This window comes from Vicia villosa, linkage group LG1, assembly GCF_029867415.1.
Source record: "Vicia villosa cultivar HV-30 ecotype Madison, WI linkage group LG1, Vvil1.0, whole genome shotgun sequence".
Classification (NCBI taxonomy): Eukaryota; Viridiplantae; Streptophyta; class Magnoliopsida; order Fabales; family Fabaceae; genus Vicia; species Vicia villosa.
Genome location: NC_081180.1, coordinates 158,821,849 through 158,893,937, shown reverse-complemented (window position 1 = coordinate 158,893,937; position 72,089 = coordinate 158,821,849). Strand labels below are relative to the sequence as shown.

General features: G+C 35.0%; 2 protein-coding genes and 1 non-coding gene across 3 annotated transcripts; 1 reads left to right on the top strand and 2 right to left on the bottom strand.

Annotated features, from left to right (window-relative positions):
* Positions 1–23,949: 23,949 nt before the first annotated feature.
* Positions 23,950–36,992, bottom strand: LOC131644528 (nuclear pore complex protein NUP214). Its single transcript, XM_058915051.1, has 17 exons — positions 36,648–36,992; positions 36,361–36,554; positions 34,704–34,872; positions 34,151–34,297; positions 33,385–33,509; positions 32,921–33,033; positions 32,133–32,281; positions 31,773–31,941; positions 30,482–30,617; positions 29,452–30,369; positions 28,979–29,131; positions 28,456–28,513; positions 28,056–28,189; positions 27,837–27,961; positions 26,828–27,170; positions 26,436–26,595; positions 23,950–26,335 (listed from the first exon to the last, which is right to left on the bottom strand). The coding sequence occupies exons 1-17, from the start codon at positions 36,835–36,837 to the stop codon at positions 24,315–24,317; spliced, it is 5,304 nt and encodes a 1,767-aa protein (XP_058771034.1). The 5' UTR covers positions 36,838–36,992; the 3' UTR covers positions 23,950–24,314.
* Positions 36,993–43,757: 6,765 nt separating this feature from the next.
* On the top strand, positions 43,758–43,829 carry TRNAW-CCA (transfer RNA tryptophan (anticodon CCA)). The gene has a single exon. It is a non-coding gene; the product is annotated as a tRNA-Trp (tRNA).
* A 753-nt stretch (positions 43,830–44,582) lies between these two features.
* LOC131658224 (uncharacterized) lies at positions 44,583–45,533 on the bottom strand. Its single transcript, XM_058927547.1, has one exon. The coding sequence runs from the start codon at positions 45,531–45,533 to the stop codon at positions 44,583–44,585; it is 951 nt and encodes a 316-aa protein (XP_058783530.1).
* Positions 45,534–72,089: the final 26,556 nt, after the last annotated feature.

Below are 72,089 nucleotides of genomic sequence, written 5' to 3'. Positions count from 1 at the left end.
TTAAATCCTATGTTGTTGCGGACTTTCTAGCATAATTTATATCCCTATTAAATAAGAAAGTCCAACACGTCTAAATTTGTCAGTTGACGTGCCTCTAACTTGTTAGAGGGATTAGCTCATAACTGGTTATCCATAAGTCAATTAAGTGACAATGGTTATGACATAATCTTTGATCAAAAGTCTTGTAAGGCGGTAAGTCAGAAGGATGGCTCAATCCTATTTACAGGCAAGAGAAAGAACAACATTTACAAGATTGATCTTCAGGATCTTAAGAATCCGAAGGTAACTTGTCTTATGTCTGATAGCGAAGAGCAATGGGTCTGGCACAGAAGATTAGGCCATGCTAGTTTGAGAAAGATTTCTCAGATTAACAAACTAAATCTGGTCAGAGGACTTCCTAATCTGAAATACAAATCAGATGCTCTTTGCGAAGTGTTATACCCCAAAATTTGCCCGCATCTTTTTCAGAAAGAAGGCAACAGACTTCTGTCTAAAAATTGAGAGTTTCATATAATCTTGGATTCTATTTCATAAATATCCTGATTTTATGAACACTCGGTTTTTAGAATTTTTCTTATACGGTATTTTGGTTCGCAGTTGAATTTATTCTTACACAAACGCCAAGTATTGTTTATCACTTCACACACGCTGTTTATTTGAGATTTATTTGCAGATAAATAGTACTGACGCAATTGGTACAGAATTAAATCTTTTTGCAGGCGCGGAGTCTGGGGATTCAGACTGTACTGGTAACGAGTAAATTATTATTAATTTTTGTTTCCCACTAATTTTTGTACTATATTCTATTATTTTCAAAATCTTCTCCTTTCTTTTCAAATCTGTTTCTTTCAAAATCAAATCTTAAACTTTATTCTATACATCTCTCTTTTCAAACCCTACCATACACTTTCTTTCAAATCCTACTACCACTCAAATTTTCCTTTTTTGTACGGAATCACTTCATTCCCCAACGTCTCTATCCTTCTTCTCACTCTATAAATACCTCTCATTTTTTTCATAAAATGTCACATCAAATTTCAACTTATCTCTCAAATTTCTACTTCATATTCATTCTCTCTTCTTCCCCGGCAAAAATGGCAAAGTGGGTGGATACGTGTTTTCTTATGGTCATCACCGTCGTGGTGGTGATCATGTCTTTCTTCTGTCTGCATAGTCCTGAGAAATGCGGACCTACGATGTTTATACTCCCAATCATCTACATGTTATTATTTATAGCGTGGGTTATTAATCGTCATTCTTAAAGTTTGTCGTATCTTGTGCTTTCAAATAACGTACCATTTACTCGTCGTACTGTTCATTATATTATGTAATATTTGTACTGTCAGTATTAAATGTCGTACTGTTGTTTAATTATTAAGATAATATTTTGTGTGTTTTCTGCCAGTTAAATATTTATTTTTCTGTGCATTAAATGTTTTTCAGGGTTATTATCGGTAATTTCGTTCGCATACAGTATATATTATTTATTTATTATGTCTGTGTTTTTCTAACAACTCATGTAAATAAATTTTCACCATTAACACAACAAAAAAACAAAAAGAAAAAATTAACTTTGACTGTTGAATTTTCACTTTAACTGCTACGTTAATGCCTGAACAGTCAGTTGACAGTCAAACCCGCTGACAGTGCAATTCTCCGTGTTTTGTACCATCAATCAAATCAATCTTTTGCATTTCAAAATTCCAAGATTTTTGTTCTAGAAGTCTTCTGAATATCACGTGATTAGCAGAGACTCAGCACTGCACAAAAATCAGGTACGCTTAACTGTCTCCTACACGAACAGTCCCTAACTAGGGTTTTTGTTTTTTCAGGAGAACAAGTTTTTTGAGACCACAAATGGATTTCATGGACCTCCATATATCTCAAAAGTACCACCATACAAGTTTTCAAACTTCAAATCGCTCAGACGCACAGTCAGCAGCTCAAACAGTCAACAGACGACCAGTTTGACCGAAAAGTCAACAGACAGTCAAAAAGGAAATTTTTTGTCAACATCCATATTTTGTCAAAAGATTCATCATTTGATCATTGGTTGATCATAATTCATCAAGGAAAGATCAAAAATCAACAAAACCCTAAGTTTCAAAATTAGGGTTTTCTCCTAAAAAGTCAACTGAACTTTGACTGACCATAACTCTCTCATTGTTCATTCAAAAAATTCCAACCAAAGCTTGTTTTGAAGGAAATTCAATTATCTTTCAAATGCAATTGGTCCCATGGTCATTGGATTCACCATTTGAAAAATATGAGCTTAGACATTACAGGTCATTTTCAAAGTCAACAAAAAGTGGTTTTTTGTCAAAGGCCATAACATCAAGATAACTTCTCCAAATGAAAAAAAAGTTTCCAAAGTGGCTTGTAGAGGACATCTTGAGGTTTCTAAAAAGTACAAGAACTCATTCATATGATAAAAATTGAGGGATTTATGCCTTGTTGAAGTTGGCTATATTTTGGGAAAATGCATGAAAACAACATTGATCAAAAGTGTTTTTTTTCCAAAAGGGACCAAGTTTACATGATCCAAACATGTTCCCAACAATGCTAAGGGCCTCCCACGACCAACCTAAGGCCCATAACATTTTATTTCTTTTTGGTTTAATTTTATTACATTTAAGATTAAATTGAAAAGAAATGGTGCAAGATAATGTCATATAGCTTTGATCTTAAGCATGAGTCATCAAGAATCATTCAAAGCGCTGCCCCAAGGAGATGGTACAGCAGAAGGTTGAAGAAAATTGAGCCATGGTTGCTTGAATTCAAAGCTACATATTATTAAAAAAGTCAAAAATTCAATAAAGCACTTAATGCATGTTAGCTTAGTTTTTAAGTCCCTCCATGGTCTATAAATGGAGTAGAACATTTCAGTAGCAAAGGGGGACAAAATCAGAACCATACTCTTGCTTGTATCACTCTTGAATCAAATTGAAATTTTCAAAGAAACTTGAAATTCGAATTTTTAGTTTAAGTCATTTTTAATCCAAACTAAACACTCAAACACGATCCCTAAGCATCACTGAACCTATTCAAATCAGTCTCAAGCTTTGAAACTCAAAGAATCGAGCATTGTAGCTCACGGTTTGCCCAAACTAAAACTTACCAAAATATAGTCATACATGCATGTTTAACAAGATGTAAACATATATTTGAGTTTAGTTTGATGTGCTGATCATTTCTGGAAGTTTAATTAAGGTTTGGATGCTTGTACATGAAATTGCCATTCTAGGGTTCTTGAGATCCGTTTTAGGATTATTTGATGTAGGCAAAATTAGAAGAAACTAAGGGCATATTTGAACTCAAGGGAGAATTTGCAATCGAACCATGGTCTCACATCTCATTTATTTCACGTATTTCTTAACGTTTGATTTGCAGGACATGTAGCTACTGCGAAAAACCGTCGCTAAAACCTTTAGCAACAGTTGGAGGCCTAAGCCAACGGACGGAGGAAGAAGGCGAACTCGTGGCAGCCTCTCATTGGCTGCCCTGCGCGCGTTTGTTTTTTTTTTAAATTTATGATTCAGTGTGTTGCAGGCTATGTACGCACCATGCTCCCTCGTTTCAGTGACCACATGATCGTTCCAGTCACTCAATCCAACGCACCAGACACGCTAGTACATGATATAGACTCTTAAGTCAACCACACATGATCATTTATTTATATTTTCTATTTTATTTTATTTTCTTTGCAAAATTAATCAAAAATAGTTCTAAAAATCAAAAAAATATAATAAAAATATTTTTAGGTTTATAAAATAATCTATTAATTTTTGACACAAAAATATTTTATTTTTCTTAATAATTAAAATATTTTGTTTAATTTATTAGTATATATTTATATATTTGCTTTTTAATTATTTCAACCAATCAAAAAATCAGAAAAAAAATTTGTTCTTTTTGTTAAATTTAGTTTACATATTATAGACTAATTTTGTACATATTTAGAATATCTTTCTCTTTAAGTTTTAATTATTTGTGTAATTATTTGTATAATTATATGATAATTTAACTTAATAATTTTCAAAACAACTTCAAAAAATCCAAAAAAAATAGTTTTACTTTAAAATTAATCAACAAGCAATATGAACATATTTTAAACTTAATTTTTAGGTTTAAATTTTATTTTTACCTTTTTCTCATTTTAATTAAATTAATCATGCATTAATTCTAATTAAAATCAACCATCTAAAAAATCCAAAAATATTTCCCTTTATCTTATTGCAATTTAAATTCCTAGATAAGTGTATAGGTTGTCAAATTCATGTAAATAGCGTAGTTTACATTTCTCGCACAATCGATGTAATAGCGTAGATTTACTTTCCGCATTTTACATTCCCGCATTTTAATTTCAGTACATATAAAACTGCGTGTATGTCAAAGATAAAAAACTGAAGCGTTAGATCACTAACTTCAAAGACAAAAATATCTGAATCAAAACACAATCACACTTGCACCTCTTAGGGTAATCCCTCTGTTAATATTTTTTTCAAAAAAATCAAATTCTACTGTTTCAAATGCAAAATCAAACCTTTGTTTACATCCGGTAAAAGGAGAATTTTCTAAAGGAAATGGGAAAAGACCTTATAAACTTAGGGTAGACCTCCTAATTGCTTGCTCAAATCAAAACAAACAGATGTCTCATATATCATTGTTTTTCAAAATAAAACTTTCAAAAAAGACAATACTTGGTATATATCCAAACAAGGATCATTACGAAGTTAACGTTCTTTTTTCAAAACATCTTTCGAAAGATAAAATACTTTGTATACATCCGCACAAGGATCATTACAAAAATCAATTTACAAAATGAATTTTAAGACCACATACAAGCATTTCAAGGCAAGACAAATGATTCAAAACAAGTGAGCTAAGCAATTAAGAGCCCATGGATAACCATGGATATAAAGGGTGCTAACACCTTCCCTTTGTATAACCTACCCCCTTACCCAAAATATCTTAAAGGTCTTTTTTGTTTCTTTTATAAACCTTTCCTTAATTGGATAAAATAAAAGTCGGTGGCGACTCTCTGATTTTCAAAAACACAAAAGCAAAAGAAGAGTCAGGTCGTATATCTCTCACAAGAGGTATGGTAAAAAAAAAACCGAGAACACGAAGCATGTCAGAAAGGGAAGTTTTCCAAACCTGCATTCAAGTCTAAGAATGTTGTTTCTACCTCTAGGCAACTAGAACTTCTGCACATTGATCTGTTTGGCCCAGTCAAAACAGCATCTGTCAGAGGGAAGAAATATGGATTAGTCATCGTAGATGATTATAGTCGATGGACATGGGTAAAGTTCTTGAAACACAAGGATGAGTCTCATTAAGTGTTCTTTGAATTATGCACTCAGATCCAATCTGAGAAAGAGTGTAAAATCATATAGGTCAGAAGTGATCATGGTGGCAAATTTGAGAACAGATTCTTTGAGGTTTACTTCAAAGAAAATGGTATTGCCCATGATTTCTCTTGCCCTAGAACTCCACAGCAAAATGGATTTGTAGAGCGAAAGAATAGGACTCTACAAGAAATGGCCAGAACCATGATCAATGAAACCAATATGGCTAAGCATTTCTGGGCAGAAGCAATAAACACTGCATGCTATATTCAGAATAGAATCTCTACCAGACCTATTCTTAATAAGACTCCTTATGAATTGTGGAAGAACAGAAAGCCCAACATTTCATATTTTCATCCTTTTGGATGTGTTTGTTTTATTCTGAATACTAAAGATCATCTGAGTAAGTTTGATTCTAAGGCACAAAAGTGTTTCCTTCTTGGATATTCTGAACACTCTAAAGGCTACAGAGTATACAATACTGAAACATTGATTGTTGAAGAATCAATCAATATTAGATTTGATGATAAGCTTGGTATTGAAAAGCCAAAGTAGTTTGAGAATTTTGCAGATATAGATATCTCAATTTCAGAAGCTGAAGAACCAACAAGCAAAGTATCAGAAGCTGAAGAACCAAGAAGCAAAGTATCAGAAGCTGAAGAACCCAGAAGCAAAGGATCAGAAGATCAAGTTGCTGCTTCTTTAGAGAATCTCAGAATTTCTGAAGAGCCAACTGTCACAAGATCTTCTAGACTCAACTCTGCTCACCCATAAGAAGTCATTCTTGGAAAGAAAGATGATCCTATCAGAACAAGAGCATTCCTTAAGAACAATGTAGAATTTCAATTAGGTCTTGTTTCTCTGATCGAGCCAACTTCTGTTGATCAAGCTCTAGAAGATGCAGACTGGATAATTGCCATGCAAGAAGAACTAAATCAGTTTACAAGGAATGATGTGTGGGATCTTGTTCCTAGACCAAAAGGATTTAACATCATTGGCACGAAGTGGGTCTTCACAAACAAGCTAAGCGAAAAAGGAGAAGTTGTAAGAAACAAAGCCAGCCTGGTTGCTCAGGGCTATAGTCAGCAAGAAGGTATTGACTATACAGAAACCTTTGCACCAGTGGCCAGGTTAGAATCTATTCTCTTATTGATTTCTTTTGCCACTCAACATAACATCACTCTATATCAAATGGATGTTAAGAGTTCCTTCTTAAATGGCTATATAGATGAGGAAGTCTATATCCACCAACCTCCTGGTTTTGAAGACTCTAAGTCTCCAAATCATGTTTTCAAACTAAAGAAATCATTATACGGATTGAAGCAAGCTCCTAGAGCTTGGTATTAAAGATTAAGTTCTTTCCTTCTGGATAATGGTTTCACTAGAGGAAAAGTGGATACTACTCTCTTTTGTAAAACCTTTAAAAAGGATATTTTAATTTGCCAAATTTATGTTGATGATATTATCTTTGGAACATCTAATGCTACACTTGGAAAGGAGTTTGCAAAGTCTATGCAGGCTGAGTTTGAAATGAGCATGATGGGAGAACTCAAGTATTTCCTTGGGATCTAGATCAATCAAACATCATAAGGAACGTATGTTCATCAAACCAAGTATGTGAAAGAACTTCTGAAGAAGTTTAATCTTTCTGAAAGCAAAGAAGCAAAGACTCCTATGCATCCAACGTGTATCTTAGGTAAGGATGAGGTAAGTAAGAAGGTAGATCAGAAGTTGTACAGAGGTATGATTGGATCTCTTCTATATCTTACTGCTTCTAGACCTGACATTTTATTCAATGTTTGTCTTTGTGCAAGATTCCAATCAGATCCTAGAGAATCTCAGTTAACAGCTGTTAAGAGAATTATGAGGTATCTGAAAGGTACTACTAATGTTGGTTTAGTCTACAGAAGATCTAAAGAATACAACTTAGTAGGATTTTCTGATGCTGATTACGCTGGAGATAGAATTGAAAGAAAAAGTACTTCTGGAAGTTGTCAAATTCTTGGAAGTCATCTGATCTTCTGGTACAGCAAGAAGCAAGCTACCATTGCCCTCTCTACAACAGAAGCAGAATATGTTGCTGCTGCTGGATGTAGTACACAGATGCTCTAGATGAAGAGTCAGCTAGAAGATTATCATATATATGAGAGTAACATTCCTATCTTCTGTGATAATAATTCTGCTATTTGTTTGTCTAAGAATCCAATCTTACATTCCAAAGCTAAACATATTGAGATCAAACATCATTTCATTAGGGACTATGTTCAGAAGGGTGTTCTATCTTTGAACTTTGTTGATACAGACCATCAATGGGCTGATATCTTTACAAAACCCCTTGCTGAAGATAGGTTTAAGTTCATTCTGAAGAATATCAGTATGGATTTATGCCCAGAATGAGAAGATGAGAAGTTCTGACGTATGGATTAGTTCTGAAATGATTTTGTTTTATCTTCTTATAAGAAGTTCTGATGTTGATCAATTAGAAGTTCTGATTCTGTTATTACTAACGTTTCATTATCTAAGTTGATTCAAAATCTCTTTTAAAGCAAAACAGCTGTCACCATCTTTCCAGATGTTGAACATGTGTTCACTCTATTTGGACAAGTAGGCGTGCAGTTGAGGAGACGCCGCCCTAAGTAACTGTGACAATCATTTCAAATATTACGTTATCTCTCCTAACGTCATTTCTCATTAAATGCATTTGATTCTATGTTTTTCTGTAATCCTGTTCATTCAAACGCATATTTCATTTCATTTCAAATCTGTCTCTATATAAACTCATATCCATAACAATTCATCTCTTTACATTCTCTCTCTTTATTCATTGTATCTTTCATTCATCTCTCTCTTTCTCGTTCTTGCTTAAACCCTAGTTTCTAAACTGAATCTCAGAGTGAATTCATGCTTTCATCCTCAAGTATTTAACACAAAATGTCTTCAGCACATCTAGTTCAATCTTATGAGTACCTTGATAAGCACATTAAGAAAGCTTTTCGTGCAAATTCTTCTGCATGTTCCTCTAAAAAAAAGCCTCCTCCCTCTGAACCCCAAAATTCTTTCACCTTTCCAAACAGTTACCAACCACCTCCTTCTACCCATATTCTGAACCCTGAACCACTAAATGCCATTCCCCCATCACCTTCTGAAAATTCCACCTTCACCATAGATTCTACATCCTCTCTAACTCATTCTTTACCTTCAAGAAAATCCAAACCCTATTGTCTTCTGTACCCTGATTATCGTTTCACCTTTAATCCTCCTGAACCCTCTCTTGATATCTGCTTTGACCTATTCAAGCTTAAGTTCAGAACAAGGATGGAAACTTTGAGAGCTGCTCATGACTCCAAGTTGGATCATGTTGCTATTCGAAGCTTATGAGAAATCTTTAAGAAGGACTTTCAGATTGATACTATGAACATCCAGAAGAGATGCGTGGTTGAGGCATCTGGTTCTCCTGGTTGTTTCTTAGAGGTTGATGATGGCAAGTACTATCATCCAATCAGAAATTGGAGATCTCTTGAGGAAAAGAAGTTTATAGATGAACTTGAAGATAAACCATGCCTTGCAATGGTTGTGTGGAAGCCTCAATTCATTGTTCTGACTGGAGACTCAGTCTTTATTCAACTAGCTAAGGGAGAATCCCTCAGAGAAAGCACCAGATATGGTATATCCAGTTGTTGAATACCCATCAGAAGTTGCTGCTCCTACACCTCCAAGGAATCTGTGTGAAATCCTTCAGGCTCTTGTAATTTCTGTTTCTGATATCCCTGTTCCGGAATATGCTGAAGATGCTTATATGTCAGAAGCTGATGCTGAGACTAAAGATGCTAAGAATCATCCTGCTGAGAAACTTCCTGCTCAAGAAAATCAAGATGATGTTCTCATGATTGATGCTGATGTTGAGCATGCTACTCCTTTGAATGATAGTTGTGAAGCTACTTCTGATGAACCTTCTCTTCTGGTGAACGCCATGAAGGCTCTTCAAAAGAATCAAGCTGATTTTGCTTCTCGTTTAGATAAGCATGAAGATACTCACAATGAGTTTCGCTCATTCATGAAGACGTAGACAGAAAGCACTTCTGAGATTCAAAACCTACTGGCCAAAATAGTTTCTAAGCTAGGCTAGTCGTAGTCCTTTGTTCTTAGATGTTTTCTTATTTCTTGCATATGTTTCTTGCATCTGCTTCTATCCTTTTTTGTATCTTCTGATATTTTATTGAATCAATGAAATATTATCTTCTTCTCTCATATTTTTTGTTTTTCATCTGAATCTTTTGTATTCTTTTTGATGTTATGACAAAAAGGGGGAGAAACGTGATAATTGATTCGGTTTATTATATCAGTTGCTGGGATTAAGTCTCAACATTCCTAACAATATTTGCAAGTTCTATGTCTTTGAGATTTTTTTGCAGGATTGAAGATATTCTGAAAAAGCTCAACATGAGAAGCAAATACATGGGGAAAAGCAATTCTATAAAGAAGCATGTTCTTGGAATTGAAGCAAGCTTAGTGCTGTGAAGCTTCAAGATCAGAAGCAAGAAGAAAGAATGTTCTGATATTCTCGTGGCAGAATATGCTCTAACACATTCTTATCTCTCATATGTTTGGATACATATTTCTTTTAAGAACTTATCAAAGTTTGCTCTGATATTTTTTAGCATTGCTCTGATACATATTCTTTCTTAAAAGAATATTCTGATTCATTCATGCTCTGACTATCTTTGTCTAGTTTGTTTTGAAACATTTCAGGATGTAAAGATGCTCTGATGATGCTCTGGTACATTCAAGAATGTTCTGATACAATCAAGCATGCTATGATTCAAGAAGAAATTCAAAGCTCTGAAGCTGTCCTATGGAAGCAAGAAGCAGAAGCTCTGAATGTTCTGAAGTTCTAGGCAAATGTGAACGTCTCGACTAAAATGGAAAATACTCAGGGAAGTCTTTTATTTATAAATTCTTCTAGTATTTATTTCAGGGGGGAGATTTTTAATCTCAGGGGGAGACATATTCACACACTATGTTTATATGCTTATGCTATAACTGTGTAATTGTCTTTGGTCATCTGCTATTCTGATTGCAAATTCATATCAATTATATATGTTTTTGTCATCATCAAAAAGGGGGAGATTGTTAGAACATGAATTGTTCTGATCAATATTCTTAGTTTTGATGATAACATTATATATGAATTTTGTATAAGACAATGTGGTATTCTAATCCTATGCATTTTCCATTTCATGAAATATATAAAGAGTATGCACAATTCAGTGCAAGAAGCACTGAATCAGACGGTTCAAGTATGCAACATCAGAACATGCTCTAGCAAGACATCAGAATATGGTCAAGCAGAATCAGAACATGGTCTATTGAAGCATCTGAAGAACTTGAGTTCAGAAGCAGAAGCACTAAAGTTCTTATGGTATCACGCTAGAAGCACTTCAAAGTCAGAAAACAAGAAGATGCTCTGCACCAAGCTGTTTGACTCTGATTAATTCAAACCTTGTACCTACAAACATCATATCAGAAGCAAGTACAAGATGACAGGCTACACTAACTGACAAAAGGAACGTTAGAAGCTATTAAAGGCAAAGTTAGTTAAAGCAGGAAAAGCAAGGCTCGAGGTAGTTGACAAATGAGTGAAACATTAAATGCAATGCTGTACGGATCACGCAACGCATTAATTTCTCCCAACGGTCATCTTCTCATAACGCCTATAAATAGAAGTTCTGATGAGAATCTGTACACATAACTCTTGCGCAAAAATACAGAAACGCTGTCAAATTCAAAAGCTCTCAAACTTCATCTTCAACCTCACTTCATTTGTAATATCTTAGTGAGATTTAAGCCTAGAACTTAAGAGAAATATCATAGTTGTGATTATTGCATATTAAGAAGCATTGTAATACTCTTGTAAGATTTTGTTTACATTAATTTGTAAAAGGTTCCTAGAGTGATCAAGGTGTGATCAAAATACTCTAGAAGACTTAGAGGGTATCTAAGTGGAAAACCATTGTAATCAAGGTTCATTAGTGGATTAAATCCTCAGGTGAGGTAAATCACTCTAAGGGGGTGGACTGGAGTAGTTTCGTTAACAACGAACCAGGATAAAAATCATTGTGCAATTGTTTTTATCTTAAGAGTTTTTAAAGTCACACTTATTCAACCCCCTCCCCTTTCTAAGTGTTTTTCTATCCTTCAGTTTGTACGATACAACTATCAATGTGTACTAATTGTTATTTGATTTTTATGTCAAAAAGGAAATAAAAACAACAATTTAATGTTATTATTAGCATTTATATTTTTTATTTGATAATTAGTGATTATGTTGAATTATGAAAAAATGATCACGTGAATTTGAATTTTTTTAATAAAGTAGAAATTTTGTTTTGTTTTAACCAAATATATAAATTTAAAAAATATTTTATATAGAATTTTTGGTTTTAAATATTAAAGAATTTTGTTCATCAGCAATTTTATATTATAGATGAAGAGTGATGTTATATGAAATTATATCTTGTAATTAAGTTTTATTTTATATCTCCCATTTAGTCTTAATTTATAATATTTTCAAGAATTTATTAATTGTTATCTGATTCTACATGGCATGACCGTTGGAGAAAATAATGGATATCAACGACACAAAGTAGTTATGGAAGGTGGCGGTCAGAGTAGCCCATAAATGGAAGGTAATCTCCAACAATAAGGAACACTTTGAGATGATATTTCTCGACAAAGAGGTAACTTTCAATGGTATAACATATTTTTGTTCTTTCCACTTTTTCTTGAACATGTGTGTTAAGTTTTGTCTTTGCATCTTTGCGTTTAACAATATAAAACAGCTAGCATGTTTAATGTGTTATTGTTCATATGGTTTTTGAACTTTTGGTTGTGTTTTATTTCATATGGGTTTTGAACATTTTGTTGTGCTTGTGTTTCTTCTTTCGGTTTTGAACTTTTTGTTGAACAAAGGTTTCTTTTTTTACTTTAAAGCGTTTATGTTGTTCCATGTGTTTCAAATATCTTTTAGATAGAGGGTTAAATTTGTTGGTATTTCTACATGTTTTATTTTTTTTACCTTTTCTATCAAAGTGTTGGTTCTTCTTTATCTTAACTATAATAACTGACTTTCAGTTATTCTGTTATATAGTTAGGAAGCTCATGCATAGGCTTTGGTTACATGTATGTTGCACACCATAGCTTAAAGTGTATTCCATCTCTTGTATAAATATCACAATGTAATCACTCACAATGTATGAGAAATATATTCCTTCCTCTAGCTTTTATGCATTCTTTTCTATCTCATAATATGGTATCACCGCCTTCTACATAGATTCTCATCTTCTTCTTCTCTCTTTCTCTGCTCATTTTTTTTCTTCGATCCACCTTCCATGGCGCCTCCGCGTGAAGGCCCTAACACTGTCAAGATTACTCCACTTCTCACCGGCTCCAACTATCTCTCATGGTCTCGTTCCATGCAACGTGCACTTGGAGCCAAGAACAAGATCTCTTTCATTGATGGTTCGATTCCAATTCCTGATTCCACAGATCTGAATCGTGCAGCATGGGAACGCTGTAACTGTCTCATTCATTCTTGGATTCTTAATTCTGTATCTGAACCGATTGCGCAAACTATCGTGTTCTTGGAGAATTCCCTCGAGGTTTGGCTTGATCTCAAAGAAAGATTTGCAAAAGCTGATAAAATTTGATTTGCAACTCTTTGTTCAGAACTCAACAACATGAAACAAGGTGAAAAATCTGTTTTTGATTACTATACTTCCATGCGTGGTTTATGGGAGGAGCTAAATTCACATCGTCCACTACCTGCTTGCACTTGTGCTCATCAGTGTAGATGTGAAGCTATGCGCTCTGCTCGTCTTTTTCGCACTGAGGATCAAATCATTCAGTTTCTTACAGGTTTGAATGATACTTTTTCTGTGATAAAATCCCAAGTTCTTTTTATGGATCCCTTACCTTCAATTAATCGCATTTACTCCATGGTTATTCAAGAGGAGAATAATCACATTGCTCTACTCCCTAAGCCTGACTCTAGTACTTCTGTTGATGAGTCCAACACATTGGTTAATGCGTATGATTCATGCAAATTCCAAGATCGTGGCAAGAATTCCAATACCCCAGGTTACAAGAAGGAGCTTCGTGTGTGTACTCATTGTAATCGTACTGGCCATACTGTGGAAGTTTGTTATAGAAAACATGGATTTCTTCCTCATTTTTGCAAGAAGAATGTATCTTCTAATTCATGTAATTCTTCAGGTGCAGAGGATTCATTGCAAGCTACCACTGATGGTGCAAATTCCTCAAGTGTTCAAATTGGTATTACACAAGAACAGCTTTCTCAGTTGATTAGCTTACTTCAACATTCGAATTTGGTATCTCAAGCTACCTCTTCTAATCATACATCCAGTTCTAACTAATTTTCCACTCATAATAATTCTAAACCACATAGCACTTCAGGTATCTCTTTCATTTCTAACTTAATTTGTTCAAGTCATGCTTTTTCTAATTTTTGGTTACTTGACTCTGGAGCAAATGACCATGTCTGCTCCTCTTTACACCTATTTCAGTCTTATTCTCCAATTCCACCTATTACTGTTAGCTTACCTAATGGTTCCTCTATGATAGCTAAACATGCTGGCACTGTTGTTTTCTCCCCTCAACTCTACCTTACCTATGTCTTGTATCTCCCTGAATTTTCTTTGAATTTAATTTCTGTCTCCAAAATGTGTAAAACTCTCAACTGTTGCTTACAATTTTTTGATCATAAATGTATCATACAGGACCTGAAATCACAGAGGATGATTGGTTTGGCTAATGAAATGGATGGCTTGTACAAACTCTTGCATGATGGTAGCCTTCCCTCCAACAAACCTGTTACCACCTCTATACCTTCAACTAGTTCTCAGATTAGCATCAATAAGATTACTACTATACATTCACAAGCCATTTGGCATTTTAGACTAGGTCACTTGTCCCATGAACGTTTATGTAAAATGTCCAAATTGTATCCAAATATTACTTTTGATAATAAAGCAGTATGTGACTTATGTCACTTTGCCAAACATAGAAAGCTTTCTTACCAAACAAGCACTTCTAGAGCTAATGTTCCTTTTGAGTTAATTCATTTTGACATATGGGGCCCTTTAGCTATTCCATCCATACATGGCCACAAATACTTTCTTATAGTTCTTGATGATTTCACTCGATATACGTGGATCATTCTTCTAAAATCTAAAGCTGAAGTTTCACACCATGTCCAGCATTTCATTGCTTTAGTTCAAACTCAGTTCCACACTTGCCCTAAGTATATCCGCACTGATAATGGCCCTGAGTTCCTAATGCCACAATTTTACACCACCAAGGGTATTATCCACCAACGATCATGCGTTGAGTCTCCCCAACAAAATGGGAGCGTTGAACGCAAACATCAACATCTCCTTAATATTGGCAGAGCCTTACTATTTCAATCAAAACTTCCCAAGCCCTTTTGGTCGTATGTTGTTTCCTATGCGACCTACATCATTAATAGAACCATCACACCTATTTTAAACCACCAATCCCCTTATCAAACTTTACACCAAACTCTTCCAGATATTACTCAAATAAAAGTTTTTGGATCCTTATGTTATGCCTCTACACTTCTCAATCATCGAACCAAACTTGCTTGCAGAGCAAGAAAGTCTATCTTTCTAGGTTATCAACTTGGTTTTAAAAGTTCTGTGCTCTTAGACCTTCACACCAATGAGATTTTCATCTCCAGGAACGTTACTTTTCATGAACACATCTTGCCTTACCACACTACTTCCACTGAAACTTCCCACAATTGGGAATATTTCCCTGCCAACTCTCCCTCCATACCAAACCCTAATCCCAGCAACGATACTTCTTCTGCCTTTTCCCATCATCATGACACCTCTCATAGTAATGACACTTCCTCTCCCCATAGTTATATTGATCAATCTACTCCTCTTATTATTGAGGATTCTCCTCCTGTTGTCCATACCCCTACACCTGATACTACCTCTAATCCACCACTCAGAACCTCTTCTCGAATCCGGCAACCACCATCCCATCTGCAAGACTATGTTTGTGCCTCCTTCCATGATTCTATTCCTCAATCATCCACAGGTACACCTTATTCTCTTTCTAATTTCTTATCCTATTCAAATCTTTCTCCTTCTCATTGTCATTTCACTCTCTCCATTTCCACTCATACTGAACCTAAAACTTATGCTGAGGCTAACAAATTTGAATGTTGGAGACAAGCAATGAAAACTGATTTAGAAGCTCTTGCTAACACTGGCACTTGGACACTTATGGATATACCAGCCAACATCAAACCCATCGGGTGCAGGCGGGTTTACAAAATCAAATACCATGCAGATGGCAGCATTGAAAGATTCAAAGCGTGCTTAGTTGCAAAAGGGTATAATCAGATAGAGGGTTTGGATTACACAGACACATTCTCCTCAGTTGCTAAGCTTACAACTGTCAGACTCGTGCTAGCTCTCGCCTCCATTCATTCTTGGCACTTGCACCAACTAGACGTCAATAATGCGTTCCTTCATGGGGATTTGCATGAAGATGTCTACATGATAGTTCCTCCCGGTGTTGTATCCTCTAAACTCAATCAGGTTTGCAAGCTATCCAAGTCCCTCTATGGCCTTAAACAGGAAAGCCGGTAATGGTATGAAAAACTTACATCCTTACTTGTGCACCATGGTTATCAACAAGCTACCTCAGATCACTCCTTGTTTGTCAAAACCTCTAATACCAACATTACCATCCTCTTGGTTTATGTTGATGATGTTTTGCTTGCAGGAAATTCCATTGACGAGTTTAATTTTATCAAGGATACATTACATGAAGCTTTCAAAATTAAGGATTTAGGCATTTTGAAATATTTTCTTGGCCTGGAAATTGCACACTCTTCCAAGGGTATTTCATTATGTCAACGGAAATATTGTTTAGATCTTCTCACTGACTCAGGCTTACTTGGCTCAAAACCAGCTACAACTCCGTCTGATCCTTCCATCAAACTTTGTCACGATGATGCTGAACCATTTTCATATATTCCTGCTTATAGAAGACTCATCGGTCGTTTGATTTACCTCAACACCACCAGACCGGATATTACCTTTATCACTCAACAACTAAGTCAGTTTTTATCTAAACCTTCTATCATCCATCACAATGCTGCATGCAGAGTCCTTCGCTATCTCAAGTCATGTCCTGGAAAGGGCTTATTTTTCCCACGAGATTCACAATTACACATTCTTGGATTTTCTGACGCAGACTGGGCAGGTTGTAAAGACACGAGACGTTGTATCTCTGGTTCTTGTTTCTTTATTGGTCACTCACTCATTTCCTGGCGCACTAAGAAACAACAAATTGTATCTCGATCCTCGTCCGAAGCTGAGTACCGTGCGTTAGCTGCTGCTACCTGTGAGCTCCAATGGATCATGTATCTCCTTCGTGACCTTCAAGTTACTTGCACCAAGCTTCCTGTCCTTTATTGTGATAACCAGAGTGCCCTTCATATCGCTGCAAACCCGGTTTTTCACGAAAGAACCAAACACTTGGAGATTGATTGTTACATCGTACGTGAAAAATTTATGGCGGGTGTGATGAAACTTCTTCCTATCTCCTCCAAGAACCAACTCGCTGATTTCTTCACTAAATCTTTGTTGCCGCAGCCTTTTCACTTTCTTATGTCCAACTTGAACTTGATAAATATTTATCAAGTGTCAACTTGAGGGGGGATCTTAACCATAATAACTGACTTTCAGTTATTCTGTTATATAGTTAAGAAGCTCATGCATAGGCTTTGGTTACATGTATGTTGCACACCATAGCTTAGAGTGTATTCTATCTCTTGTATAAATATCACAATGTAAATGTATGAGAAATCTATTCCTTCCTCTAGCTTTTATGCATTCTTTTCTATCTCATAATACTTTATCTTCAAAAATTATTTATAATAATATGTCAACTTAATTAATTAATGTTGTTAGATTCATTGTTTTGCAGGTGCATGAAATTTAAAGGATTGTATTTCACTTGGAGACAAGGAAGACACAATATTTAGTTTCATTGTCTAAAGAAGGAGAAAGAAGATAATAACTTTTCCATTATTTTGAATAGGAAAACTAAGTTGTAGAAAGTATCCCAAAAAAATGCTTAGCTGTGTAGACTTTCTGAGTAATTTACGGTTTGAATGGTATACACAGTTTTCCTACTTTTACTTTCTTTTTTCTCTGCTCATCTCCAACTCTACACCATCTACTCTACTTTTTTTTTGGTAGAATCTTTTACTCTATTTTTGTTAATCAAGAAATTTGATTTTCATATATGATCAATAAAGTTATATTATTATAAAAAAAATAGATTGTTAAAAAGTTCTCATTTATAAAAAGGAAAAAAATTGTATTTATAAAATGAGGATAAAAAAAATTTAAATTTTTTTAAACTTAAATTAAATTCAGATTTTAAAGAAAAGATAGATACATTATATATTTACAAAAATATATAATGAAAAGAAGAATATACCGTTTGTGTATGTAATAATTAATGATATCTTATTTCCTTTTCAATCTGTTTATAGTTAAAAAAATAATTAATGACATTTGTGTATGTCATAAATAATTAAATATTATTTTTTTAATAATTTTAATTTATTATTTTTCAAAGACAATTATGAACATTATTTTGTAGAAAAATTGTTCACTTGTGTCTAACAAACAATGTGATATAATAGTACATTATTTTCATCTTTTGCTGCCATAGTACACTAACTTTTTTTCATATGTCACTTCAGTACTTTTTTTTCTCTTTTACTATTTTCATCTTTTGCTGCCATAGTACACTAACTTTTTCTTATATGTCACTTCAATACAATTTAAATAGTTATAGTATAAATTTGTATCATTACTATAGATATGTGAAAAGTATACTATTAATTTAAATACAAGAAGGAAGTGTCGGTGGATATTGATTATAGAAATACGTGAGAGAGAGACAAAAGAGGGATAGAAGCAGCTAGCAAGCATTACTATCACTTAGAATAAAAATGCATTATGAATTTGGAGTTCCAATGCATGAATAGTAGTATTTAATTTTATAAAATATTAGTTCATCATTAATTTGACGTATAATATTTTTAGCGTTACAGAAATATATTGTATTTAATTTTACCAAAAAGGTTGTAAAATTGAATTTCAACACTATTTTTACAAAAGAATAAGCTTAACATATTTTATTGATTTGTAGAATAAATTTTTTTGTAAATAAAACATGTGGTCGACCAATTAAATATGGGTCGATTTTGAATTGGTTAAAATTATTTATTTTATGTTGTATTTAATTAAGTTTTTAATAATTATTCTCTAATTAAAAATCGGACATTCGTCCAACTATACATTTAATTATTATTTTTTCACGGATACCAGCCATTTTTTTATATATTCAATTATTATTTTTTCACGGGTACCAGACATTTTTCTAAACATTCAATTATTTTTTTTACGGGTACTAGATATTTTTCTAAACATTCAATTATTATTTTTTCACGCGTACCGGACATTTTTCTATATATTCAATTATTATTTTTTCACGGGTACCAGATATTTTTCTCAACATTCAATTATTATTTTTTTCACTGGTACCAGACATTTTTCTATACATTCAATTATTATTTTTTCAAGGGTACCAAATATTTTTCTAAACATTCAATTATTATTTTTTCACGGGTACCAAAATATTTTCTATGCATTCAATTATTATTATTTTTACATGTACCAGACATTTTTCTATACATTCAATTATTAGTTTTTCACGGGTACCAAACATTTTTCTATACATTCAATTATTATTTTTCACGGGTACCAGACTTTTTTTATTAAAAATATACATCTGAAACAAATGCGCGTCCCGTATCAGAACCCGTGCGAATGCACGGATTTGTTACTAGTTTATAAATCTATAATATAAGAAAATTAATGGTTGTGGAAAAGTCCAAAATACCCTTATTTGATTTTTGCCACCACATTAAAATTGTGGTTTTTTGGTCTTTGTACCATAAAGTTCTTAATTTTATTATTAAAATAATACAACTCTTATATTTTTTCAAACTTATTAAATCTTTCTCTATTCTCTATTTTTTTTCTCTTTCACCACTTTCTCATTTCTTTCTTCCAAAAAAAATCTATCAATCTATAATATAAGAAAATTAATGGTTGTGGAAAAGTCTAAAATACCCTTATTTGATTTTTTGCCACCACATTAAAATTGTGGTTTTTTTGTCTTTGTACCATAAAGTTCTTAATTTTATTATTAAAATAATACAATTCTTATATTTTATAAAACTTATCAAATCTCTCTTTATTCTCTATTTTTTTTTCTCTTTAATCACTTTCTCACTTCTTTCTTCCAAAAAAAAACTATTAATCTATAATATAAGAAAATTAATGGTTGTAGAAAAGTCCAAAATACCCTTATTTGATTTTTGTCATCACATTAAAATTGTGGTTTTTTGGTCTTTGTACCATAAAATTCTTAATTTTATTATTAAAATAATACAACTCTTATATTTTTTCAAACTTATTAAATCTCTCTCTATTCTCTATTTTTTTTCTCTTTCTCACTTCTTTCTTCAAAAAAAAAATCTATCAATCTATAATATAAGAAAATTAATAGTTGTGGAAAAGTCTAAAATACCCTTATTTGATTTTTTGCCACCACATTAAAATTGTGGTTTTTTTGGTCTTTGTACCATAAAGTTCTTAATTTTATTATTCAAATAAAACAACTCTTATATTTTATCAAACTTATCAAATCTCTCTCTATTCTCTATTTTTTTTTCTCTTTCATCACTTTCCCACTTCTTTCTTCCAAAAAATTTTTATCAATCTATAATATAATAAAATTAATGGTTGTTGAAAAGTCCAAAATACTCTTATTTTTGTAGATGATACTTAAACAAAAATGAAGTCTGTATACGAGAAAAAATCTATTATCGACCTAAATATTTTTATATACGAATAATTGTATTTTTATGATCAAATTTTTTTAATCAAAAAATGGTATACGAGAATAATATTTGTATACGGAAAAAAATCTATTATTTACGAAAAATGGTATTTATAACCCAAATATTTTTTATTTAAAAATGGTATACGGGAAAATTTTTATGATTGAACTAAATATTTTTATATACGAAATCTACTATTGATCCAAATATTTTTGTAAATGATACCTAAACAAAATTGAAGTCTGTATACGGGAAAAAATCTATTATTGATTTAAATATTTGTATATATGAGAAATGGTATTTATGATTAAATATTTTTAATCCAAAAATGGTATACGGGAAAAAATCTGTTATTGATATAAGTATTTTTATATATGAAATAATCAATTATTTATCAAATTTTTTTTGTTTTTTAATATTTTTATTTAAAATAAATGATGTATCCAAATTTGCATAACCGAACAGAACCCGTGCGTATGCACGGGTTTGTTACTAGTTTAAAAAAAAACATAAGTTAGTTGAATTGTTTACTTCAAACATATATTTACAATATTAATTGAACATAAACTAGATAATGATAAACATAAAATTAAAATATTAGTTGAACACACAAACTAAATGATGATAAACATAAACTTAAAATATTAGTTGAACACAAACTAAATGATGATAAACACAAACTTAAAATATTAGTTAAACACATTATAGATGATGAATTAGATGACGAATAAGAAAACTAATTTCTTCATTGAGTTCAATCGTAACATTAAGATTTCACCTAATATCTCATAAAGAATCAAGTTTAAACATATCTGACTAGAATTGTCTCTAACTTGACCGGACTTTTGGAACTATATTGGCCAAATACTGAGAACATGGTTCTCATGTAATCTTCATTTTGAAGTTGTGTCATGGTGAATCAAACACGTTTATCTAAGTGGATTACAAACAACGATACTCAACACCGAGCATCGTGAGCATCGTTATACTGTCGTAGTTGAGATAGTCATTCAATTGGTCCAATAAATTCTTTAAATCACACACTATAACATCAACATTGATTATAAATAAATTAGGATTCCTACTGTTGTATTGTTGTATTAATTTGTAGATAGGTTAGAGTTTATTTCGATTGAATATGAGTAAAAGTTCACTTTTTTACGTTGTGAATAAAAATGAATCAAACATATCTATTTATATAAATTTTTATGCAATAGAGTCAACCAAATATGTTGGTGTGTTAAGATCACACAACCTCTTAGTGCAATCTAGATCACATACCATAAATTAATGTATTAAACATGTTAGTTTTTACATCTACACAACACACGGTTAAAAATTTGTTGAATACTGAACATCCTGTTTACTTCATCAACAAGGTCTTCAAGGGCATAGAGCTACGGTAACAAAAGATAGAGAGACTGACATTTAAGATCGTTATAACTACAAAGAATCTGATGTCCTATCTTTCAGGGGAACTAGGTGGTGGTAAAGATGAACTATCCTATTCGTCAAATTCTGAAAAAAGCTTGATCTGGAGGTCAGGATGGTGTCTTGGTCAGCAGAATTGTCAGAGTAGGATATCAATTTTGTGTCAATGGGGCATCATTAAATCCTATGTTCTTGCGGACTTTCTAGCATAATTTATCTCCCTATTAAATAAGGAAGTCTAACACGTCTAAATTTGTCAGTTGACGGTGCCTCTAACTTTAAGGGCGATGGCACCAGGGTAGTATTGGAAGCCCCATACAACATCCCTATAAAGTAATCTTTAAGGTTTTAATTCAAGTTCAACAATAATCATGCTAAGTACAAAGCCCTCATTGTCAGGATGAACCTCACTATAGATATGGGCGCTTCGAATCTTAAAGCTAGAAGTGATTCCTAATTAATCACTAGTTAAGTAGCAGATGGGTATCAAATGAAAAAGGTCCAACTCGTCAATTATATTCCTGGGCAGATCGCCAGAGCGTGCCTTTTATCAAAGCTCGCATGTTCCAAGAAGCCAAGTAATAACATAATAGTAATACATGAAACTCTCTCAACGCACAACATAAAAAAGGAACTAGTCAACACCATAGGTGCAACCATCCCCTCAAATGGGATGACCCTATTCTTTGCTACTTGACAAAAGAAGAGTTTCCTCTAATGAAGCAGAAGCAAAGAAGATTAGGAGGTTAGCTGTGAAGTTTACCATGGTAGGAGGAAATTTGTACAATAAAAAGAGTCTTCCCAATGGTGAAATGTTTGGGAGAGGATGAGATCGTCTTGGTTCTTACTAAGGTCCACAGAGTGTTTGCGGAAATCATATTAGAAGACGAGCACTCTACCATAAGTTATTGATAGTTGGTGGCCAATCTTGATGAAGGGCAATGTTGAGTTCGTCGAAAAATGCAACGAATTCCACAGACACTCAAACCACTTCCACGCGCCTGATGAGATTCCCCATTTTGTCACGTCTGACGTCTCCTTGTCACTTCTACTAGTGTGGTGTCTACTAGGACCACGAGTGCACGACTATATCAATTTAGTATAAAAGATTGCCAATCCCATAGAGACCAATCGACAAGTACCGCTATCTATTGCTACTTTGTATATCCAAGGCTATGCAAATAGGATGTTTTGTACGAAAAAGAAAAATAATGAATAATGAATTGAACGGGTTTCGATCCTCTCCTTCGATTTCTTTTCTCCAATTATCTCCTTCACAATTTCATCTCTATCTCTCTCTAACACTTTCCCTCTCTTCTTCTCTTTATTATTATTTTTAAGTTTTTAATATTATATTATACATGTTTTCTTCTCTTTATTATTATTTTTAAGTTTTTAATATTATATATCTCTCTCTAACACTTTCCCTCTCTTCTCTTTATTATTATTTTTAATTTTTAATATTATATTATACATGTTTTCTTCTATTATTATTATTTTTAAGTTTTTAATATTATATTATACATGTTTTAATTGAAGGAGACGGAAGGATGGAATGAGAGGGTCCATTGTGATAATGAGAAATGTTAAGAACACTCTCTTTTTAACACTCTCTCAAACACTCACTCTCTTATTGCTTGAAACATGTGTGGGTCCTACCACTTTACGTGGGACCTATTTTCAAAGTGAGGGACCCACACATGTTTCAACCAATAAGAAAGTGGGTGTTTGAGAGAGTGTTGAAAAGAGAGTGTTGCTAGCACTCCTCTTGTGATAATACAGTTACAAGTTTTTTTTTTTCCTCAAATATTTTAGAAAGTTGCATTCTTCACTTTCATCCGAGGTTGCTAAATATTGCTTAATACTCTAAGGCATGCACCCAACAATATAAGTTAGTACAAACAGACAAATATGGGTTTTTATGTCATTTTACGGTATATTTAATAAAATAATTGTATTTCTTTTATTATACTATTCGTTACTCTATCTTATTTCAATTTTTGTAGTTTTGTTTCCAATTAAAGAAACATTTTTGGAACGAAAGTAATCATTTAATTTTTTTTCCATATTAATCATATCTTACTATTCTCATTCATCATCACAAAATTAGTTATTGTAAAAAAAAAAATCACGAAATTAGTATTTCGTATGCATTAACCATTTAAAATCAAGGTGGTTAGTTACTTCCTACATAGATCTGTTTTCATACCCGAAGACTAAATAAAATGATTTTACTATGCTTCAGATATGATTTCAAAGCTGAACAGAGCATCATACCATAACTATGACTACAAACTTCATGTATTGCTCAAGAAGAGTTTTACATCGTAGCGCTAAGGATAAAAAAAAATTCTACACTTCAAAATTGCAGCATTCACTCCTCCTCTAGAAGATATGTATTCGGGTTTCTTTTTGGAAAACCACGATAGAGTTCACTGCTTTTGAGTTGTTTCTGAGGAAAAACTTTCAAGTATATAAGATGCAATGCAATACTACTTCCTCATCTGCGTGAACAACTCAGCTGGTTTGTTACCTCCAGCATTACTAAAAGCAGAAAACCCACCACTTCCTTGGCTGCTAAATGCCCCAAACCCACCACCACTAGAACCGACTCCTCCAAATCCACCAGTTGAAGTAGCAGCAGCCCCAAAACCACCACCAGCGGGAGCAGCAGCCCCAAAACCACCACCAGCGGGAGCAGCACCAGCAAATCCACCACCAGCAGGAGCAGCACCGGCAAATCCACCAAACCCACTACCTGTTGATGTAACGCTTGCAAAGCCTCCACCTGTGGATGCTATGGAAGCAAACCCTCCACCAGCTGATGTTCTACCAGCAAATCCTCCACCAACAGCAGCATTTGAAAATCCACCAGTATTATTACTGGCAGCAAATCCACCACCAAAACCAGGGGGAGATGCAAAACCACTTCCAGGAAGAGCGCTGCCAAGTTGCCTTGATTGTCCAAAAGAACCAAGAACTGATCCAAGAACCTGCTGCCCTGATCCAACTTGCGCTGGTTGCCCAAATGGGCTTGGAGCTTGTGCAGGAGCAGTTGCCCCAGCACCAAAACCCCCAGAAAATGCACCTGAATTTGTTGACTGAGTTGGTGCAGATGATGGAGTGCTTGGGAATGTAAAAGATGCTGGTCGAAACAACTCTCCATTGGGAACTGATAATGGAATTGTAGAGCTTGATAAACTTGTTGATACGTTACTAAATGAACCCCCAAATGGATTTGATTTAGGAACTGATGGGTTAGGGGTTGAGCCAATCCCGAAACCGCCAAGGCTTCCCAAACTAAGTTCCGTTGAGTTACTTGTCTCGGGAGCTTCTTCCTCCATCTCATCTTCCTGAGAAAGTCCAAAATCCAAACCCCCATTTTTCCCGCTTGAAACACTAGCAGAAGTAAGAAAAGAAGTTGAAAGTTGCAGAGGTGCATCTGAAGGCCGTTCTGATTGAGAAACTGAGGCAATGTTGATATCAGAACTAGTTATATTTTTGGCAGGCTGTTCATTAGTATGACTGAAGTTTCTTGAAGATCCAAACTTCATTTCAGATTGACCATTTAGAGGTTTATTTAGCTGAGTGGCCACTTCTGCAGCAGCATCTGAATTAGTCTTTAAATCAGGTACAGCAGCTGGTTGAATCTCCGATTTAGGCGACTCCAATGTTGAGTTCAAGGAAAGGGGATTAGGTAACGGGGACAACGTTTGTTTAGGGACCTGATTAGATAAATGAAGAGAATTTGATGCTGAAGATATTGACATGTGATTAGAATCTATACTGAAGTTTGAACTAGTCATAGTATTGCTTAATGTCACCGACACTGCTGCAGGAGGCAAAGCTATAGACGAGACAGATAATGATGCTGAAGAAACCGAGGGTGTTTTAATAGTAGGAGGAGACAGAGAATCACGAGAACTACTAAACTTGGGCACTGCTGGAATATTATTTTCAGGCCAGCTTTTATCAAAATTGAACCCGGAAACTTTTCCAACCGTATTTGAAGTTGCAGAAATAGAGGACGAGTGTGACTCTAAGGATGGGGATGGGATGTTTTTTTTCCAAGAATCAGGAGTAAATGCACTTGAAAGTTTGTCTCCCATTGTGAAACTTGTACCCGTAGCTATTGTACTACTGTTTGTAATGGGCACTGCACTCGATTTAAACAAAGATGAAGGTGTTTCTGTGGCTGAACGGGTAGATAATGAGAATTTTTGAGGCATTTCGGTGAGTGAAAAAGGCTTGCTCTCACTATTTGAACTTGAGTCAAATTTTTTAACATTCAATTTTTCAGCAGCAAATTCTCTCGATTCTGTAGCATGACCATGCACGATTGCAGGTGACAGGGGGAATGCAGGACGTGGGGGAACTGCCGAGATATTACTTCTTTGCAAAACAGGAGACTTGGAATCTGAAACTCGAAAGTGTGCTTTGAGGTCGCCATCCTGCATAAATGCCTTTGAGGGTTCTGACACGTCTTTAACTGCTAGATGGGAATCCAGAAAGCCTGCAGCAAGTATATTATTAATAAATAAAAACAAGTGTCATTCATTATAAACCAAGAGTCTGAATCAGATTAACAATTGATTTCAGAAGCAGGAAGGCACCTGAGGGAATTCTGGCAGTCATTTGATGAGCGGATTGCACTGGCATGGAAGCTTTAATTTTTTCTTTTGAAAATGGTGATTCTTTCCACTTCGGTTTCTGGAGGTCTTGCAGCAGCATCCTTTTGATGATAGTTTTAGGAGGTTCAGAACAGGTCCAACTCTGCATCAAAGTTGTTTAAACATGCAATAACTATCAGAAACAGACCTGGTGACTGGTGTAGCCATTAAATAAGGAGATCATTGACTCGTGACATTCAACAGTATAAAATACAAAGTAGAAATATATCAACAAATAATTTACTCAAGCAACAAACTGAGCAGCACAGATCAATCTGTCTACTTAATCCTGTGGCATATAATTGTATAACAAGCAAAGCTAGAGTAACAAATACCCGGTCAAGTGAGTCTCTCCTCCTCCTAGCCGTTTCTGGTTCACAACTCTTCATAGCACTGCCTTGAATTCTCTTGGATTTATCTTTACTACTAGTCAAATCAGAAAACAAGAGCTTCTTACTAGAAGGAGTCTTCATTAGAACTTTTGTGTCTGGAGAGCCAAAAGAAGCATCATAGGGAATTCCTATCGTTTCAAAGAGCTCTTTCACATTCTTTTGTTCCTCAGATGGGGACCTTAAACTCAATGTAGTCATCTGTTTTGAAAGGCATTCAGAGAGACCCTCGGCAGCTACAAGTTGCGATCTGATTGCATTCTGTAAACTATGCAATGACTGAATGTGTCTGCAAATAAATTAAAGACACTAGTAAAACAGTTAAAAACTGAAAAGGCTAGAATCTAATGCTTATCTAGACAACACGTCTCTATATCTGATCTATTGTATTTTATACCGATCAACAATATTGGCAAAGAGAGCAAGAGACTCCACAACCCAACCCAGCATGAAATATCTTAGTGAATTAATATAAGTATTGAACATAGTAGTAGCAGCCTTGTTGCATTATATATGAGCTATATTCTACCATAATAAAACAACCTTCAACCTCTCTAAATTCACAAGAGGAACACATCAAAACAAGACATACACGCTAATAACTAAGTCCTAGAGTTAAACAGGAACTAAGGAATGGCCTCTCAACATACTAGCATTAGGCACAACCCAAAGGATCTATACTAGCTTTGAATGGTAAGGCAAAATTACAGATTATTTGAATATTGTAAAATAAAAATACACCAAAGAAATATAAAAAAGAAAATTGGTTTAGAAACAAAAGGCAACCTAATGTCTATGCCTAATGATTAGTGCATGTAAATCATCTATACTTAAGAAACAAGCCATTTGATATAGATGAAACCAACATCTCTACAATTCAAATTACAAGAACTGCATTAGGTTAACTGATCATTAGATAGTACTAAGTGCAAAAGCCACCGCAAGTTAAGCATACCTTGAAGGTCCATATCTATTTTGTGAAGCTCCGCGACTAATATGATGGCCACCATGTTGACTGAATTTGTTCAGTTCAAGAGCATTGAAATGTCTCTCCAATTCAACTAACTGATTAGTTAAATCCTGAAATAGTTATTGAGAAAACTTGTTAAACCCCAGGCTACAAACATTTGTTGGAAAATTAACCCACATGCCTGATTCAAATTAACCCAAATACCTGATTCAGACTCAGTATATGCTGTCGCTTTAGCTCTAGTTCTGAATTCAACTTTTGCCTATTCCATAGGTCCCAATATCGGCTATCACAAGCTTGCTTATATATGTCTTCCAAGTATACTTTTCTTGCCACGACTGATATTCAACCCAATAAACATTTAGGTCAAACTGAGAAAAGCTGATTTGTTAATTTGAACAGAAAAAGAAAAGATTTTTAACAATTAAAACTAGCATGTCACGGACTCATGATAACAAAGAGTATTTCACCATTTATATTTCAATATACTCTCATTTCTATTGCTGGATTGATGCAATTTTATAATTTCTTTTGAGAACAATTCAATTAAAAGCAAATTACATACTAATTAAAGAATAAAAACACGCCCATTAAAGAATAGAACCTTGTATTGTCTTGTTAAGAAGATAATGAACCTCCTCAAGATGTTGATCCACTTGGCCCTGAAAAGTGAAACAGGCAAAGTTCCATGAGAACAAAAACAGAACAAAGTAAAATACATTTAAATAAAATAGGCATTTAATACACAAATAAAATGCAGAACTAGAAAACATCAATCAGTTGTAAACTACAATCAAATAGAAACTTCAAGTATACTCTAGATAAATATATATTCTAGATTTATTCAACAGCAAAAATATATTCTAGATTTATTGAAAGAAAAGAGGTTGTCGACCACCACATATCCCCATGGACCATGCAAAACTTTTGGGAGAAGGTAATGCACCCGAATGCAAAGAATTAATTGTACCCGTTCTATTTAAACCAATCTTGGGCTGACGAATAAATCATTATCGCATTCACCTCTTATTTTCTAATAAGAACAAATTATCTAAGAAAGTGAAACAAACAATCCAAAGTTTTAACAGGTCAGTGAAATGAACTTCAAGCAACGAAAGAAACATCACCATCCGTATTTTGCATTGTTTAGATAGAGTGCCCATGTTGTGCTCCACTTCCTCAATTGAACTTTGTAGTGACCTGGTGCAAGCATCTCTAAAGCCTCCAGCCTCTTCTACTGACTTTAAAAGCAGATCCAGTTCTTTGGTCATCTCATTAATCTAGGGTAGCAAAAGTAATAACACAATAAGAACAAGAAAAGGGCTATAAGAGTCTTTGTCATTGTACTCTGTACATTTCTATTCATCTAATTTAATAATACATCATCTATTTAATAACTACCATGGAATTTAATAGCAGTAAGAAAAATAAAGATCAGGGAGATGAGGACTCCTTACAGGAGAAAACACAAAAAAAGGATAAATTAATATATTTTCATCAGTTTTATAAAATAAAAATATCTTCATCAATAGTGCCCGTTATGGGGGAAAGATCTACCATCAATTATGCCAAAACTAAGAAAGATTTCCAGAAATAATACATTGCCAAACTGCTTTGACAAATCAGAACTTGAAATTCCAGGCTTGGATGAATATACATGCTGCTCATCAGAAGGATGAAACTTTCGTATAGATGACTTTCCAGTTGTAGAATTTCCGAGTAATGACAAATGAGTACTTTCTGCTCCTACGGAAGTTAGTTGTCCACCACTCTGAACAAGCTTACTGGCTGAGTAGACGCCGGGAGATTCAACATTTACATCCTTTACAAGAAAAGGCTTTCCACCAGTGCTACCAGGAACATTTGCAGCAGAATAGGTAGTAGCAGGAGATTCAACATTTGCATCCTTTACAAAAAAAGGCTTTCCACCAGTGCTACCAGGAACATTTGCAGCAGAATAGGTAGCAGGAGATTCAACATTTGGATCCTTTACAAAAAAAGGCTTTCCACCTATGCTACCAGGAACATTTGCAGCAGAATAGGTTGTAGCAGGAGATTCAACATTTGCATCCTTTACAAAAAAAGGCTTTCCACCAGTGCTACCAGGAACATTTGCAGCAGAATAGGTAGCAGGAGATTCAACGTTTGGATCCTTTACAAAAAAAGGCTTTCCACCTATGCTACCAGGAATGTTTGGAGTGGTGGCATTTGTAGCACCCATAGTATATTTTTTATTTTGATAACCACCACCATCAACATAACTTGAACCGGAAACTGAAGTTACGTTGGAGTTTTTAGGGAATGAAAATGCTCCACCAGGCAATAGATGAGAAGCTCTTTGCGAGTCTCGGGAACTATTATCATGATTATTATTAACTTGCTTCACATCTACACCTGGAACCATTTGCAGCACATCAGACTTCAAAGACTGTACACTTGTTGCTGGTCCCACTTCAGGGTACTCAGTATAATCTTCAGCAAAAGGCTTGGACTTCAGATGCTCACTAACCTCAACATCCTGCAGATAATATTTTTAAGAACTGTTATTGGCAGAAGGCACGAACAATCTGTATTCAGTGGACTAACTCTTTCCCTTTTCATATTCAGAAACTAAAGATCCAAAAAAATACCTGATCCAATTCATGTTCCTTTTTTTGTAATCCATGAGAAAAGGTGGAGCTTTCATCAACAGGTAGCTTTACAGAAGCATCTTTCTCATCATGCTCAGTAGAATCAACCTCAGGCAAAACTACACTTCCTGCAAGACTAAAAGACAAAAAACCCTCAGCCTTTGAAGTTTGAAAACTTTGAAGCACATATAAAAGATTAAATTTTGGTGGCTTTTAGAATGGACTATTTTGTCCTTTCTCAACCTGTACACCATGGACAAAAATGGAATTCCGCATCTCTTGCTTTTCACCAATCCCCAATCTCTCTTTTCCTCATCTCACCATCGCAACTATGTGAACCAACCGAGATTATATGGGACCAAAACTTGCTCCCATCCACCTATGAAACCCATTGCTGAAGCATTCAATGGAAACCAAGCCTCTTATGTGAGACTGCATTGTGCTTCATTAATCAGCCAGGTTGCAGTGTAGCGGTTGTAAATAATGGGTGTGGGTGTCTCTAGAAGTTCATCATTTCATCTTGCCCTTTATTTTGTGGTTTTTCATCTTGAATCATCATTATCATCATCATCATCATCACTTTGATTTACACGACCTCAATCTCCAATTTTATTTTATTTTATTTCATGCCATTTTAGAAATTTCTTCCATTTCTAACTATTTTATCAAAAAACCAGTGTTCCCTTTTGTTAATTTGTAGCAGATCCAAGTTGAAAGATGTAAATTTTTCAATTTTTATCACTGCCACTTTTCCTTGGAACTATTTTTAGCATTTTTTATAGCACTCAGCATGTTCAAGTTTTGATCTTCTTTCTAATGTTTGTTTGAGGCATTGATCCAAAATCTCTTCTTTATCTTGATTTCTAAGGGGTATATTGGCGTTTTGAGTATATTGGGTTTAACACGCTAACAGTGGTAAATGATGTATGGACACGTTCCTTTCTCATATAGATATTATAGTGAGTGGTTATGTGAGGCAGCCATTGGCGTGACCTGGAGATGCTGGTGAACCAAAAGGAAGGGGAACACAGAGGGGCATGAGAGAAGGTGAGGAAGAAAGAAGAGAAATTAACAATTTTACACTTGTCAATCAGGACCCTTGATGAATTAAAAATTCAAAAAGTTGTGCATCTATACATCATGTTTTAGATGGTACACCTTAAATGTTGCATTGAATCTCAGACCACTTTTATTGCCGAAGTGCATCTTAAATTTTGTTTCTATCCAACACAATTATTCATATATTGTTCATGAAATGAAAGAGCAATAGCAATAAACTTCAAATACTTACCTGGCAACATGGAACAAAACAAGTTTCCCATCCAGTGTGAGACACATAAGAACACAATAAGGTGAGAGCTCAGTTTTTTCCTCATTTGCACCAAGTTGAATTCCAACTTTTTGATATATTGAAACTTTATCAATACATAATCCCAATAGAAGATTATCATCTTCATTTGCTGAAAAAGAAGCATGTAAGCTAAGTTGTGTATCCAAGATATAGGTCAATAAAAATTTGCTTTGCTGCTGTGTTAGGTCAAGAAAGAGAGAATTAAGTTCTATAAACATACAATGTAGACACGCCGTGAATTGAAAGAAGGATAAAGGGAGAGACAGAATGCAACAAGTATTATTATCAATTTTGAAGTACCTTGAAGCTCAATTTTCGGAATCCACTTTGATCGGTCAATTTCAAGTTTATCAACAATTGCCGCTTCACTCTTATCATCATCTTCTGACCAACCAAGCAAACTAATGTGGTTATCTGTATTCTTCATGTTGGCATTGATCACAAGTTGGCTGTAGTTATTAAAAACAATTAGCCATCAATTTGCATTCTGTTTTGTTTCATGGAGAAATAAATTTAACAAAATGCTTGGAAGATAAAGAACGATGCTGATAACGGGTAAACATGTTTAAAAGATGTAGATAGTACAAAATAAAAGGCGAAAACCAATTTTTTTTACTATAAACAAACATGTTTAAAGTCTAAAAGCTGATCAGATGACAAAACTAACAAAATCCATGATTTTAGATCTCGCAATGAAACATTAACAGAAAAATAACTGATAGGACATTGTTATTCATGAATAATTGATTTCACTATTTATAAACAGATTAAATCTTGGCTTAGACTTTTTAGTCTAAAGCAGGTTTTGTCGTATAGTTGGCGAAATCTATAATGTAAGGAACCCAAGATAACACATTAGATTACATGTATACTTAAATATATATATATATATATATATATATATATATATAGATATAGATATATATATATATATATATAGATATATATAATAGCCAACTTTACAGCATAAAAAACCTTAAAACAGGGAAGATGTAAGGACATGTTAAGAAAAAAATAGGCCAGGGAACAGGGAAATATATATAAGGAAAAAGATTAGTACTTTGGAACATGAAATGGAAAATATTTACCATTGTTCTAAATAAGCCAATAAAAGGTAAGGTCCACTTCCAGGAGATACAATATCATCAACAAGTAGTGGGTAATTATCATAGAATGATTGGACAACTATTTCAGAACATTCCTGCAAGAGAAAATACAAATTCAGAGTTTAATGCTACATGAGAATAAACAACTGCAATTTTCTTGGGATAGACAGCTTTTTAAATACTGCATTCTATAAACACAATTGTTAGAAATTATATAATAAGTAGTTGTTATTTTGACCTTCTGAGGTTTACTTCACCTGTAATAAGTAGTTAGAAATTAAGTTTACTTCACCAAAAACCAAACAATGTGACAAGCAAATATTCAGTTTCAATACAAGAGCATATGATTGTTATTTTGACATTTTGAGGTCTCATTAAATGTTAAGGTGTAGATGTGGGTAGGATATTCGTTATTAACGAAGCATCTGCATAGATCTTGCACTTACATCAGAAATTTCACCAAGCTTGCTGCTAATAACTTGGATCAGATAATTTTCCTCCTGGCCATCTTCAGTAAGTTGAAAGCATCCAATTATAATGGAGTCCGGTCGAACACACTTGACAGAATCAACTGGTACAGTTGTTCAAAAAAGACTCAGATTAGATGCATGCACGTCATATATAAACAATTTAATGCGCTCATTCTAATTTGTTAGCTGTCCCAAATAGCAGAGAAGGGCGGTTGACCCCAAGACCAGGATTGCTAGATAGCTGAGGTGTTGGATGAGTGCTATTCTATTTATAATTATTATATAGTCATACTAATAAATAATCCTGTAAATAATATAAATACTATTTATTAAATAATTAAGACTATAAATGTTTTTTTAGAAGAATTATAAATTGTTAAGACTAAATATAAATATTGTACTATTTCTATACTTTTGTTACTATTATAAATATGCCTTAACATCCTTTTGACTTCTATTACTATGCAGCAATTTTTTCATTGTTGTTGCAAGCAGAAAAATTGAATTATGCTTTATAGTTTAAAAAGGCATTGGAAAAAACAACTTTTATTAAATTGTTATTTAGTCTTCATTTTGATAGCTTTGCCACATTCATTTTAATAGCTTTGACAAACCATTCTTTAAATTGATTCACTGGCCCACAATAGCATTAAACAAATCTATGAATAGGAAGAACTTACAAGTGGAAGTGTAATATAAGTACGCACAAACTAAAAAGAAAAATGAAAGAAAAAATGCAAACCTTTTACACTGACATTTGCCTCAGAGTCGCCAATCCAAGATCTGAAGGATAGTGGAATTGAAACCTTTTCTTCAAACTTGGTGGATAAAATGCTCAGAACATTATTTCTAGCCACGGCAACTAATGTCCCTTTTATGCACCAATCAACTTCACAAAGAAACAAATTAAAATAACTGAGAATGTCAAAATTTAGTGAACCAAACATATGATTGGATTTCAAAACACGGAAAACACCCAATGCCCCTACCCTATTCAGATATGAGGTGACTGAAAATTGAAGGAGGAAGAAATATGGAAGCATCTTGACAGTGTATAGACAATATCATAACCACCTCCAAAGCACGATGATGAAAATAAATAAATAAATAAATTATAATAGTTAAAATAATGGCGCACGCCACACACAGTGTAATGAACCGTAATTCAAATTTTAGTATCTGTCGATTGGTACCCCTTGACCATTCAAATTCAAAAACATCAAACATACTACATATTGATAATGACACATGAACATACTCTACTGGCGTGTTAAAAACAGAAGAATAATGCATACCAGCTTCAACACTGTCCATCACATGTTTTAGAGGAAAACCAGCCTCGCCGTGGTATAATTGCCCAGTATTTGAAAGAACAAGATAAGAGTTTTTTGATGCTGTTGTCCATCGCATATCCTTGACAGAGGCTGAATCGTTGAGTGAACAGGAAAAGGATAGCTTCACTTCCTGGGAAATGATAATACAAAAAAATATATCAATGTCATGTGTCCTTGGGCAAAGGGCAAATCATTCAGTAAGATTTGCTTCAGTTTGTAATATGATTATAGAATACAAATAGGTTTGTTGAAGTTGTGGTGTTTTAGATAAAAGGAGGAGAGAAAATAATAACTATTGAGTATTTTGTATAATAACTTGAAACTGAGTTTATACCAAAGACTAAATACTAATCCCTATTTATAGGGATGGATGGATAGACTCAATCCTAAATAAATAGGGAAATCAAGAAGAATAACAATAACAACAAGTAATAATTATGAAAATTATTTCTAGGAGATAATAAAATACACTAAGATTGAAAACTGATCCTATCTTGTTTCAAGAAAACAACGTATTGCTCCACAAAAAAAAAATAAAAAGGATGGAAAGACAGCTCTGGTGTATATGAAATCGGATAGAATCGCTAGATAGATAATCTAGCAAGATAGCTGAAATGCTCATCTTTCTGCGACAAATTCATGGCAAGCAATTAAACAACATGCTCAAAACCACGTTTGTAAGGTTCAAACCAATAATATCAGACCCAAAATGTTTAACTTGAAAATAAGTCCGAGAACTGCTTATGTGACAGAAACAAAGCCCATGCATCTGGAACAAAGATGAGCTCAATTTATCTAGGAAGAAAGTTGAGGCAAGTGCAACAGAAACGAAGATGGGGGCAGTGCCTCTGGGACGAAATCTAAGGGTGCAGTTACGGTGCATAGATAAAAATCTATGCACCGTGCATAGATTATTATGGACCCTTGGATCATTGGATCAAATTCTAGACATCAATTGTTATTACTCAATACTCAATACTCACCACTCAATACTCACCACTCAATACTCAATACTGGATTAAAAACATGATCTAATGGCTTATGTAGGCTTATGCATGGTGCATAAGGAAAATCCTTATGCATATTAGCCAAAGCCGAAATCTAAAGCCAGAGCATTTGGGACGAAATCTAAAGCCAGAGCATTTGGGACGAAAACGGGACCAGCAAAAACAGCCAAGACACGTTACTGAGAAAACGCATAGAAAAAAACAAAGTTGCAGGAGCAAAAGAACATCTACTTTGTTAATTAATTGATGACACTAACGCATTTTATGAAACATGGCATTTCGCTATATCATCCCTTAGCATAACCGTTTTACGTGCAATGAATGAAAACTAGCCACCTTCAAACAAAAAGAGGGGGAAAACTAAGCCCAAACAGAATCGTAGCATCTTTGTACTTGAATTTGCATGGACTGTAAACATATTTCAAAGCATACAAATAAATATTATAAGCTTACTTGAAACATAACATTCCAAGCATGCCAAAATTTATAGTGCTGCTTTGTTGCATTTCATAATTGATCTTAACAAAACATGAAGAAAACATAAAACATGATTGCCTTTACTTATATGAAACAAGAATGCTCAAGAAAAGTAAAGACATTGTTCATCAAACCTTATTGAGAAAGCTATCAACCGAATAAAACCTAATATCACCAGCAACAGCAGCAGCTAGCAATGAATTATCAGTAGAAACAGCCAATATACGAACTCTACCAATCGGAGCATCAACAAGACTCAACTCTTCTACCGAAGATCCACTTCCTTTAGCGGAATCAATTAGGTCTTTCGTCTTCACAACATAAAAACCTAAAAACAAAGATAAAATCGCTTAAACGTGATTTATAACTGAAAATGAAAAGCGCGCTACAGTTAAAATTAGTTTAGTTAGGTTAAGTTTACCTGAAGAATGAGCAACAAAAGTCAGACGAAAGCGTTCGGAGAGTGAGAGAGGTTGAGAAGGTGGAGTTTGGAGATCGAAATTAGAGTCATCGGAGTTCAGAGGAACGGGTTCTCCGATTTTGACGAAGAAGTGGTCGGTAGTTGGAACTACGTCTCCTTCGAACTCTTCGATCTTGACGGTGGCACTCATGGCTGCTAACACCGTCTTTCTGCGAGTTCCGGTGCGAGCACACCTCAATTTCACGGCGCGTTAAAATGCCGCAGTCTAAAATCAAATTGCTTCGGTTCTTTTGGAAAATGAAAACTACTAGTACAACCAACAAACCAAACCGAACGGTTCACAAAGTTCACCCGGTTTAAGTTTTAAATAGATTTTTACTTTTTTTTTATGAAGAAAAAAAGATGGAGATGTGAGTTGCAAATGCAACATTTCATAGACGGTTGAAATTACGTTCATACCCTTAAGTTTATCTCATTATTATCAACTATTTAAGATTAATCTATAATATAAGAAAATTTTATTTTTTTTAACTTTCAATCTGCAGCCGCCAAGTGGCTTCCTGTGAAAAGAGTATTTCATTCTTCAACTTTGTTTCTGGAGCCGCCACATCACTACTGATTTGTCAACTTTTCTCCCTCCACCTTCCATCAATTACTGATATTTACTTTCCTCAACCTTCCATCAATTACTGATATTCACTTTCCTCAACCTTCCACTTTCCAACACTTACACATGCTGACTATTTTGTTTCAACTGCTCCACTTTGACTGATTGCAGTTACACCACATTACAATTTGTTCCCCAACTTCTTCATCTTTACACCTCTCTCACAGTTGTTGTTTCAGCAACGTCTTCCTTTCCTCTCTCTGTTTCATTTCCTCTATCTTGATCTGCGAAGCTTGACACCAATTAAAATTGTTTTTCCCAATTCTCCAATATTCATGAAATTACCCGTGCAATTTCTGTTAGAACAAGAAATGTTCTGATCAATATTCTTTGTTTTGATGATAACATTATGTATGAATTTTGTATAAGACAATGTGGTACTCTAATTATTCACGTTTTCCATTTCAGGAAAAGTATAAAGAGTATACACTAAAACAACGCTCAGAAGCACTGACCCAGAAGTTCTGGATGGCTTCATCATAACATGCTCTGTCAGACATCAGCAGTTGGTCTTGAAGAAATCAAAACATGATCTGGAAAGCATCAGAAGATGGCAGTCATAAGCAAAGCTCTAAAGCTCTGATGGTATCACGCTCAAAACACTTCAAAGTCTAAAGACAGAAGTTGCATCTGCACCAAAGCTGAAGACTCTGATATTCAAACGTTAAATCTACAAAGTCTGAGTCCAGAAGCAAGTACAAGATGAAAAGGCTATAACGTCAAATCTTTGACTGACAAAAGGAACGTTAGAAGCTACAAAAGGCAAAGTCAGTAAAAGCAGTCGAAGCATGGCTCGAGGTAGTTGACAAAAGAGTGAAACATTAAATGCATCGTTGTACTATTCACGCAAAGCATTAAATGCTCCCAACAGTCACATTTCCTCAGCGTCTATATATAGAAGTTCTGATTCAGAAGCAAAAACCAACTCTTGCGCAAAAGAACCAAAACACTGTCAAACTGAAATCGTAAAAAGCAAATAAGAACTTCATCTTCAACCTCACAACTTTGTAATATCTTAGTGAGTGTTAAGAATCTTCAACCTCACAACTTCATAACATCCAGTTTGACATCGAGCGTGTGTTACTAGAATTTTCAATTGGCATCAGAGCAGGCACCCTGCCTGTTTACATCTGGGTGAGATCTAGGGATAACAAAATTCTGGTACTATGGAGAAGGAACTGTTAGTGCTTGGAAACAAACCACCTGTCCTGGATGGCTCTAACTATGACTATTGAAAACCTCGTATGGTAGCAGTCATTAAGTCAGTGGACAGCAAGGCCTGGAGAGCTGTTGAAAATGGATGGAAACATCCTAAGAAAATTCTGGAAGATGGAACCACTGTTCTAATCCCTGAAACTCAATGGAGCAAATCTGAAGAAGAGTTAGCGTTGGGCAATTCCAAGGCCCTAAGTTCAATGTTCAATGGTATCAACAAGAACATCTTCAGACTTGTGCAACACTGAGCATTAAGTTCACTAGTTAGAAGTTATTGTTGTATCGTTTCTTGAGTAACCAAGTTGTGGTTAAGATTCTTAAGAAGACGTTGTGTATTGTTTCTTGAGTAACCAAGTTGTGGTTAAGATTCTCAAGAAGACGTTGTATATTGTTCCTTGAGTAACCAAGTTGTGGTTAAGATTATCAAGAAGACGTTGGCAGTTGCCTTCGTGAACCAATTGTAATCAAGTTTTGATTAGTGGATTAAGTCCTCGACGCATAGAGGCGAAATCAGCTTGACGGGTGGACTGAAGTAGTTTGAGTTCAAACGAACTAGAATAAAAATATCGTGTGAATTTTTATTTGTGAAAGAAAACCCCTTATTCAACTCCCCTTCTAAGTATTTTCATACCCTTCACTTTTGAACTGAATTAAATAGTATTGAAGTCTAGACTGATATCACATTAAACACAAAACAATAACAATATTATTCCTCTCTTTATATAGTGTAATACAATCTGTTTCAAACCCTCGTAAATAGGGGTGTAATCAGTTCAGTTTGGACCGTTTTAGATAATATCTAAATAGATAATGTCTCTATTTGTTTGCACTACGCCAAATTTGGCTTTTAGCAGCACAGCTACGAAAGTGCTTTTAGGAAAAAGCGCTGCTATAGGTTTCGCTAAAAACAAAACTAAAAAACAAGGGAAAAAAGCGCTGGTATAGGTGATCCTACGAAAGCGCTTTTGAAAAGCGGTGCTATAGGCTACCTTAAGAAAGCGCTTTTATAAAAGCGCTGCTATAGGTAAGTTATGAAAGCGCTTTTAAAAGCGTTGCTATAAAGGTAGGATACGAAACCGCTTTTATTCTAAAAAGCGCTGGTATAAGCTGGTTATAAAGGCGCTTTTGAAAAGCACTCGTAGCTAATTTAAAATTAAAATTTTTAAAATAAAATTAATTAACTAACAGAATAAAAAAATTTAAAAAATAATAAATAGGAAAAGGGATTAGGGTTTGTGTTGGTCAAAACACGTTCTTTTCTTTTCCTCCTCAACACAAGAACGACGCCCTTCATCTTCAACAAAACTGCGGTGGCTTCTCTCTTCCTCTGGTCGTCTTCCTCTTCTTCTCCGATCAATCACCGGTGACTCAAACCCTTTTTCGATTCCGTTCTCTCTCTGACGTGAATCTCCGCTCGTCCTTTTCTTCTCTCTGATTCGAAGCTCTCTTCGATTTCGTGGAGATGATGTTGTTGGGTTTTGGTGATGGTGACGCGATTCCAAAAGAAGATGATGATGATTTTACAGTGAGATCTTTCTGGTTTTTTGTTCGTTGAGTCTCTCTTCTTCCCTCTCAACAATTTATGGGTTTTTTCTGAGTTTGATGCTTGATGAATATGATGAACAATGTTCTTTCTGTTTTTCTTCAAACGATTTATGAAGGTTTTGTGTATTTGGATGATGATGATGTTTGAATTTTTTTTAGGGTTTTTGTGATGTTGGCTCTGCTTTTGCTTCTCATAATTTGTTGTTTCGGTATAGTGGTTCTTACCCCTAATCTACCTGCTGTAACTTTTGCTAGGTTCTTACTCCTATTGTTCCTGATATAATGGTTACACCTCCTGAGGATGAACATCTAAGGCATGTAATTGATACAATGGCTTTGTATGTCTTGGACGGGGGATGTGCTTTTGAACAAGCTATTATGGAGAGGGGTCGTGGCAATCCCCTTTTCAGTTTCTTGTTTGTTCTTGGCTCAAAGGAGCATACCTATCATGTTTGGAGACTCTATTTATTTGCTCAGGTACATCAATTTTAATTTTATGAAATTCAATTTACTTTCTAATAATATAATGATTAAAACAGTTACTTTCTAGTAATGACATCTTTTGAAATTATAAGGTTAGTTTTTTTAGGCAAGGGGTAGAAAAGAAATAGTTATAAAAAATTAAATTGATATTGGTGTGTGTATATTTTAGTCAAAAAAAGAAGTTGGACGATCTTATTATAAAAGACAGAGAACTAGTTCTTATTCATACTAATTATGGACTTCTGATCTTAACTAATTAGGGATATAAGGAAATATATGAGGACATATTGAGGATTGATTTGTGTTTCGTTGGTTATATTTTCTGTTGAACATATTGTTTTAGTGTTTGGCCTTTTTTGATATAAGGAATCTGAAAAGTGATAATTTATATATTATTTAGTAACTGAAGTTTGTTAATTTTTTATTTGCTCAGTCACATAAAGTTCCTAAAACTCCAAAAGAGCTGATCGAATACTTACTTGACATTGAAGCTCAGGATTTTGAATTTGAGATTGCCAGAATGAGTCCTCGGTTCGTATCGTAGTACTTTTCTGAGTGAATGTGATTTGTATTGTACTTGTATTCTGTTGTGATGGAGTGTTTTGTTATGCAGATTAAACTAGGAATTCTTTTCGGAATTAAAATCTGAGTTAGGACATATTCGATTTGCGGTTAACAAGAATCCAAGAAAGGAAATAACTTATATTTTAATGTAATGATGTAATAGTTATTTGAAACTTGTTGATTGAAAATGTTTTATTTTCCTTGCAATGCAGGGTGATACTCTTCAAAGATGGCGAACTGAACCTTTTATCATGATAACGGGTAGTGGGAGGTACTCTAATTATTCTTGTCCTTTCAGTGAATATTTGGCTTGTTAAAGCTTATAGCCAAAAGTTAGAATATAAAAGAGGAAGAAAAATACTTGATGGATTTAAAAAAAAATCTTAATCCGCCCCTCCTATATGCTCAAGGAGGGGCGGATTAAGCAATCATTTTTTTCTGGTAAAACGCCGTTTTTCTGGGGGGGGGGGGGGGGGCTGATTGAGCAATCATTTTTTATTTTATTTTAATGTTGTCTCTGGATAGGTCAGTTGGATTAAGCGTGTACTTAACAAATAGTATTTTTTTTTCTTTTCACAGTTGCAAGGCAAAGGTTCTGCACCTTTAGCTCTAACACTTTCTATTCCACAGCCCGAACTTAAAGCCTTCGCAAAAAGAGAAGAATGATCTGAAGATGATGCCCTGAAAGCTTTAGAAGTTGATTTGTGCATTGTTGGAAATTCAATTATGGCCACCGGGGAGTCACGTTCGGATGGAGAGAACTAGTTTTCTTAGGGAGTAAATCAATATATATATATATATATATATATATATATATATATATATATATATATATATATATATATATATATATATATATATATATATATATATTGTGTTTTAAGAATTTGATTGTAAACTTAGCTTCTAGAACACTTATAAAATTAGTGATGTTTTATTTGTATTTTGATAATAAATATATGCAATACTAATTCATAAAATATTTCATATTAAATGTATTTTTTAAAAAAATTTATTTGTTTAAAATAATAATTGTATTTCTCAAAATATTAGTGAGAATTTGAGATATGTTAAAATATTAGAAATTATAAAAATAATTGGTTTATTAAAAACACCAACGAAAGCGCTTTTTCAGAAAAAGAGCTTCCTTAGGCCTATATATGAAAGCACTTTTTAAGAAAAAGCGCTGCCTTATGCCAATATATGAAAGCACTTTTTAAGAAAAAGCGCTGCCTTAAGCCTATCTACGCCAGTGCTTTTGCCTAAACCAAAAGCGCTGCTAAAACCTATAGCAGCGCCACCTACAACATTGCTTTTAAGCGCTTTTAAAATCCAAAAAAAACGCTGTCGTAGGTCTTTTATGACATAGTGTTGGGTCGGTTCAGTTTTTAGTGTTTTAAAAAAATTGAAATTTGGTTTGAATTGGTTGATAAATTTACATCCCTCTTCTTATCAAACATTATATTAATTTGTGCATCCCCCGTTATCATGTTTTTCAATGTATTTCTAGCTATTATTTTTTAAAATAATATATTTTATATAATTTTTTTCATCTATTTCATGCTCTATTTTTCAAACAACTTACAAGTTAAGTACTTAATTCATATAAAGCAGTAATAAATAAAATACAACAATAACAATAAAAGATTGCCATACATAAAAATTGTCATGTTTCACACCACAAATACACATCAAAACTATTTTGTAACAAGATTAGAAAAAATTCCGTTGAAGGAGAAAAAGCATTAAAAAAGGTATAAAAAAAGTTGAAAACTGACAAAGATGTCTTGAAACATGCGAGAAGGATAACTATAGCCATCGATTCGGTTTTTTCAGTTCTTAAAAAAAAAAAATCAAGACTCAAACCAAACCACCTCATTTGTCATTAGTTTTGTTCGACTTTTGAATTGAATCGGAAAATCAATTTTTCTTTTTGATTTAGTTTGGTTTAAGTTGTCAGTTTAATCGATTTTTTCTGATCCGCTTACACATGTACTCATAAACAATTGTGTTAAGAGATGTGAAAAAATCACAAGGCAATATGTGCAATTGCGAGGCGATTTTGCGAGTAGTTTGGTATAAACCGGATATTCTCTAGGCACAATTGTGGAGACTAACCCCAAACCAATGAGAACTATAATAAACGACAAATCTCTCCCACAAGAGATTAACATTGCTGCATGACAAAATTAAATTCGAATTTGAAGATTAATTAATGTTAGATTTAAATATTTATATTTTATGATTAATAGTAGGATTCAAAAAGTGATATTAACTTAAAATGCAAACACATATTTTAAAAATACACATTAACGAATTTAATATAAAAAATGTTTTTTTAATTAGTGCATTTAAAGTTTAAAGTTTATTTTTCAACACAAATTTAATTCATCCAAACTAAATTAACACCAAGTATTTTTTGTTTTTTATTAGAGAATGTTGAAATCTGATTTTAATTCATCAACCTAAAATAACAGCACCATTAAATATAATGAACAAATGTAGCTTAAGTTGACTTCTGAATGTAACAAAACATTTTGTATAAACAAAATTATCTGATACTTATATTACCAACGAACATTTTGTAGTACTTTCCAAAGGTTTTATATAATTTAGACGAAAAGTGAACATCAAGTGGATCTGTGGCGCAATGGTAGCGCGTCTGACTCCAGATCAGAAGGTTGCGTGTTCGATTCACGTCAGGTTCACTCTTTCATTTTTACTAAATCTCTGCAATACATTACAAGCATTAACCTGCAGCAAGCGGCTATGCCATGTTGGTGGGTGAACAAACCAAATATTGTTACATTATTAAAAGAGCGGCTATGCCATGTTGGTGGGTGAACAAACAAAATATTGTTACATTATTAAAATAGCTTGGTCACTCTTTTAGGCCACCAATCAATTTTTTATAATTAAATTTTGTGTTCGTTAAAGCTTGAGTCCCACCTTAAATTCTTAGAAAAAAACACTAAAAACTTTGTTTGAATTCAAAATTAGAAACTATGAAGAAATTAAAATTTTCAAGTAACTCAAATTTTGTGTTCGTTAAAGCTTGAGTCCCACCTTAAATTCTTAGAAAAAAACACTAAAAACTTTGTTTGAATTCAAAATTAGAAACTATGAAGAAATTAAAATTTTCAAGTAACTCAAATGATTTTACTTAATGTCTCTCATTTCTATTTTGTTTCTTTTATATGTTAAATTAGATATTCATTTTTTAAATTTTGTTTGTCTATTTTAGGAACCAATTTACAAATTTTATTCACTTATCCTCATTAAATTATGCATTAGGCTTCAACTAAAAGCACATTATTGATAAAGGAAAGAAAGTAATTACCTACGGTGTCGTACTGAGCCAGGACCTTTGTTCAGGTGGTGCAAACCTTTAAAATTTAATTAATAATTATAATATTATATATTCAAAAAATTATATCGTACTCAAAGAAATTACATATTCTCTATAATTGTCCTCTACGCGGTCTCAAGTTTTGAAACCGTTGAATAATCAACTCATTATCAATTTTAGAGAACACATCTTTCTCAATATAAGTTACAAGACAATTGTTCATCAACTCATCTCCTATTCGGTTACGCAATCTAGTCTTCAAAATCTTCATAGCAAAAAAGGATCGTTCAACAGTTGCTGTGGCGACAGGTAAAATCAATGCTAACTTCAAAAGCTTATAAAGTAATGGATAAACAATATGCCTTTTAGTTGCAACCAACTTTTTCGAAAGATCATTTATTCCTTTCAAAGATGCAAATTCAGCACTCATACGCATATCAATTATGTAAGTCTCAAATTGATTATCAAGCATCACCAAACTAGTCGGACAAAATTCACTTGAATAAAACTTTGCAAATTCCATCAATTTTGCCTTGTCAAAAGTAAAGAACAAGTTACTTGGACACAAACAAACCATACAAATGAGCAATCGACTATTTGTCTCATTAAAACGATTGTTAAGTTCTTGAAGCTGCATGTCCCGAACAATATAAAATAATTCAATGCGATAGTGATTCCTTATTGTGATAGAATGAGAATCACTTCCACATTTTGATTTACCACGAAAGAATATATCATCCATATTCGGAATGTCAATATCATGTTCAATGCAAAATAAACTCACCTCTTCCAATAAAGGTTCCCACCCATCATCTCTTAGATTTTGTAATCTTTTCTTTGTGATGTTAACCAAGTTCATGGCACTGACGATGTCTTGATTTTTCTTTTGCAATGCTTGCGAAAACTCATTTGAAATACCTAAGACATTTTTCATCAAATGCAAAGTGAGTGCAAAATTAAAATTATCCATTAAAAGTAAAAGATCATTTGCTTCGCCTCTTGCATATTTAGCGGATACATCATCTTTCAAAGTTTCAAGAACACTTGTAGTGGAACTATACATCAATATCAAATTCACCAAAGTGGCATAGTGAGAACTTTAATGAGTATCAGCAGGTCGCTTCAGACTAGTTTCTTGATTCAAACCTTTTCCACTAACAATTTCTCCATTTTCCAAAGCATCTCGAACCTTAATCATTTGTCTTTCATGTAGCATGTCATTCCTTTTGCAAGATCCCCCAATAACATTTAATAAAGTGGATGTTAAGCTAAAAAGAGAGCAAAATTGAAGGTGATATTTAGAAATAGCAACTAATGTAAGTTGCAATTGATGAGCATAACAATGTACATAAAATGCACATGGACTTTCCTTTAATATCAAACTCTTAAGACCAGAAATCTTTCCTTGCATGTTACTCGCACCATCATAACCTTGTCCTCGAATTCTAGAAGTAGTGAGTCCATGTTTTCATAACAAATCATCTATGGCCATTTTCAATGACAAGGATGTTGTAGTTTTAACATGAGGAATACCCAAAATCGTTCAACAATAATTCCATCTTTGTTAACATAACGCAAAACAACAACCATTTGTTTATCAGAGGATTCATCAAATTGATCTCATACGCATATGAGTCTTTTCTTCTTTCCTCCATATCCATTCTTATTGGACCTCCCTTTCTCTAACCTAGGACATTAATTTATGAAGTATCTAGGTTATTTGCATTCATAGTCAATTATCTTCTTGTTAGCTTCCTTCTCATGTCTTTGATCTTTGAAATATTTAAACTTCATATTGTCAAACAACTTCTTCCTTATGGCCCATAGATGTCGCACATGCCTAGAGACTAAGGAAAGCTCCCCTTCTTCTAATGTTTCTACATTATCTTCATCTTCTAATTTTTTATCTTCCTAAGCCTTGATCTTCTTGCTTTTATACTTTAAAGGAATAAAATTTGGCTTCCTGGAATTCATCTTCATCAAGATCTATCTTATGATTTGAAAGGATCTAATGAGGTCTTCAAGAACCACATTATTCTTTAATTCTTCAGTAGTTTACCGTTAGTCTCCATTTATTTGGAAGACACCTAAGGATTTTCCTGACATGATCAACAATAGTATAACTTTTGTTAAACATTTTGAGTATAAATACTTAATATGGTCTCTTTGTTTTCACGTTCTTTCATTTTGAACAACTCATGGTAATTTATCAAAGCATTTTCCTTGGATTATTTCACTTGTCTTTTACCTTCATAGTTCAGACAAAGTGAATAAAAAACCATTGTTACTAATTCAGTGTACAATCTTATCACGTTCCTTGAAAGAAATGTCAGTTATAGGAATGCTTATGACTTTATGATGCAACTTATAATTTTCCTTTTGAACATCATGATGAACAAGTGAATCTAAATATAAGAGGGGGTGGATTGTGTGGGTTTAAAAAACAGTGTCTAAATATTTTTTTGTGATAAAATCAGAGTTTAAAATGTGTTTGTAAAATAAATGAAAGATATGTTACAGATTAATAAAATCAGGTCGATGGAAATGCTGTAGAAATAAATAACTAAGATATAAATATATAAATATCTATTTTTAAATTTTTTAAATGATTAAAGAATTAATTTTGAAATATAAAAATAGGGATTTGTTCCTTCCTGGAACTAGAAATGAGATGTTTGAACGGAGGTGAAATATAAGGAACTAGCTATCTGTGCGCCGCTCTTCCCGGGTGGTCGTTGGATGTGTTTTACAGTTGAGTTCTCTCGAGGCGCTGAAAGTAACTTTCTTCAACAATTGAATAAGAATCGTTTCATTTCTTTAAGGAACCATGCATTTAATGCACCATGCTACAAATGACTTTTCGTAGATATCATCATGACGACTCTTGGGAACTTAAACTCATGAGTGTTACGTGTGAAATACTTGGATGTGTTTCGTGAAGTTTTTTTTTTCTTCTAGATTACTATTTTTTAAGAAATAAGTCACTTTCTTCTTTTTCTGAATCTTCTTTTCTAATTTGATAGTGTCATTGTCTCCCCTCTTGTATTTCACTACATATAAATACAAAATTAGCGCATTATATGGATAATAGTATGGGCGGTGTGAAGTGTGGTTGAGATGAGGTTATGATATCACATGTACACAAGGAGAATGTAATGTAGATGGAACATGAGTGTTATGCTGAAACATGATGGAGCCCGTGTTCATATTAGCCCCTTTGAGTGAGCATAACTCTTTGTATGGTGATCAAAACGAGGAGACTTTGGTGTCAAATGGTTGACAAAAATCCTCAAAAGTCAAACTTTGACTTTGAGAAATCGTTGACTTTTTCTCAATAGAATCAATCTATCTCGTTCTATCTTTTGGAATACTCTGAAACACTTTGTGTTAAAACAAGATTTGGTTCTGCATTTAATCTCTAATTTTGATGATAACAATGTATATATTTTATCTGTAATAATTTTGTACTCTAATAGTTTCTTAAGTGTACAAATATAAAATTTTGATTAATTCTGTATAGTTATCTGAAAATATCATCAGAATCAGTGCTGACACATCTTAGAAGAATTATTCATACGATTCTATAGAAACATCAGCAGTTCTGAAGAATGTTGAATGTTCACTAGAAAAGGATCTTCAAGTGTTTATCAATATAAGCTACTCTTCTGTCATACCCTGATTTTTAACCTTAAGATCCCTCGTCATCTTACATTCTTGCATTGCATCAAGATTATAATCTTAAGGTTTCCTCTTAATCTCTGTTATCTCTTCTTTCTCTAAGTTTGTCTTTGAGGAATCACTAAACACCCATTTGTGTATCTTGTGCATATATGTTTAATGTTATACTACTCTCTAACCAAAATCCAAAAAAAATATGTTTTGTTTCTCTTTATATTTTATAGGTGTTGAGCTAAATACGTTTATTTCCTCTCCTAAGCTAGGATTTTGAGGATCGACTCTCAATCAACTAATCATTCATTGAATCTCAATGGATTAAACTTCAAAGTAACACTCTTGTTATTAAATTTTTATGTTTTTAGCATCTCTTAGCTTCATTTGACCAAGTTCATCTCAAGGTTTTATGGTTTGATTTATCAAGAAATTCCATAGGTTCATGTGTTTATTTCCATGCCTTCTTCATCAAGTTTCATAAAGCTACGAGCCTCATCATCAAGTGTGCCTCAAGTTAACATCATTTCAAGGTCTTATGTGCTTCATCATGCCTTATATAGCAAGCAAAGTCCAAAATATTCAAAGTTGATTTGAGATGTTTGACCTAATTTGGTAATTTGTTGATTCTATGACCAAAATGGCATAACTTTATCAATTTTTAACAACTTTTAGTGCTTCTTTTTGCTATGAACTCATCTCATCATTCCCAATAACTTCTCTTCACATGACAAGAGCAAATTGTGCTTAGAGAATCATCAACAATTTGATCACAATATAGGTCATTCATGACTCAAAAGATCTTCTCGATCGCTTTCAACCATGCTTGTGTCTTGTCAGGTTCATTATCTCCTTCAAAGATCGGAAGCTTTTTCTATCGGATGTCTCGCAAAGCACGGAACTCATTCTCCTCTCTATTACCAGCAATCTTGTGCGACGCTTGCCCAATGGCACCAGCTAACCTTGTCAATGCTTCAGCAATAGCATCGTCATTCCTTCACGCAACCATTGTCCTGAGACAACCAACAACCAACAGACAAACACTATTGATCGTGTTAGATACATAAATCTAATACAACAGGAATAAAGACATTAATAACCTTGACTAGCTGGCCGACCATTCTCTGATACCACTAATGTAACACCCCTTTTCTAACCCCAAATAGTTCAATACAATAACAGAGTATAGAATGCATATAATAAAAGGTGCCACATGTCGTTTCCATAACAATGAAAACCAACAACAAGCATACAATCACATACATTTGATCAAAATTATAACACGTCTGAAAAATTCGTGTTTCATCAATATGCATATCACAATGGAATAATTGTTTTCTCAAAATAAATTCAACGATCATATCCCATATATAATCATCTACCAACAGGATGACAATATCATATCATAAGCATGTCATATGGATCCAAATACCAGCACCAAGGCCTCTTAACATATTATATCCAAAATACAATACCAAATAGGAGAAAACATAATAATATCTCATAGCTACAAAATATGAGATCAAATACCCCCTTGTTACATGACCAGAGCATTGACTCACTACCTAAATAAAGTGAAATAACCGAACAAGCTCCTCGACTAATCCTCGTGCAAGCACAACTACTCTTCCGAACCTGCGCGATGTCGCATAGAACATCATTCAAACAGAAGGGTGAGAATTCACATCATTACAAATATGTATATTATGAAAAATGAATATAACATACAATTATCCAACAATTAATCTCACTTCATGTTCATAAATGAATTCTACAAATATCACACATAGCAAGTTCATCATCGATATTCCACTACATAACAATTACCAATTATCACATAAGCACACATCAAATTTAACCATCAATTAGCACACAATGTGACTCTAATGCAATCTAATGCGACCCATGCATGTGGTACAATCGTGAACTTCATGCTAACCTCATTTTCGATTAATTTTGAATCAAAGCCACGCTCCCGATTCCTGACTAGAATCCAAGCTAACAATATGAACTTATAGTTCACCGCTTCCGTTTCCACAATAGGATCAAAGCTACCAAACCGGAGTATCATCTCCCCATGAATGCATGTGCAACAAGACACACAAATGGGTGTTTAGTGATTCCTCAAAGACAATGCTTATGATCTTTAAGCTATAACATTTGATAAAGTGGATATTAGGCTAAAAAGAGAGCAAACTTGAAGGTGATCTTTAGAAATAGCAACTAATGTAAGTTGCAATTGATGAGCAAAACAATGTACATAAAATGCATATGGGATTTCCTTTAATATCAAACTCTTAAGACCAAAAATATTTCCTTGCATGTTACTCGCACCATCATAACCCTGTCCTCGAATTCTAGAAGTAGTGAGTCCATGTTTGCATAACAAATCACCTATGGCCATTTTCAATGACAAGGATGTTGTAGTTTTAACATGAGAAATACCAAAACCGTTCAACAATAATTCCATCTTTGTTAACATAACGCAAAACAATAGCCATTTGCTCCTTATCAGATATATCCTTGGATTCATCAACAAGATTAGAAAACAATTCATCTCCAAGGTCATTAACAATTGCTTTGGTAGTTTCCAAAGACGCCACTTTAATGATATCTCTTTGAATTGACGGAGAAGTCATTTTTAGATTTTCTAGAGCATTTTATAATACAACTCATCTCACTTTTTCTTTTTTTTGTCAGCATACCATCTAAGCATTTCAAGGAAGTTTCCTTGTTATAAGATTATATTGATTCATCGTGACCACGAAAAGCCAACCCTTGCTTCAATAGATAGCAAAGACTAAATGTCATATGTCGTGACTTTGGAACATATGCATTTCTCATGTCATGTGCCGTGACCATCTACTCTACAAGTATCAAGACTAGTATTTTAACTTAGTTGCTAACACTACTACAAAACGCGTAAACAACAACGCCATGGTCACCATACAACACCATTACATGTCATTTAAATAATTTCTAGAAAGTGGAACTATTTTTAAATGAAAGTACATTGTACCAGCTTTCAACGCTTTGAACACAACCTGAATCAGACACTCGAAGCTAAAGTTATGAATTTTGAAAGTTTTACAAAAATCCTGCCAAAACAGTGGTAAACGGTTACGCTAAAACACATAAATGATTACGCCATAATCGATAACCGGTTACGCCATAATCGATATCCGGTTACACTCCCTAAAAGTCCATTTTTCACGTTTGTAAGTTTTTTCGGGTGTAAACGGTTACACCAAAAGTGGTAGCTGGTTACCACTGCGATAAAGGCAATTTTCTACTATATGTTTGTATGAAAATCAATTTCCAAAACATCCCAAAACCCCAAACTTATCATACCAATTCATAACTGGGTCCCGACTCTGATTCCCAATAACCCTCAATAACAACAATTGCTCATTATACCACTCAACCAAATACACGTTTCTAATAGCATCGACATACAATTTCAATAGCATTAACACACAATTCACCAAACACACACCAACATAGCATTATCATACAATTTCATAATTCATCATATAAAAGAGAAAATCAATCAAAGAAACAAGAGACACCCACCCACATATAGTCGTGCAAAACTCTATACGATAGGAAATCCCACCTTTACCTTGGTATTTCCTAGCAAGATTAATTAAACAATGAGGATCTCTTTTTCTTCCTCAAACCCTAGCTTTCTCTTCCTTTTTCTACCTTTTCACGTTCTGTCCAAAAACGTCGCTCTCTATTCCCTTTTTTTTTTTATTATAATGTTATTACTATTATAATTTATTCCAACTAATTAAAAAATTCGTTCTAATAAAATAAAATAAATATTAATCCTATTAAATATCTATTTTATTAATTTCAAATAAAATACTTATTTCATAAAGTCTTTATAACCATAATAATTAAAATAATTATTTGATTATTACTATCACTATTACTTAATCCTTTTTGCTGACTCACCCCCAAATCTCTACAATTTTACTCGAACACCTCAAATACCTTAAATTCAACATTTCTAAGGTTACCACCCTTCACCTAAGGGCTCATCTAACACTCTAAAGCATCAACAAGCACCCACACAATCACATAATTATTCATGAAAAATTAATTAAATAAATCAGGGCATTGATGAGAGTGGAATTTATGTTGTGGTAACTGTGGTTGAATTTTGTGGAGGTGGTGTAGAAATTGATGAATTAATAAATCTAATGTCAGAAAAAGAAATAATAATATTGAGATATTCAGAGGACTTACTAGTCGGAGTCGGATAAGAAGCCAGTGCAACATTCCTTGAAGAGTTTGCAGAATATCCTTGCTCTAGAATTATGAGCTTCTTATGATGAGAATTTTTACTTTTTTGAGCAGAGTCAGACTTTCTTTTTGCATCGATTGGAGAAGGGGTTCTTCAGCAAGTGCATCATAAGAGATAGAAAAAGTATCAACACCTTCAGCTTCATGCATTCTAAGATATGTTTCTAGAGCATATTATAGATCAACCTTTATGAAGAGATGATATTATTCAACTAGAATCATTTGATTTCTCACACTTAGGAAATTTATATGGATGGTTGGTTTGACCACAGCTGAGGACTTCTTAAGAATGTTGATGCCTCTAAGATTATTTCCATTGAAAGGTTTTCCAATTTCTGCTACAATATCTTCCGTAAGATTTAGTTTTTTTAGATGTTCTACAAGACCACTCTCAATTGGAACATATGATATAAGTCTTCCCAGAGGAATGTAGTTCTTATTGGACTTCCCAGTTTCACTACTTCTGGTCTCAATGATTGAGTCTCTCAAATAGTTGAAAAGAAGAGATGGAAGATGAATCTTCTCGCCCTTCATCAGATAATACAAGATGTCTTTCTGATGTAAGTTAACATAGTCAAATGAGCTTGAAGTGAATACTTCCCAAAAATAATTTTGAACCAAATTTGAAGATTCTTGTAAAGATCTGTGAACTTGTAAGATGGTTTTCCTCCAGAAACCACTTTCTTGCTTCCTGAGTAGATAGTTGGGTTAATCACATCACTAATACGGAAAAAGCATTTAAAAACAGTTGGAATATGTATATAATCACTCAGGTCCAGGCGATGTTATGTAGTGTGTTGTTGTTTATTTAGTACTTTCAATCATGATCTTGTGACTGTTGTAGTAAGCTGGAAAGCACGCACCATATAACAACGGTTTAGCCTAATAACCGTTGCAATATTGTTTATGAATAAATGTCAATTAACTGTATCATACTAGAATCAACATTACACCATTTTTGAATTGATATCAAAATTAGCTGTATTAAGTACACAATTCCATTAAGTACATCAAAATATACATAGAATTAATATCTAAGAATGGAAGAATAAGTTTGAAGAGCTCGAGGTAGGAAAATGATCTTTCCAACTTCCAAGAGAAGAGAAAGTGTATAAAATTAAAGAACCAATAATGAGCAAACTAGCTTGACTTGCGTGCATTTTTTTGTTTTTAAACTCCCAAGAGAAGAAGATGAAGAATCAGAAGGAACAATATAAAAGCGGAAGAACCAAAACACAAAAAAAAAATCATCCAAAGGAATTAAAATGAGTTCTCCTGCTCAAGCTAATAATAATGTTGAGAATGAATAAGTTGTTATTGTAGAGGGTGTTGTGCTGCAAAACCATCCTCAAAATCAACATGTTGTTGTTGTAGAGGTTATTGTGCTGCAAAACCATCCTCATAATCAAGATGAGAAAAGAATCCAGTCTTGTGCAAACGAACTCTACTTGAGACACATGATAACTCTTAGGGTGAGGAGAAGAAGATGAAGAAGAAGAAGAAGAAGAAGAAGGTTGATAAGGAAAATGATTTTCTTCGACTCTGATGTTGAGGATGAGGCAAACTAACATTGGATTAACTTCCTCTCAGCCAGAGGATTTAGATTTGATTATTAAGGCCTTATGTAATGGAATTTTATGTAATGAAATCTTTTCTTTCTTCTTAACTTTAGGGCTTTATCATTCTCTTAAGCTACCAACTTAAACTAACAACTTAAATTATCAGCTTAAACTATAAACTAATATACTAACAAACAGCTTGAATGATAATTGTAACGAAATTGAACAACAATAATGTCAAAAATATTTGACGTATCTTAAAGTAGAACACTATGTAGATGTTATTGTCTTCTTCCTGGCGATGACTACGATGTTGGTGTTAGAGTTGTTTCTATTATTAGTGTAAAAATTGATACTTAATGTTTAATATATATATATATATATATATATATATATATATATATATATATATATATATAATATATATATATATATATATATATATATATAAAGAAATTCCAGTGTGTAACAACGATTTTAAAAAAGAACCATAGAGATACCTATTATTTTTATTGAAATATAAATAAAAATGAAAAGACGCGCATTAACGTAAAAGTAATGAACTATTTGAGGGAGGTGAGGTTCGAACCCATGAAAACTTGATTGTATCACCACGGTTATGAAAGTAACCATAATTATACTGTGGACCTCCGTTTTTATTCGGGCCATACCTCTGTTCGGGAGAGATACGTGAACTGACTCTTTTTTATCGCTTAATGCTTTCGCATTTTTGAAAATTCACAGAGTCGCCACCGACCTTTTATTTTATCCAATTAAGGAAATGTTTATAAAAGAAACAGAAAAAAGACCTTTAAGAAATTCTGGGTAAGGGGGTAGGTTATACAAAGGGAAGGTGTTAGCACCCTTTGTATCCATGGTTATCCATGGGCTCTTAAGTTTGCTTAGCTCACTTGTTTTTCGATTACTTTTCAATTGCTTTAGAATGCTCATATGTGGTTTCAAATACCTTTGTAAATTGAATTTTGTAATGATCCGTGTGCGGATGTATACAAAATGCTTGTTTATCTTTCGAAAGATGTTTTGAAAAGAACGTTAACTTTGTAATGATCCGTGTTTGGATGTATACAAAATATTATCTTTTTGGAAAGTTTTGTTTTGAAAAACAACAGTATATGAGAATTTTGTTTGTTTTGATTTGAGCAAGCAAACTAGGAGGTCTACCCTGAGTTGTAAGGTCTTTATCCCATTTCCTTTAAAAATCTATCCTTTCACCGGATATAAACAAAAGGTTCGATTTTGTACTCGAAACAGTAGAATTTTGACTTTGATTTTGAAAAGAATGAGAAGGGATTACCTTAAGAGGTGCAAGTGTGATTGTGTTTGTATTCAGATATTTTATCTTTGAAGTTAGTGATCTAACGGTTCAATTTTATCTTTGACATACACGCAGTTTATATTTGCTGGAAATTAAAATGCGGAAATGTAAAGTGCGGAAAGTAAATCTACGCTATTACATCGATTGTGCAGGAAATGTAAACTAAGCCTATTTACATGATTTTGACATCCTATACATTTATCTAGGAATTGAAATTGCAAGAAAAATAAAAGGCATGTTTTTGGATTTTTTATGATTTATTTTAATTATAATTAATGTATGATTAATTAAATCAAAATGAAAAAAAAAATGAAAATAGATTTAAACCTAGAAATTAAGTTTAAAATATGTACAAAATATTTGTTAATTAATTTTAAAACAAAACTAATTTTTTTGGAATTTTTGAAATTGATTTGAAATTGATTAAGCTAATTAAAACATAATTATGCAAATAATTATACAAATAATTAAAACTTAAAGAGAAAATTATTCAAAATATGTACAAAATTAGTTTATAATATATAAACAATATTTAACATTAAGAACAAATTTTTGTATGATTTTTTGATTGGTTAGAATAATTAAGAAGCAAATATATAAATATATACTAATTAATTATGCAAAATATTGAAATTATGAAGAAAAATAAAATATTTTTATTTCAGAAAATAAAAAATTATTTTAGAAGTCTAAAAATATTTTTTGTGTATTTTTTGGATTTTTAAAACTATTTTTAATTAATTTTGCAAAGAAATTAAAATAGAAATAAAAAATAAAAGGATACTGATCAGATGTGGAAATTGAATGAAGGAACATGATGCGGCTGCATGATCTGGCGCGTTGGATTGGATGGATAGTGGATCAGATGGTTCAGATTTTGAGGCGCATGGCACTCAGTGTACCTGCAAAACACTTGATTAGTGGGAAATTTAAAAAAACTGCGCGCGCGTGCCAGCCAATAGGAGGAGGACACGCATCATCTTCAACCTCCAGACGCCACTTTCAACAGCGCTTTTATGCAAAAGCGCTATAATTGATGAACCCTAATTCTGCAAAATAACGAATAGGGGTAAACAGGCATAGAAATCAGGCGCGATGGTACCATTCAACTCGTCTTGTTCCACTGAATGTAACCATGCCCTTAATTTGCTTTAATTTTGGCCCTAATGAAGAACCCTAATTTCGAGCTAAGAAAACCCTAAAATGGTATATGCTATAAACAGCCATTAAAATCCAATTGAAGCTCCAGAAACGACCAGAGCTTCAAACCAAACACAATTATGCATCTACATCTTGTTAAATATGCGTGTGTTATGAGATATAAGTTGGTTTTAGTTTGAACAAACCGTGGCCTATATAGCTCGATTCAATGAGGTTTAAGACTTGGAAATGATTGGAATTGTTTCAGTGAAGCTCAGAGATGATGTTTGAATGTTTATTTTGTATTGAAATTGACTGAAACTTAAAATTCGAATTTCAAGTTTCTTTGAAAATTACAAGTTATTACAAGAGTGCTATGTGCTTATGAATGCTACTGAATTCGTCCTCTCTGTGTTACTAAAGTATGCTAGCCTATTTATAAGCATTGAAGTGCTTAGAATTGAAGCTAAGAAGCATCTAGTTGCCTTTGTGGAATTCTTGATTTTTTTATATTAAAAAGCTTTGAATTATTGACCAAGTCTTCTTCTCTTCAATGCACTTGCCTTGCTCTTCAATTCTCTGCAGAAAAATGAAGATTCCTTGGGTGAGTCATGCTTAGATTGTAAGCTAACCATTATCCATTCATTTTTCCTTTTAATTTAATCTTAAAATAAGATAAAATCAAGCAAAAAATGAATAAAAATGGTATGGGCCTTGTCTTGGTCGTGGGAGGCCCATAATAACATGGCATACATGCTTGAACCATGAAAACTTGGCCCCATTTGGAAAAAATGCATTTTTGAGCAATGTTGGTTTTATGCATTTTCCAAAATTTAGCCAACTTCAACAAGGTGTAAATCCCTCAATTTTTGTCATATGAAGGAGATCTTGCACTTCTTGGAAACCTCAAAGAGTCCTCTAACCAATGCCTTTGGTCTCATGTCAAAATGATTTTTGATGCTCCTTGTGTGTCCTTTTGAAAAAAGTGTCTTTTTGTTGACTTTGAAAATGACCTGTAATGTCTTTGATCATATTTTTCAAATGGTGAATGCAATGACCATGGGATCAATTGCATTTGAAAGATAATTGAATTTCCTTCAAAATGAGATTTGGTTTGAATTTTTTGGATGAAGGATGAGAGAGTTATGACCAGTCAAAGTTGAGTTGACTTTTCAGGCAAAAACCCTAATTTTGAATCTTAGGGTTTTGTTGATTTTTGATCTTTCCTTGATGAATTATGATCATCCAATGATCAAATGATGAATCCTTTGACAAAATATGGATTTTGACAAAAAATTTCATTTTTGACTGTCTGTTGACTTTTTTGGTCAAACGGGTCGTCTGTTGACTGTTTGAGCTGCTGACGGTGCGTCTGAGTGAATTGAAGTTTGAAAATTTGTATGATGGTACTTTGAGATATATGGATGTGCATGAAATCCATTTGAGGTCTCAAAAGCTTGTTTCTCCTGTAAAAACAAGAAAACCCTAGTCAGGGACTGTTTGTGTAGGAGACAGTTAAGCGTACCTGATTTTTGTGCAGTGTTGAGTCTCTGCTAATCGCGTGATATTCAGAAGACTTCTAGAACAAAAATATTGGAATTTTGAATTGTAAAAGATTGATTTGATTGATGGTACAAAACACTGAGAATTGTACTGCCAGCAGTTTGGTTGTCAACTGACTGTTCAGGTATTGACGTAGCAGTTAGAGTGAAAAATCAACAGTCAAAGTTAATTTTTTTTTGTTGTTTTTGTTTTTGTTTTATGTGAAAAAATGAAAGTTTATTTACATGACTTGTTAAAAACATAGACATAATAAATAACTAATATACTGTTACCAGTACAGTCTGAGTTTCCTGATTCTGCGCCTGCAAAAAGATTTAACTCTGTACCAATTGTGTCAGTACTATTTATCTGTAAATAAATAAATAGCATGTGTGAAGTAATAAACAGTATTTGGCGTTTGCGTAAGAATAAATTCAACTGCAAGCCAAATTACTGTATAAGAAAAATTCTAAAAACTAAGTATTTCATATGTCAGGATATTTGTTGAAATAAAAATCCATGATTATATGAGACTCTTAATTTCCAGATTGGAGTTTTCTTGAAAAAAGATGCGGGCAAATTTTGGGGTATAACAGTTGCCCCTATTCAATCTTCTTAAACCTGAAGAGATTGTCTGAAATCTGAAGGTAGAAGATGATTGAATATTTAGATGCCCCGAAAAATTGCAGTTACCTTGATCAGAAGAGATGTTGGAAGTTGCATTTGAATGTCGTCTGCGAAATGTTGTTGGCAGATTGAAACATTACCTGAGATGGGTTTTCAGATGCCACCTGGTAAATGTGTTGATGGTTTGTTCATCAGAATGAATTCATTGATTATATCTTGATGAAGGATTTGAAAGTCTTTGTGTTGACTGTTTCGGAACTGTCCAAGGTTACCGCTTTAAGTCTTGGAAGATAATCGTTACGGAACTTGTCCAAAGTTTTTCCGATTTAGATTTTGGAAGTTGATCATTGTGGAACCGTCTGAGGTATCGCTTTAGATCTGCAATGTTAGATCGTTTTGGAACCGTCTGAGGTATCGCTTTAGATCTTCGATAGTAGATCGTTCTGGAACCGTCTGAGGTATCGCTTTAGATCTGCAATGTTAGATCATTTTGGAACCGTCTGAGGTATCGCTTTAGATCTTTGATAGTAGATCGTTCTGGAACCGTCTGAGGTATCGCTTTAGATCTTTGATAGTAGATCGTTCTGGAACCGTCTGAGGTATCGCTTTAGATCTGTAATGCCTGTTTTCGAGTTGGTTAGTGATCAGAATGAATCTTCGGCTTGATCATATCTGAGAGAACCGTTCATGGAATTCAGGTGAACACTGCATGTGATTGAGAACATCTTTGTCGAAGATATCCGTCTGCCTGAAAAATCAAGTTAGTGATATGCAATGTTTATGATGCATGTAATGTGAGATATTCTCGGAGAAATATGCATGTTATGTTGTGTATGAATATGCGTATGAATATGCGCATGATGCATGATGTATGATGTATAAATATGATGTATGAATGTGAATATGTGATGTATGAATGTGAGATGTCAAGCTTCTATTTGGGAAAATAAATTTCCGCCAGTCATCTGGATATGACTATATTGTGATCGTTGATGATCTTTTGTCTTGTTTGAGTACCCTCGGCTGGGGAAATTCTTTGAGAACCATGATACTCTGTTGAAGGACCTTTGACTATCACTTGGGAATGAAAGGTAGCTGGAAGTTCTGATGCCCTTTCAAATGGGAATGAGGAAGATGCATAATCCTCCGATGCACTATCTGACCAAGTACGAGTGCGGGGATCACACCTTCTGAAGATAGTAATCTGGAACAACCCTGCTGGGGGATAAGACTTCTTTTGAAGAGAAAATCTTTTTGAGGAATTTGCTGAGAAATGCGCTTCTCTTGGGGATTTTCTTCTGATGAAATGATGTCCAGATAATTGGGACATTTCCTGAATGCTATTCCTGTTTTTCCTGGTAAACATCAATCATATTCAAATGCACATGTTCATTCAAAATTATCATTGGGACGTTTACGTATTTAAAACAGAAAAAGTGAAAATAGTGATTTTTGAGCCTAAGCTGCATTGATTTTTGAAAAAAGAGCCATGATAGGCTGGTTAGCACAGGGAGACAACAATCCTAGAAGTAGGAAATTGTCAGAAAGTTTTGGAAAATATTTATAAAGATAAATAGCTATGTGAAAACGATCCAGTCAAGTTTCAACTCTGCTATTGCCAATCTGTCTTCGAGCATCTCATCCCTCTCTTGTTGGAAGAAAGTGATTGGACTGATCGGTGTCTTTGAGGTGTTGAATCTTGATGGTGAGTAGGCAGCTGAACAGAACACAGTTGTATGCTTCATTCCCTAACTTTTGCCTATGCTGCCCTTTCAGGTTTTCAGCCTACCGAGATAGTATTTATTTAGTCTCTAATTTTTTTCTGGACCGCCCTTTCGGGTTTTCAATCCACCGAGACGCTCATTTTTTTGCCTAAGTTGCCCTTTCAGGTTTTCAACTTAGCGAGCTGTTTTTTTCTTCTTTTTAAGCGAAGTATTTTTTGACTATGTCAGCATTCACAGGGTGTGGGAAATCCTCGCCATCCATGGTGGTAAGCAACATGGCGCCGCCGGAGAATATTTTCTTGATTATGAATGGTCCCTCGTAGGTGGGAGTCCATTTGCCTCTGGGATCACCTTGTGGTAAGATGATGCGTTTGACAACCAAGCCACCAGTTTGGTATGCTTGACTTTTGACTTTTTTGTTGAAGGCTTTGATCATACGCTTTTGGTATAACTGACCATGACAAATAGCTGCGAGCCTTTTCTCATCAATCAAGTTTATCTGGTCCAATCGTGTTTGAATCCAATCGTCTTCGTCTAGATTGGCTTCTTTCATAATCCTTAGGGAAGGAATCTGAATTTCAATTGGAAGAACTGCCTCCATACCATAGACTAAGGAGAATGGAGTTTCCCCTGTTGAAGTACGCGCAAATGTGCGATAACCATGAAGAGCAAAAGGCAACATCTCATGCCAGTCTTTGTAGGTTACTGTCATTTTTTGTATGATTTTCTTGATGTTCTTGTTGGCATCTTCCACCGCGCCGTTCATCTTTGGTCGATATGGAGAGGAATTATGATGCTTGGTCTTGAATTGTGTGCAAAGTTCAGTAATCATTCTGTTGTTTATATTTGTGCCATTGTCCGTGATAATCCGTTCAGGGATGCCGTACCGACAAATGAGATTGTATTTGATGAACCGGGCCACCACATTTTTGGTGACAGAAGCAAATGAAGCTGCTTCTACCCACTTTGTGAAGTAGTCAATAGCGACCAGGATAAAGCGATGTCCGTTGGAGGCAGTAGGTTTGATTTCTCCAATCATATCAATACCCCACATTGCAAAAGGCCAAGGAGCCGTCAGGACGCTTAATGGAACTGGAGGTACATGTACTTTGTCAGCGTATATCTGGCATTTGTGACATGTTCGGAAGTGATGATGGCAGTCTGTTTCCATGGTAGACCAGTAATAACCTGCTCTCAGGATCTTTTTAGCCATTGTATGTCCACTGGAATGAGTACCGAAGGTACCATTGTGTATTTCTTCCATGATCTGTTCTGCTTCCTTCTTGTTTACACATCGAAGTAAAGTCGAGTCATGGTTGCGTTGGTATAGGGTTCCATTGCTTAGAAAGAATTTGGCAGCAAATCTCCTTAGAAACTTTCTGTCGTTAATGGATGCCCCTTCAGGGTACTCCTGAGCTTCGAGATATCTTTTTACTTCATGGAACCATGGTTTTTCTTTTGTTCCCTCGGTATTGATCTCATTGCAATATGATGGTTCATCTTGCCTGTAAATGGTGATCATAGGCGCCTCGTTGTCCCACCTGACTTTGAACATGGATGACATGGTAGCTAAAGCATCAGCTAGTTGATTTTCCTCGCGTGGGATGTGTTCGAAAGTGATTTCTTCGAAGTAAGGAATCAAACTCAGCACATATTCTTTGTAAGGAATTAGATTCGGGTGCTTCGTGTCCCATTCCCCTTTGACTTGGTAGATTACCAAGGCCGAGTCTCCGTAGACTTCCAGGAATTTGATTCTTAGATCGATTGCAGCTTTAAGACCCAGAATACATGCTTCGTATTCGGCTATATTGTTAGTGCAATTGAAGCATAATCTGGCAGTGAACGGTGTGTAACTTCCTGCGGGGGAAATGATCACAGCTCCGATGCCATTGCCAAGTGCATTAGAAGCTCCGTCAAAAACCATAGTCCACCGGGATCCTGGCTCGAGTCCTTCTTCTGGTCCTGGTTGTTTGTAGTCATTGACTAGCATAATGTCTTCGTCTGGGAAGTCAAAGTTCAATGCTTGATAATCATCCACTGCTTGATGAGCCAGATGATCAGCTACCACACTTCCTTTGATTGCTTTTTGTGAAGTGTATTGAATGTCATATTCTGTTAAGATCATTTGCCATCTCGCTATTCTTCCAGAGAGAGCAGGTTTTTCGAACACGTATTTGATGGGATCCATCTTGGAGATTAGGAAAGTGGTGTGATTTAGCATGTACTGTCTTAGTCGGCGAGCCGCCCAAGCTAAGGCACAACAAGTTTTTTCGAGTAGTGAGTATCTTGTTTCACAATCGGCAAACTTTTTGCTAAGATAGTAGATTGCGTGCTCCTTTCGGCCGGACTCGTCATGTTGTCCTAGTACACACCCCATTGAGTCTTCTAACACAGTTAGGTACATTATCAGAGGTCTGCCTTCCACAGGTGGCAACAAGATTGGAGGTTTTTGGAGATATTCTTTGATTTTGTCAAAGGCTAACTGGCATTTGTCATTCCACCTTTCCACTTGATCTTTCTTCAACAGTTTGAAGATCGACACACAAGTAGTAGTCATGTGGGCAATGAATCGGGCGATGTAATTTAGACGTCCCAAGAATCCTCTGACTTGTTTCTCGGTACGAGGTATAGGCATTTCTTGAATGGCTTTAACCTTGGCGGGATCAACCTCAATACCTTTGCTGCTGACGATGAAACCTAAGAGTTTGCCGGATCTTACTCCAAAGGTACACTTATTTGGGTTCAGTCGCAACTTGTATTTCTTGAGTCTATCAAACAACTTGTGTAAATGACCCAGATGTTCTTCCTCGGTGTTGGATTTTGCAATCATGTCATTGACATACACCTCTATTTCTTGATGAATCATATCATGAAATAGCGCAACCATTGCACGTTGATAGGTTGCTCCTGCGTTTTTCAGACCAAAGGGCATTACTTTGTAACAAAAGGTTCCCCAGGGTGTTGTGAAGGTTGTTTTTTCCATGTCTTCGGGTGCCATCTTGATTTGATTGTACCCTGAGAATCCGTCCATAAAGGAGAATACCTTGCATTGTGCGGTATTGTCAACCAGTACATCGATGTGTGGTAAAGGGAAATCATCTTTGGGGCTTGCCCGGTTCAGATCTCTGTAGTCCACGCACATTCTGACTTTCCCGTCTTTTTTAGGTACAGGGACGATGTTAGCTATCCAAGGAGGATAACTTACAACTTTTAGGAATCCGGCATTGAACTGTTTTTCAACCTCGTCTTTGATCTTTTTTGACATATCAGGCCTACTCCTTCGTAGTTTCTGTTTGACTGGAGTGCTACCTTCTTTGATTGGCAGGCGATGAACTACAATGTCCGTGTCAAGGCCTGGCATTTCTTCATAGGACCAGGCGAATATCTCGACGTAGTCTCGCAGCATTTGAATCAGTCTTTGCTTGATGTTGTGTTCTAAATCAGCCCCTATTTTGACTTCTTTCTTTTCTTCGTTGCTGCCTAAGTTGATGACCTCAATTGGCTCCTCGTGAGGCTGTATGGCCTTGTCTTCTTGTTCTAGCAGCCTTGCAATTTCTCTTGGTACTTCACAATCTTCCTCACTTTCGTCCTCAGTTTGGTAGATCGGATTTTCAAAGTCATGACGGGCAATAGCAGAATCATTGTTGACTGGATCCAGAGTGTATGTGAATCTGCATGTTAGTTATGTGAGTGTGTGTGAAGAAAAAAAACATAGCTTTTTGAAAGCGAAGAAAGAAGGAAAAAGGATCATAAAATTTAAATATGCAAGCGTCCCATGATTTTATTGAATGCACATGATCATGATATGATAAGCCCTTATAGAAGGACCGGTGTGCTAAGGCACACGACTTTCAAGCTCATGGTTCGATTGTTCAGGAACCATTTTTATCTTTGCACAATATACACAAAGAAAACAGGAAATGGCATTTACTCCTGGTCAAAGGAGATTACATCCTCAGCTTTCCAGTTGTTCAATCCACTGTTGTGAGCAGGGGGACCCAGCTGTTCCAGTTGTAGTTGTCTTCTTCACCTTCCACAACATTGATTTCATTAGTGGGAAAATGAGCCGGTGATCCTTCGGGATAAGGGATATACTCTGCTGGATACGAGAGCCCAGGCTGAGATATCTCTGTTGGCTGAGCGAGATGCTCGATAAGGCCGTCCCATGCAGTCAGGATGATGTTTTGAATTGAGACTTGTGCATCCTGATGAGGAGTGTATGCTGACAGAAAGCAACCCTCGTTATTTGGTATTTCCCTGGCTTCTTCAAGAGCGAAATTGTCATCGTACTGTTCATCCCATCCAGTTGGGACAATGTCCTCCATAGCAATTTGTGAGCTCGGAGGAGCGGAGTATTTCACCATATAGTCATATTTGCCGCTGGGTTCTCCTAGCGTGTCCCATACTTCTTTGGGTGGATTTTGATATTGCTCAGTGACGGGACTTGTGAAACTTTCGTCATTTCCAATTTGATCACCCCATCCAGTCGGGGTAATGTCTTCCATAGCAATATAAGAATTCTGAGGTGCGGCATACTGATAATTATACCCTCCGTTTGGTTCTCCCACAGCATCCCACATTCCCATGGAAATAGGTGGAATTTCATCAGGATATGGCTGAATGATATGGTTCATGAACACTCCTTCATCTTCAATAGCGTTTACTTCTTGGCTGACGAAGTGTGACATTAATCCTCCAGAACGAGGACCTTGATCATTCTTTTGATTTTCACTATCATAGCCCAGGCCTAGCTTGTCAGATTTGTAGGGTATATCGGGAAGCTGTCCCCATACTGTGCAATCACCCTGTTCAATCATGGCTTTGGCATCTTTGAGAGAAGCCATAGTTGTAGTTGGAGTAGCAGGAATATGCTTGGTGGTAGAGACATCTGGGGAGACCACCTCAAATGATTGGCATGGAGTTTCGATGAATTCGTCCTCCAACTCAACATATTTGGAATTGCTTAGGTGACTAACCACATATTCTTCTTTGCCATAGACTGTGACAATCTTTCCTTTTACTGGATATTTTAACTTCTGATGCAGGGTAGAAGTTACAGCGTTTGCCCCATGTATCCAAGGACGTCCAAGTAAACAGGAGTAGGCTGGGTGAATTTCCATTACGTAAAAGATAGAATCAAAGATTTGAGAACCCACTCTGATTGGGAGATTCACTTTTCCGTTTACCGTTCTGGTTGACCCGTCAAAGGCTCTTACCACAACATCACTTGGTTGTAACACAATTCCTTCGAAGTCAAGCTTTTCTAGTACTGTTTTCAGTAACACGTTCAAAGAAGAACCGTTATCTACTAGCACATGAGATAGAGTGGTTCCATTACATTCAATGGAGATATGTAGGGCTTTGTTGTGATTTTTCCCAGCAGGGGTTAGATCCACATCAGAGAAACCGAGACCATTGCTCACGGTTAGATTGGCAACACAATTCTCAAATTGGTCGACTGAGATCTCTTGAGGCACATGCGCAGCTTTCAGGAACTTCATCAGGGCTTTGGCATGAGCTTCTGAATATTTTAGCTGAGATAGCATTGAGATTTTTGAAGCGGTGTGCCCCAGTTGCTCAACAATATTGTAATCACTCTTGCAGATGATTTTCAATATTTCCTCCATTTCTTGCTTTGATGGATCCTCAGCAGTGATCTCCACCGGGGTTTGAACTTGTTCAACTTGTGGATCTTTTCCGCGAGCGTTGTTATCTTGATTAGGAACTGGGACTCGGACTGGACCAGCAGCAACATTTGGAGAAATTTCTGGTGAAAAGATTCTTCCACTTCTCGTGATCTTGCTGGTACCCACAATATTACCCACAGTTGGAGTAGTTAACTTTGCGGTATCTTCAGTCGAGGTACCCTGCTTAACTCCATGAACGTAAACATTAGTGTCGTATCCCCATGGGACAGCTTTGTCTGAGGAGTATGGAAATGGAGTTGGACTAGCAATGACTACTGATGCCACTTTGAGTGTAGCAGAAATTTTGAATAGAGCCTTGGCAGAGATTTTGAATGGTAAGCTGGATATCACTGAGGCATCCTCTATTCTCATCCCGTTTGCAAAGACTTCGCACAACACGTCCATAGAAGGGAGCCTCTCAAACATAATGATACGGCGATCCATCCATTTTTGAATTCCCATCCTCAGATTTTCACAACCATTGGGCAGGCAGGAGCAGTAAAAGCAGTCGGGGTCACATCCTAGGAAGTAACCAGCTCGGATTAGCTTTCCTTTGACTTCGCAGAGTGGAGTTGATAATTCGTTCACATCATAGATGTAAACAGTGTCCAGGATAACGTTGACAGTTTTGTCATGCTTTGGCATAGGTGCTGTGATGACATTTGGAGTTTCTGGAGGATCGAACTCAATTTCCCCAACATCTATCATATCTTGTATTTTATTTTTCAAGGCCCAGCAGTGATCTGCGTCATGTCCTGGAAAGTTTGAGTGGTAGGCACATGTTGCATCAGGGCGGTAATTCGGAGAGGAAGTGTTGACATTCTTTGGAGGACCTTTTAATGTGATCAGATCTGCTTTTAGCAAGTGCTGCAATGCCTGAGAGATTGGCATGTTGATTCTGGTGAAATTTCTTCTTGGTGCATCTGGTCGATGCGTATATTTTGGCTGTTGATCTTTTTGAGGTGCAGATACGGAGATCAAAACTGCCCCTACAGATTGATGCTGCTCACTTTTGCGACTTTTCTGAATTTGTGTTGCATTGACCTCATTTCTCCCGCTGATGGGCCTTTTTGTAGTACCAGAGGAGGAACCTATTTGAATTTTTCCATTTTGAATGCCACTTTCGACACGTTCTCCGGTCAATATCAGGTCAGTGAAACCTGATGATGAGCATCCCAGCAAATGGCTATAGAAAGGGCCAGTTAAAGTGCCCATGAACATGTCGACTAATTCGCGATCAGATAAGGGTGTTGAACCCTTCCAGCCATATCTCTCCACTTTTGTGCATATCCTTTGAAACTTTCTTTTGGTCCCATAGACATGCCCCTTAGTTGAGTACGGGTTGGCGCAAGATCACCATTGTATTGGTACTGTTTGTAAAAAGCAGTAGCTAATTCTTCCCAAGTATGAACCTTGGTATTTTCCAGCTGATAGTACCACTCGAGTTGTGTACCCGATAGACTTTCTTGGAAGAAGTGAATCCACAATTTGTTATCTATTGTATGAGGTTGTATCTTCCTCACATAGGATTGAAGGATAGAAAAACACTTAGAAAGGGGGGGTTTGAATAAGTGTAGCTTTAAAAACTAGACAGATAAAAATAAATTGCACAGTTATTTTTATCCTGGTTCGTTGTTAACTAAACTACTCCAGTCCACCCCCGCAGAGATGATTTACCTCAACTGAGGATTTAATCCACTAATCGCACGGATTACAATGGTTTTCCACTTAGTCCGCAACTAAGTCTTCTAGAGTATCCTGATCACAACCTGATCACTCTAGGAACAACTGCTTAGACACAAGCTAAGACTTTCTTAGAGTATCCTGACCACCACGTGATCACTCTAATTACAACTGCTTAGACACAAGCTAAGACTTCCTAGAGTATTCTGATCAACACGATCACTCTAGTTACTTACAACTTAATGTAATCTTTCTAAGAGTATTACAATGCTTCTTAAAAGCTATAATCACAAACTGTGATATTTCTCTTAACGTTTAAGCTTAATCTCACTAAGATATTACAAAAGCAATGTAGTGAGCTTGATGAAGATGAAGATTCTGAGCTTTGATTTGAACAGCGTTTCAGCAAGTTAATATTCACAGAATTTGATTCAGAGTTGTTCAGAGTAGTTATTCAGAATTGTTAACCTTGCTTCTCATCAGAACTTCATATTTATAGGCGCTTGAGAAGATGACCGTTGAATGCATTTAATGCTTTGCATGTTCCGTACAGCTTTGCATTTAATGTTATACGCTTTTGTCAACTACCTCGAGCCTTGTTCACGCTGTGTCTACTGACGTTGCCTTTAATAGCTTCTAACGTTCCTTTTGTCAGTCAGCGTAGCCTGCCATTTGTACTTTCTTCTGATCTGATGTTTGTAAATACAACGTTTGATTATCATCAGAGTCAAACAGCTTGGTGCAAAGCATCTTCTGATCTTCTGACCTTGAAGTGCTTCTGAGCGTGATACCATCAGAACTTCAGTGCTTCTGATCTCATGTTCTTCTGATGCTTCCAAAGACCCATGTTCTGATTCTGCTTCGACCATCTTCTGATGTCTTGCCAGACCATGTTCTGATGTTGCATGCTGAACCTTCTGAGTCAAAGCTTCTGAGCGCTGATTTATGCATACTCTTTATATATTTCCTGAAAAGGAAATTGCATTGGATTAGAGTACCATATTATCTTAAGCAAAATTCATATTATTGTTATCATCAAAACTAAGATAATTGATCAGAACAAATCTTGTTCTAACAATCTCCCCCTTTTTGATGATGACAAAAACATATATAAATGATATGAATTTGCGATCAGAAAGAGCAGACGGCAAAAGACAAATTACACAGCTATAGCATAAGCATGTGAATATGTCTCCCCCTGAGATTAACAATCTCCCCCTGAGATAAATAATCTCCCCCTGAAATAAATACTCGAAGAACTTTAATAAAAGACTTCCCTGATTATTTCGGTAGAGACGATCACATAAGCTTCTGTCTTCAGAGAATTCATAGCTTCTGACTTCTGCTTCCATTGGACAGCTTCAGAACTTGAATTTCTTTAGATCTCTAGAACACTCATAGCTTCTGATTCCTGCTTCCATCTAGGACAGCTTCAGAACTTGAATTTCTTTGATCTTCAGAACATTCCCAGCTTCTGATTCCTGCTTCCATCTAGGACAGCTTCAGAACTTGAATTTCTTTGATCTTCAGAACATTCACAGCTTCTGATTTCTGCTTCCATTTAGGACAGCTTCAGAACTTGAGTTTTCTGGATCTTTAGAACATTCACAGCTTCTGATTTCTGCTTCCCTCGGATAGCTTCAGAGCTTTGAATTTCTACCAACATCACTTCATGCTAGATTTGTATCAGAACATTGTTGAATGTACCAGAGCATCATCAGAGCATCTCTACATCCTGAAATGTTACAGAACAAAAACTAAACGACAAAAGTCAGCATGAACGAGTCAGAACATAAAATGTATATTAGAACACATGATATGTATCAGAGCCATATAGGCTAAAATAATGTATCAGAGCAAATAGAATTTAGTCAAAGCAAATAGACAATTGGATCAAATTCTATTATTAGTGCTTCTGATTCTGAAGCTTGACAGCACTCAGCTTGCTTCAGTTTCCATAAGCTTATTCTTTTTACAGAATAACGCTTCTTATGGTTTTGCTTCTTGTGTTTGCTTTGAAGATTTTCTTCACTTCTTTATACCTGCAAAACACTTAAACCATATAGAACTTGCAGTTCTTGTTAGTAAAAGCAACTGATTAAATCAGATCATTTATCACATATTTCTCCCCCTTTTTGTCATATCATCAAAAAACAGAAAAGATTCAGAGACAAACAAAAAGAAACACACGGAGGAAAAGGATGATTTCATTTAAGTGCAAACAACAGGTACAGAAGTACACACAGAGAAGAAAGACAAGATGCACAAAAACAGATGCAGCAAAAAGAAAGAAACAACACAGACTCAATCTATGACCCTAGCTTTGACAGGATCTTGGCCAGCATCTCTTGAATTTCATTGTTGTGTCCATCTTGCCTCACCATGAAAGTTCTAAACTCAGCATTGAGTGAGCTTTGCTCATCCTGTCTCTTCTGAATTTCTTCCAGAGTCCTTGCAAGACGAGAAGATTGATCAGAAGAGGTTTCACCACTTTCAACCACAGGAATAGCAACTTGATCTGTAGCTTCCATGGATAGATCATTTGCAGGAATTTCCTCAACGGGATCTGATTCAACAACATGATCTTCAGCATCTGCTTCTTGCATAGAAGCATCTCCATATTCTGCAGCAGGAATTTCTGAGTCTCCATTCTCAAGTGCCTGAAGAATGGCAGCTAGATTTCTGGGAGCAGAAGGACCTTCAACTTCTGGTGGGTCAACAACTTCCGGAATGACCACGCTTGGGCCTTTCTTAGAAGGATTTTCCCTTAGATAGTTAAAGAGTGTCTTGAAGTCTCCGAGCAGAACAGGATGATCAGGAATAAAGATAACAATATCCCTGCATGGATTTGCTTCCATTGCAGCAGCCAGTCTTAATTGTTCCAGCTCATCCACAAAGGGTTTCTCCTCAGCCGCAACACAATTTTTGAGAGGATGGTAGTATATACCACTATCATTTTCCAGAAGGTAGCCAGGGTAACCAGGAGCAGCAACCACTAGTCTTTTCTGTACTCCCATTGCTTCTACTTGAAAATCCTTGCGAAATCTTCTCCAGAGATTTCTTGTAGAAACATCATCCAGTCCATTTAGAAATGCATCCTTCAGAAGGTCTAGACTGCTAATCACCTCATGTCTGAAAAGTTCCAGGTAGGTATAGGGTTCAGGTTCAGGCGGATTGAAGGTGAATTTGTAGTCAGGGTAGAGAAGACAGTAAGGTTTGGATTTTCTGGTAGGTAAGGGATGGGATATAGAAGATGGAGGTGCGGTGGATGAGGAAGAAGGGATATCTGAGAGAATGATTGATGATGATGGAATATCAGAGATGATAGATTGAGAAGAGGATGGAGTATTTGTAAAGGGAATAGGTGAGAAAGATTTATCAGAAGGGGTTGGAGGAAGAATACTTAAAGGTGTGGGATTTAAAATAGGAGAGGAGAAGGATGATGGAGAAGGATTTGGTAAGGTGAAGTTTATTTTTGGTTCAGATGGAGGTGATTGGAAAGATGGTTTAGGGACAGAAGGAGGTGGAGTAAAAACCTGCCTGGAGGTTTGTACAGAAGAAGAGGATCTGGTTCTGCGAAAGGAATCTCTGATCCTTTTATCTCTTCTTTCTTCAGAGTTCACCTTGTCAGGATCAAAGGTGACTCTCAACTTCTTTGCTTCCTTAGCCTCATCTTCTCGGGCTTTTCTTTTAGACCTAGCCTTTTGTTCCTTCTGATCCTTCTTTAAAAGGTCAGCCTTGGACGGAAGTATTCTGCCACGGATCCAAGCAGGATCAATATCTGATTGCTTCCTAACACAATCTTCCAGGTAAAGCTTGACAGTCTGATGCAGTTCTTCTTGAAACAAGGGGGCAAAACCTTCAACAGCAACTCTTCTTGAGAGAATGTCAGGAAAGCTTGAGCATACGGAAGGTACACTTTGAATGAGTTCTAATCTGAACAAATCCACACCATTGAAAATGGGACCTTGAACTACTCCAAGCAAATGGGATGCATTGAGTTTTCTGATGGAGTCCAGCACTTTGCTTTCAATCAGAATGTCTGAAATCATTCTTCCAAAAGGAATAGTCGTTCTTGAAATATGAGGGTACTTCGCCCTTTCGTCTTCTCTTGACTCAAAGATAGAAGTCTTCAGATTCTCAAACAAAATATGGGAGATGTTGATTTCAGTCTTTTTGCCAATGCAGAAAAGAGTATACTTGTGATCCGGACTGATGTAGGAGGAGGAGAGCATCCTTTTTCTGTGGTGAAGGGAACCCAGAATAATCTCAGCCCATACTCTATAGAACGGCCTTAAGGTGCCTGTGTTATTAGAGTCAATTCCACAAGTCTGAGAGATT

Bases quoted from the DNA above. Each gene is read 5' to 3' on its own strand.
- LOC131644528 (XM_058915051.1), bottom strand. From the start codon at position 36,837: ATGAGTGCCACCGTCAAGATCGAAGAGTTCGAAGGAGACGTAGTTCCA. The intron at 34,298-34,703 runs GTATGCATTATT...TTCTTTGTGAAG, and splicing joins GATGGACAGTGTTGAAGCTG to TTGATTGGTGCATAAAAGGG. The intron at 26,336-26,435 runs GTGCCTTCCTGC...TACTTGCTGCAG, and splicing joins GACTGCCAGAATTCCCTCAG to GCTTTCTGGATTCCCATCTA.
- LOC131658224 (XM_058927547.1), bottom strand. From the start codon at position 45,533: ATGTATAGTTCCACTACAAGTGTTCTTGAAACTTTGAAAGATGATGTA.